The sequence below is a fragment of the Phaseolus vulgaris genome, chromosome 9, assembly GCF_000499845.2.
Source record: "Phaseolus vulgaris cultivar G19833 chromosome 9, P. vulgaris v2.0, whole genome shotgun sequence".
NCBI classification, from domain to species: Eukaryota; Viridiplantae; Streptophyta; class Magnoliopsida; order Fabales; family Fabaceae; genus Phaseolus; species Phaseolus vulgaris.
The window spans coordinates 35,683,278-35,755,366 of NC_023751.2; the positions used below are offsets into that span (position 1 = coordinate 35,683,278).

The 72,089-nt window shown below is 30.5% G+C and overlaps 6 protein-coding genes across 11 annotated transcripts; 4 read left to right on the top strand and 2 right to left on the bottom strand.

Moving 5' to 3' along the window:
* Nucleotides 1–658: 658 nt before the first annotated feature.
* LOC137821387 (villin-4-like) lies at nt 659–13,710 on the top strand. 2 transcript variants are annotated; one of them, XM_068625952.1, is made up of 24 exons: nt 659–1,130; nt 2,680–2,777; nt 2,950–3,049; nt 3,658–3,726; nt 3,860–4,096; nt 4,225–4,402; nt 4,494–4,626; nt 5,464–5,626; nt 5,721–5,868; nt 6,373–6,473; nt 7,239–7,394; nt 7,956–8,024; nt 8,107–8,175; nt 8,273–8,410; nt 8,546–8,674; nt 9,343–9,490; nt 9,610–9,620; nt 10,748–10,888; nt 11,144–11,269; nt 11,349–11,414; nt 12,243–12,576; nt 12,696–12,898; nt 13,031–13,196; nt 13,270–13,710. In XM_068625952.1, the coding sequence occupies exons 2-23, from the start codon at nt 2,722–2,724 to the stop codon at nt 13,142–13,144; spliced, it is 2,889 nt and encodes a 962-aa protein (XP_068482053.1). In that variant the 5' UTR covers nt 659–1,130; nt 2,680–2,721; the 3' UTR covers nt 13,145–13,196; nt 13,270–13,710. The 2 variants fall into 2 exon arrangements, with proteins under 2 accessions (XP_068482053.1, XP_068482054.1); XM_068625953.1 differs by having other exon boundaries at nt 710–1,130; nt 12,705–12,898.
* A 4,144-nt stretch (nt 13,711–17,854) lies between these two features.
* On the top strand, nt 17,855–24,751 carry LOC137821389 (putative glucose-6-phosphate 1-epimerase). Of its 3 annotated transcripts, none has more exons than XM_068625955.1 (9): nt 17,855–18,274; nt 18,609–18,683; nt 19,262–19,318; nt 20,048–20,208; nt 20,339–20,479; nt 21,834–21,936; nt 22,793–22,892; nt 23,426–23,672; nt 24,300–24,751. In XM_068625955.1, exons 1-8 carry the CDS (start codon nt 18,155–18,157, stop codon nt 23,638–23,640), a joined length of 972 nt encoding a protein of 323 aa, XP_068482056.1. In that variant the 5' UTR covers nt 17,855–18,154; the 3' UTR covers nt 23,641–23,672; nt 24,300–24,751. The 3 variants fall into 3 exon arrangements, with proteins under 3 accessions (XP_068482056.1, XP_068482057.1, XP_068482059.1); XM_068625956.1 differs by having other exon boundaries at nt 24,305–24,751; XM_068625958.1 differs by having other exon boundaries at nt 24,317–24,751.
* A 3,615-nt stretch (nt 24,752–28,366) lies between these two features.
* LOC137821388 (peroxidase 16-like) lies at nt 28,367–30,982 on the top strand. The gene is made up of 4 exons (XM_068625954.1): nt 28,367–28,660; nt 29,267–29,464; nt 29,585–29,750; nt 30,278–30,982. The coding sequence occupies exons 1-4, from the start codon at nt 28,445–28,447 to the stop codon at nt 30,682–30,684; spliced, it is 987 nt and encodes a 328-aa protein (XP_068482055.1). The 5' UTR covers nt 28,367–28,444; the 3' UTR covers nt 30,685–30,982.
* Nucleotides 30,983–34,967: 3,985 nt separating this feature from the next.
* LOC137821006 (uncharacterized) lies at nt 34,968–38,671 on the bottom strand. 3 transcript variants are annotated; one of them, XM_068625391.1, is made up of 3 exons: nt 38,188–38,671; nt 36,912–37,153; nt 34,968–35,973 (listed from the first exon to the last, which is right to left on the bottom strand). In XM_068625391.1, the coding sequence occupies exons 2-3, from the start codon at nt 37,149–37,151 to the stop codon at nt 35,308–35,310; spliced, it is 906 nt and encodes a 301-aa protein (XP_068481492.1). In that variant the 5' UTR covers nt 37,152–37,153; nt 38,188–38,671; the 3' UTR covers nt 34,968–35,307. The 3 variants fall into 3 exon arrangements, with proteins under 3 accessions (XP_068481492.1, XP_068481494.1, XP_068481493.1); XM_068625393.1 differs by having other exon boundaries at nt 36,912–37,114; nt 38,188–38,599; XM_068625392.1 differs by having other exon boundaries at nt 36,912–37,114; nt 37,193–38,451.
* A 19,777-nt stretch (nt 38,672–58,448) lies between these two features.
* On the top strand, nt 58,449–60,281 carry LOC137821044 (nifU-like protein 3, chloroplastic). The gene is made up of 4 exons (XM_068625456.1): nt 58,449–58,732; nt 58,857–58,977; nt 59,309–59,607; nt 59,907–60,281. Exons 1-4 carry the CDS (start codon nt 58,634–58,636, stop codon nt 60,096–60,098), a joined length of 711 nt encoding a protein of 236 aa, XP_068481557.1. The 5' UTR covers nt 58,449–58,633; the 3' UTR covers nt 60,099–60,281.
* Nucleotides 60,282–68,969: 8,688 nt separating this feature from the next.
* Nucleotides 68,970–70,262, bottom strand: LOC137822577 (transcription factor bHLH146-like). Its single transcript, XM_068627488.1, has one exon. The coding sequence runs from the start codon at nt 69,699–69,701 to the stop codon at nt 69,117–69,119; it is 585 nt and encodes a 194-aa protein (XP_068483589.1). The 5' UTR covers nt 69,702–70,262; the 3' UTR covers nt 68,970–69,116.
* Between the last annotated feature and the right edge of the window lie 1,827 nt (nt 70,263–72,089).

The window sequence follows — 72,089 nt, forward strand, 5'->3', positions numbered from 1 at the left end:
AAATATTTTTTTGAATTACACACTTCACTCATACATGTTCTACAAGAGTGTCGTAAAAATGTTATTTTGAATTAGATACTTCAACAATATATCTTAATGGGAAAAACTCACGCGAAAACAACACATAATCACGAATAAGTGTAGTAAATAAACCTACATTCACACGGTTGCTTTCATTTCTGGAGCAATTATTAAGTTTTCATTTATGTCCCGTTGACACACCAATTACAAATACAATAATTTATTTAAATAAAAATGATAAAAGAGACACCATGATTAAACTCATTCACTAAATATAATGTTTAGTCGGCCTAACTTCATAACTAACGCAATTGCTAGTGCAAAGTGTCGTGTTTAACTTGAACTTTTCATTTAAGAGATTGGATTTAACCGCAGCTTCTGAAAGTCGCGTTCTAAGAGCCAAAACCGCGACAAAGTGGCACCTGAAGCTCGAACTGTGTGGGAAGCAGCGGCAAAGACAACAATCACCATTGCAATAACTTGTTTTTCTTTCCCTTCACCATTGGTGTCCCACAAAGTAATTATGAGGAACAGAAAGCAAAAAATAATTAAAAAAGAGAAAATTATTAATTAATTTATTATTTAATTCGGATTCTGAAAAGAAAATATTAAAAACGCAGTTTTACAGTTCATGTGTGTGGTGTAGTGTGGGGTTGGGGTTATGTTGCCGTTAGTGATAAGCACGCCTGGCATTTCATCATTCCCTCGCTTTCTCTCTCTCTCTCTCACACACACACACCTCATTTGTTCGCTTTTTTGATTTTTTTCTTCAACTTCGTTTCTTTTCCCCCTAAATATTCTTTCTCTCTCTAAATTTCTCTTTCTCTTCTTTCTTCTTCTTATTCTTCTTCAGTCCCCACTTTCCTCTTCTCACTTTCCGCCACCTTCCTTTTTCTCCCGTTTTCCGCAGCCGCTAAAACCCTCCGCTTCTGCGCCTCTCATTGGATCTGTGCCTCCTATTCATTCCGATTCATTCACTGTTTTTTTTAAATTATTTTTTTAATTTCGCGATTCCGGTTTTCTCAGCTCGAGGTCGTGTTTTTTTTTATGTTTTTATTTGGTAACGACAAAATCGATTGCTGCTGTATCTCCGCTTCTTCTTTCTCCAGGTACGAAGCTCTTTGAATCCGTTTTCAGTGGCAGTTTTTTGTGTTTAATTTTTATTCTCGAATTTCGATCTGTTCTTGATTGGTCTGAAGTGCGATTGGACTTGATTTTCCTGAATCGGATTTTGCGGTTTTTCTTGTTTTTCGGATGCCGAAGAATTTGTATGCCTGCCTGTCTGCGCGCGTGTGTGTTTATTTATTTATTTAATTATTATAATTATTTGGCAAATTATTCATAGATATTGATGTTCGAGATTTTGGGGAATGGAACGACATCGCAGGGAAGTGTTTGAGTGTTTTTAGCGTAGTTGAGTTTTCCGGATCAGTCAAGTGATACTGTGGCGTATTGTTTTTTGGTATACGTGTCAGTTACTACCTAGGTATACGGGTACTTTCTTTGTGCTTTTTTGTTACTGTTATACGGTGGCGTGTTTTGCGAATGGGTGTGTGCATTTCGTGGCACGCGGATGCGGTGGGGTGTGTCGTCTAGAGGAGAGTTTCGGGATTTTGGTTTCTTTCTCTTGTTTTGACAAAATTCTACGTTGGATGCCTTTGTTTCTGAAGCTGCTTTGGCGTTGGATAAGTTATCCTATGTGGTTTTATATATTTTATTAGGGAGAGGGATAGTTAGACGAGTTAATCTTGACCCTTCATTGTTATTTGGATGATCGAAATTGATTTTTATTAATTTATTCCATGTAAGATTGAATGGTGGATATTAGCTCCTTTCACCTCTTTCACTCTCTGCGTTTTCTGATTTGATATTATTAGGCAATTCTTTCAGAATAGTAGAATTGCTATTGACACGTGACGGGGTTTCCTTCCAATGGCAACTCCACGAATTAGTGAAATTTTGGTCAGTGCAGTGCAAAGGCTGTGTTGGTTGCAAAAGTGAGGATGTGTGTGTTTTCTTCGTGTACGAATCACATAACTTAAACTTGTATCAATTGATGGCTACCATAATGTTTAGCGGTATTAGATAGGTATGCTGGACGGACATGGTGACACAGGATGCAGTTTTCTGTTATTCTTTTGTCTGTTTTTAAGAAACTTCTATGAGAAGGCATTTGTATTTATTGAAAGTGCAATTTCTTTACGTGCTTGTGAACAACCATGAGTGAGCGTGTAGTTGCTGACAGTGACATGCTTAAGAATGTGTACCTTTTCTTCTTTTTTTCGTTGTGATACATCCTTCTTAACTTGTGAACATGAATTTAGGTAAATAAGCTCTTTATTTAGTTGGAAATCCAAATGGTAGAGGGAACAAAATATCGAACAGCTACAATTTGCCTTGCCTGCTCTTTCCCTTTTATTGCTTATCGCTAGCAAACTATAAATAATGGTGCTGACCTTGTGTATATCCTATTCTAATTCCTGAGAAATATCTCTACTGTTTGAATAAAGTAGTCGTAGTGCCAGAATTTCTTTGTTGAAATTGTTTGGGGAAGCATTTGCAGTTCCTTTTTCATCCTCTATTGTCAGAGATTCGGAAAATTAATACTTGATCTCCCTTTTCTAACCAGTCATTACATTATTTATGGTTTCTTTTCAGGGAAATTCTGTGCAATATTTACTCTAGCTATAGAAGAATATTATGGCAGTTTCCATGAGGGATCTGGATCCAGCTTTCCAGGGAGCTGGACAAAAGGCGTATCCTGCTTCTTGATTACATATTGTACTTTTCACTATTTATCAAATTTTCTTATGTAGAAGATTTGTTTGAGGTTTCTTCTTCATTTGGTTATGCCATGTTTTTTTTTTTAATTTGATACTTTGATGTTTGATCTGTACCCAGTGCTTTATTTTCCTTAACCATGTACAGTGGACTTGAGATATGGCGTATTGAGAATTTTAATCCAGTTCCTGTTCCAAAGTCCTCTTATGGGAAATTTTTCACTGGAGACTCCTATGTGATCTTAAAGGTTAGCCATTTTGAAATTGCTTATTCATTCATGCAATAGTATCCTTATGTTGGTATATTCTGTTTCACGAAGTTACTATTTCTGTTTATTACCACATTGTATGAACATCATAATTTAAAAGCAATTGTTGGGGGCATGGCAAACACAATATTGGTATGTAATGGCAAGTGGATTAATTCCGTCTTCGTTTTTCTTTGGAAAATATTGATTATGGTCTATGGAGCTTTTATATATCTTTCAGTTTTGGTGCACCATGTTTTCTCAAATTAAAAATAAAATTATGCCCCTTTACAAAATATATTATTTCCTCTTAATTGTATGTGAGCATGATTCAGTTAAAAGGTAGTGTTGGCGTCTTTCCCATGTGCTAGAAAGATTGTACGAGGTCTTTGATTCAAATCTCTTCATATTCTTTAGTAGAACTTATTTGGCTACATTGCGTAAGTTGCCTGTGCATACTGCATTGTATATGAAACAGTTTTTCACTAGTATGAGTATTATTTTATTTCTGATACTTTGTAGACAACTGCATAAAAAAGTTGCATTGTATATGATTAAGTTTTTTCACTAGTATGAATATTATTTTGTTTCTGACACTTTGTTTGCAGACAACTGCATCAAAAAGTGGTGCTATGCGCCATGACATCCATTACTGGCTTGGTAAAGACACTAGTCAGGTAACATTTTTTATATATAATATAATATATATCTAATATATATTTAATTTGTTTCCCCACTTTTGTGGTTAAAAACTAGTTTTAATTTTATATGCATAACGCGTGTTACCTAATGATTCTAACTTTAAAACAGGATGAAGCTGGTGTTGCAGCCATCAAAACAGTTGAGCTGGATGCAGCTCTTGGAGGACGTGCTGTTCAGTATCGTGAAGTGCAAGGCCATGAAACTGAAAAGTTCTTGTCTTATTTCAAACCATGTATTATCCCTCAAGAAGGTGGAGTTGCTTCTGGTTTCAAACATCCTGAAGCTGAAAAGCATAAGACACGGTTGTTTGTATGCAGAGGAAAACATGTTGTACATGTCAAAGAGGTAAGTTTCAGATTATTCCTTTGCCATTGAGGTTTAAGTGTTGTTTGTCTTTGTCCGCATTGAATGAGATGCATGCATATATAGACATTGTTTTCTTCATGTTGAGTAACAATTTATGTTGGTTATAGGTTCCATTTGCTAGAGCCTCACTGAATCATGATGATATTTTTGTTCTGGATACCGAATCAAAAGTTTTCCAATTTAATGGTTCCAATTCATCAATTCAAGAAAGGGCTAAAGCTTTGGAAGTTGTACAGTATATTAAGGATACCTATCATGATGGAAAATGTGATGTAGCTGCTGTTGGTAAGTGAACAAATATATTTTGTTGCTTTAAAATTTAAAGGTTATTACTGATTATTATGAATTGAATATCTATATCTGCACTTTTATGCAGAGGATGGAAAGTTGATGGCTGATCCTGAAACTGGGGAATTCTGGGGTTTCTTTGGGGGATTTGCTCCTCTTCCAAGAAAAACAGCTGGTGATGATGATAAGGCTACTGATTCTCGCCCTCTGAAGCTGCTCTGGTACTGTTTTATCCCTAATAATTTGGGTTTTGTTTGCACTTCCAGTCTGTTCCATTATTTTTAGTTAAAATATCATTTGGATGAAAATCATTGATGTGTTTACATGTTATTTAGTCTTCCCCTTCCCCCATTGTTTTAGGGTAATTTTTTTGTTACACCCTTTAATTTTTAGCATCTTAGAGTTTGAAAAGGTGTAAATGGAATGCCCCCTTCCTCTCCTTCAAATGAGACTCCCCGTATTTCACACTTTGACTGTAAAACCCTGATGTCAAGTAAACTTTTAAAAAGTAAGCTGAAATGACAAGTGACTTGCAGAGGATACCCATTAAAACATTTTTTAGCTTCTAGTAATACAACGATTAAATGAAAATCTTAACAGTTTGAAGGAAAAACCTGGTTAGTTTTCAGCTTTTTGGTATTGCTTGAGGTTTAAACTTGTTTTATTGCTGTAAGATATACTCACGTGACATTTCCTGATTCCTATGATCTTTTGATGGTTTTCTTGATGCAAGTGGTTTTACACACATAAATATGAGGTCATACATATTTTTTCTGCCTTTAAGGTTTAGTTCGTCCACATGTGGCACAAGGTTGATGGGTCAAAGAAGAATTTACCCTTGTTTTTAATTCATTTGTGATTTGTGAAACCATATTTTAATTCATTAATACTTGCAAATCTACAACTCTTTTGGTCTAAAGGAGATAATACTGAGTATTGCTGATAAAAAAAAAGGAGATAATACTGAGAATTTGTTAAATTGATTATTTTGACAGTACACTGATGGAATCTATCTGGTTTCTTAAAATCTATTTTTGATGAAATTATCAATTTTGCAGTATTGAAAAGGGACAGGCAGAACCTGTGGAGGCTGATTCTTTGAAAAGGGAATTACTAGACACAAATAAATGCTATATACTTGATTGTGGGTTTGAAGTGTTTGTCTGGATGGGTAGAAATACTTCTCTTGATGAAAGAAAAAGTGCAAGTGGAGTTGCAGATGTAACACATTTCTTTCTTAGTATCATTTAACATTTGCTATAAGTTTTAGTTTTGGTGGAAGTTTTGATTATTGTTACATTTGACCCGAAAACAGGAGTTAGCCTGCGGCATTGATAAACTGAAACCCCAAATAATTCGTGTGATAGAAGGATTTGAAACAGTGATGTTCAGGTCCAAATTTGATTCTTGGCCACAGACGGCTGATGTAACAGTATCTGAAGATGGTCGTGGCAAGGTAGCGGGTAAGTGTTAAATAATGTTATGTTACAGCTATTAACTTTAACTATAGATAAAATGCAATATAAAGTGTGCTGAGTTTGCAATTAAAGGGTCTGGGATTGCAGGTCCTCCGCTGGTAAATTAGTTGGCTGAATAGCAGTATTGTTGTTATAATTCAGTGTAGCATTTATTGTAAGACAATAGTTACCTATTGTCTGGTCCAGAGTTTTTGCTCCAAGCTCTACGGATATTTTGTAGTAGTACAGTTAATGTTTTGAGGGGATCTGTTGTAAGATCTATATGATGCTTGATGTCCTGGGAGCTCTGAGAAATAGTTTTTTTTATAAGGATTGAGGTATCCCTTAAATACCCCTATTTATTTTATTCATTCTTTGCCGATAAAAAAACACTTATTGTGTCTAAAGTGATTTTTATTATAATAAATTTTGTCATCGGCAACATCATTGATAATGTTAAAAAGAATATATTTCAATTTTTCCCCATGCTTATTACTTTTGACTTTGTAGCTCTTCTAAAACGCCAAGGAGTAAATGTGAAGGGTTTGTTGAAAGCTGTTCCAGTGAGGGAAGAACCTCAACCCCACATTGATTGCACAGGGCATTTGCAGGTACTGTGCTAGTTACAAATCTTCTCTCAAAACTGATATTTCTTGATGTAACTTTACTTTGATCAGTTTCTTAATGGTTTTATATCTTGTTTAATCGATATCTGCTAATGTGAGAATTTATTAGAACTAATGTGAGATCCTTGAAAGCACGGTTCTAATCTAGAAGAGAAGCAGAATACCCAGCGTTTTAGTACAAAAGAGCTGCATTCTATCATACATCTGGGATATGTTAAACTTTGATTACATGGAATTCATATTGAACTAAATAAGTAACTGCTTGATATCCTCTGTAAAAGTGAATTTAGAATTATGAAAAGGATTTAGTGTAGAATTGGAAGCATACCACTTCCTATGCAAATTAGAGTGTATATGCATGGTAATCAAAATCGGGTGTTAACATGTAAAAACGTACTAGTTTATGTTCCTATACCCATTGCCCAAGTTAAATTGTAAGCAACCTCGTTTTTGGAGCAGGATTGGTAGGCTTGCCGTGAACTGAGTAAGCTCGACCGAACTCACGAGCTTGCAATTGAGCTTGCGAGTTCAGAGGGCTATTTTTTTAAAACAAAAATGACACCATTGATTGTAGTTTCGTGTGTGAAAAGAAAATAAACAAAACACCATGATTAGGGTTCGTTATTTTACTACTCGCGGATTAGGGTTCCTTTATACTTCTCTTTATCAGGCTGGAGAGGTTGTGATACAATTCTAAATGTTGCTTTTTTGCTTCTGTTTGTTGACAATAGTTTTACTCTAACTGCGCAGGTTTGGCGTGTGAAGGGCCAGGAAAAGATTATTCTTCAAGCTTCTGATCAGTCAAAATTTTATAGTGGAGATTGCTACATCTTTCAGTATACATATCCTGGAGAGGATAAAGAAGATTGTCTTATTGGAACGTGGATTGGAAAGAATAGTGTTGAGGTAAAATATTTATTATTTGATTCCAGTTCCACTTATATGCAACAAATAATCCAATGGCAAATTGTTCACATGTAGACTGTAGCTGAAGAATACAGTAACAGTTAAATTAATCTGCATGCCCCTTTATGTTTAGGGTATTCTTAGATAGGTACCTATAGTTCAAAATATAATTGGGTCCATATATTGTCTATTCTTTCAATTTGAATCTGTGTAGGAACCTAACAACAGATTGTTTTCAGTGGTCCTGTTGAAAATAGTTTTCAAAATTTTAGGCGTCATTTGTTATTTTAAATCGTAGGTACTTCTAGAAATGTTAACATCACTAGCTTTTATGAGGGTTAGTCCTAGACAGGAACCTATCAAAATAATTCTCATAGAGTATTGGAGCCAGCAGATTAATTTAACCTATATTTTATAAATATGATTATACTATTTGCAGCACTGATAACTGTTCTAGGACTATGCATAAAAGAATTTGTTTCATTCTTGCTATAAATTTGTCTTTGGAGTATTGTGAATCTATTGCCTGCATTGTTTACAAGCTCTTTTAGTCAAAAACAGGAAGAACAAGCTTCAGCTAACTCATTAGCAAGCAAAATGGTTGAGTCAATGAAGTTTCTTGCTTGCCAGGTAATTTTATGGAAATGGTCCTTTTCAGTTATCAGATATATATTTGTCCTTACTGATATTATGCATGTCTAATTGACTGCAGGCTCGTATATATGAAGGCAATGAACCAGTCCAATTTTATTCTATCCTCCAAAGCTTAATTGTTTTTAAGGTTCATTTCACTCTTCTTTCCTTTGGGAACTGAATTACTCGTTAGTGAGTTTGTGTGAAGTACTGACCATTTTACTCTTCTTTCCTTTAATCATTAGGGTGGGCTTGGTGAAGGATACAAGACTTACATTGCTGGAAAAGAAATTCCTGATGAGACATACGATGAGAATGGTGTTGCATTATTCCGCATCCAAGGCTCTGGACCAGATAATATGCAAGCTATACAAGTTGAACCAGTATGCCCTGATTTCTCTTTGTAGTAGTGCTATATATGCCTATGCACTCATTTTGTATTGAGCAATACACTTTTGAATGTACAAATTTATTTATGTTATTAATTTATTCTTTTTTCATATTCTTATGTAAATCAGGTTGCGTCTTCCTTGAATTCCTCTTACTGTTACATACTTCATAATGGGCCAGCTGTCTTTACTTGGTCTGGAAACTCTACAACTGCAGAAGACCAGGAACTTGTTGAGAGGATGCTGGATTTGATAAAGGTTTGTTATTTACATAAGCTATATATGTTATAATTATAGAAGTAAGGAGCAGAACCTATATAATTAGAAATATCTAGATTATATATCTATAAATAATTATAAATGCTTAATTACATTGCAGTTCACTCTATTTTATAAAATTGTAATTTCCTTTCCTAGGGGATTAATACGCATCTCACTTCAATCTATTTTGATTTAAAGGAGCTTCTTAAGGACAACTTTTTATCTCTTTGTGATTCTCAACGTCGTTGGCAATTAGTTTCTGATCTTTCAACTTCAAGACTTTGAAGGATGAAATGCTGATTTTTGGTTTAGTTTCAAAGCTGAGAAATGTTTTAAATTTCACTTCATCTTCTGAAGATCCGAAACCAATTATAGGATGTTTTAAATTAGTTACTAGTGACATTAAAAGTTTCATAGAGGAAATATGTCCCTAGGAGGCTTGTTGGTAGTTTCTCACTTTCACTATAGGGTTTGTTTACCTTAAAATGGACTACAATGTAGCAAATTTCATCTGTTAAGGAAAGAGAGTGTAGCTTTCAATATTAGAGAGGGCGATGGTGTAATTGTGGCATTTTTGAAGGGAGGAGAGTGTAATTTACCTTCACATCAATTATATTTTTTTTATCTGTTTATCTGGTTCTCATATAGGCTACCAATTTCTGCAGCCAAATTTACAATCCAAACCACAGAGGGAAGGTTCCGAATCTGAACAGTTTTGGGATTTGTTAGGAGGAAAATCAGAATATCCCAGTCAAAAGATCCTTAGAGAGGCTGAAAGTGATCCTCACCTATTTTCTTGTCACTTTTCTAAAGGTAAGAGATAGTTTTTTGCTTGCTAAACTGATATATGTGTTTCCCGTCCCGCATCTGAAGGCAAAGAGCTGACTTGCTTATGATGGTTTTCTTCCACTACCTGACTGAGCAATGTGCAGGGAATTTAAAGGTGAGTATAGCCACTGATCTTAAGCTCCTGTTTCTGCATACATGATTTTGGAATTTATGTAGGTGCATTAAACCAGAAGTTCACATCTTGCCTCAAAAAATATATTATTTATAACATGTCTGGTGGCTTGTCTAATGAGTAAAAGCTTAGTGACAATTTTTATAAACACAAGTGACACATTATTTCTATTAAAATAGATGCTAGTTTGATCAGCCTGATAGTGTTGGAAAATGTAAGCGAGAAGACCCAATACAGGGATAAAATACAGTTTGAATGACACATAATCCAACATTACTGTAGAAAAACTGTGAGGGAGGAAAGTGATTAGTGAGGATATCAATGAATGATCAGTATGAAAATTGGGGGAGCACTGCTACTGTTACAATAGTAAGAATTGAAGAAGAAAATGTAAAGACAAGTATGAGAATAAAACAAGGACGAATATTGGCAAAGCAGTGAACTATCTCTTCTACAAGGCCTAAGCCTGTAAGCCACCCGAAGTTCATTGACTATCTTCCTAGTGACCTCTCATCCTCAATCTCTTTGTCTGTCCTCATATTCAAGCCTTGCTCCTTGACCTCTCTCTTATCTTCATCTGTCACGTGTCCATTTTGTTTGACTTTTCTCTTTCCTCTACAATAATTCTTATGCATTCCTTGCTGTTCAAACTCTTTATTGATAAGCCCATGCATTGCACAGGTCACCAAACTAGTTTATAATGTGCTATTACAGTAAATTAGATGTCTGTTTTGACATGTATTTATGACATAGCAGCAAATGTAATTCGAAGTCAAACTTACATTACTTGTTGTATAATGAGCACTTGAGCAGCAAAATAGAACAGATACTACTAACCGACTTAAATACTAAGTGTTAGGGACTTAGAACATATGCTTGATCACTGCAAAGTGGTTCACATTTCCTTTAGAGAGTGTGTTTGGGCGAAGATTGCCGTCGGAGTGTAGCCAATGAGCTATGGAACACTTTTTTTACACCTTGGCTTATATTAGAAGCACATTCATGAAATCTTTAGGGTTAATTTACTCCAGTGGGCTATGCTGCTTATTAAGATAAATTACTTGGATTCTTTTCTGCTGCAATGCATTAATCTGAAGCAATATTTTCAGGTGACAGAGGTATACAATTTCTCCCAGGATGATTTGATGACAGAAGACATTTTCATCTTGGATTGTCATTTGGAAATCTTTGTTTGGGTTGGACAGCAGGTTGACTCCAAAAGTAGAATGCAGGCTCTAACAATTGGCGAGGTATGGCTGGTTTTGGTTTTACTAGAAGCCATCAACATGCTAGTATAATTTAGTGGATAGTGTTTTGAAGACTTTGTTATGTATTTTCAGTCAGATTAATGTTTATTTAGGTCCTATGACATTTCTGTATCATTAGAAAATCGTTAGGTTTTGCTTAAGCATTCTTGTGTCTTAAGCATCACATTGTTTATCATCATATTAGAATTTTTAAAGTTACGTGCAAATTTATATTGACTTCTTTTTAATTTTGAACAGAAATTTCTTGAGCATGATTTTCTTCTAGAAAAATTATCTCGTGTAGCTCCAATATATGTTATCATGGAAGGGAGTGAGCCACCTTTTTTCACGCGCTTCTTTAAATGGGATTCTGCAAAATCTTCAGTAAGTTCTCAATATAATATTCATATGACTACTGGTCGTTTTAAAATCCTGACTCTTGGCAATTCCTTTTACTTTGCAGATGCTGGGAAACTCATTTCAAAGGAAGCTTACGCTTGTGAAAAGTGGGGGTGCTCCACTTTTGGATGTAAGGCATTTTCTCCCTCCCTTCTTACAATCACTAAATAAATGTTCCTTGCTTAAAATATTTATTCATTTTTAGTATTATTTTCTTGTTAGAAATACAGGGAATGATATTCCGATTCAACTTAAAATACATTTGTCGTGACCCCTTTTTTATGTAAATATTGGGACAATAACACATTCAATTTTAAGGATCCATAATTACTGCTGCTAATTTGGGTTGTGTGGAAAATGTTGTAACATATAATGTAGTCATTATGCATATTCAGTGCCTATTATATAAATATATTAAATACGTTGGGTGGTCATAAATGTTCTAATAGTTCCACTAGAAAAAGGAACAGAAAAAATTATATTATAAAAAACTGTTCCTTTTCTGCAGCTAATTATCTCCTATCCTAAAATTAATTATAATTCTATGCATATCTACTTGTTTAGGGAAGGAAAAGTGATTTTTATTAATGATTGGGTGGGTCAATCGTCTGATATCAATATCGCCCCCATGTTTTGAAATAACAGATTCAGTCAGTCCCAGTTGAGCGACACATGCTTGAGAAAATAAAACATTATATTAATCTTAGGACATGTGTATTCTGATCCTTGATTAAGTAACCGATACAAGCTTGAGTTGAGTGGGTTTCAGATCTAATTATTTCATGATATAGATGTAAGTTGTAACTACTTGTTTACATTTTAACCTCTGATCATACTGATGTACTTGATCTTTTAATCTGCTCTGCCTTGCTACTTTGGAGGAAAAAATACTTCAGTCTATTTTGTTTCTGTTTTGCATTTTTTTCTTTTTGGTTGTTGAACACCTGGTATATTTCAGAAACCCAAACGTAGAACACCGGTATCTTATGGGGGAAGGTCAAGCAGTGTGCCAGATAAATCCCAACGTTCATCCCGCAGCATGTCTGTCAGTCCTGATCGTGTTCGTGTAAGGGGCAGGTCTCCAGCCTTTAATGCTCTGGCAGCTACTTTCGAGAATCCTAATGCTAGGAACCTTTCAACCCCGCCTCCAGTAGTTAGAAAGCTCTATCCAAAATCTGTGACACCAGATTCTGCAATACTGGCACCAAAATCTGCAGCCATAGCTGCACTTAGTTCTTCTTTTGAACAGCCACCTTCAGCACGAGAAACTATGATACCTCGGTCACTTAAAGGTAAACAACAGATGAGATAATTGAACGTTCCTCTCCCTCTCCTGCTTTGAGTAATGCTTTTAGTGTTTTAATTTACTTAAAAATATGCTTTATTTATTTTTGGCTGTTGCAATGTGAAGTGAGTCCAGTAATGCCAAAATCAAACCCTGATAAAATTGACAAGGAGAATTCTGTGAGCACCAGAGTTGAATCTCTTACCATACAGGAAGATGTGAAAGAGAATGAAGTTGAAGATGAGGAAGGTCTTGTGATTTATCCATTTGAACGCCTTAAAATAACAAGCACAGATCCTATAACAAGTATTGATGTGACTAAGCGAGAGGTATACAGGATTATCTGGCTATAAAATCTCTTCTCTACTTGTTTTTCATCCTTTTGTTGTTTACTTCCATTCTTTGTAGTTGCAATTTAAAATTATTTTTTATTTCATTTATCTGTTGTATGATGTATACAGACTTATCTATCATCTGCGGAGTTCAAAGAGAAATTTGGGATGTCCAAGGATGCCTTTTACAAGTTGCCCAAATGGAAACAAAACAAACTCAAAATGGCCCTTCAGTTGTTCTGATTCTTGAAAGTTTACCCAGCCTTCTGTCAGCTCCCTGCAGTTTAAGTTGCAGGTAGAAGAATTTTTTATTATAAAATTTTAGTTATTCTTTCCTTCGTTGACATTTTTATGTTTACTTCTTGTAGTGTGTGTTAGATCTCAAGGGTGCTGCTCTGTTTTGCAATGAGGAAGTAAAAGGGGACTGGATCAGTATTTTTTTTAGCATAGCTGCATCTGCTCCCTAGAAACTTTTCATGAAGAGAAACTAAGAGATTTTCCACCTCTCTCCCACCTCTTTCCAATGGTTTGAATGTTTAGGGTTATTTCTTTGTTGAGTTAGCTGTGTGGCATTAATTTTATAGGCCAGAGTTTGTTTGTGAGTTTGCTTTTATTTTTATTATTTTTGGGGTCTCATGCTAGTCTTCATTTAATTTTTTAATTTAAATTGGTTTGGTAAAGCAATTTGGGTTGCAAAATGCGGTCTACGTAGGTTGTATTGATATTGAGGATGAAGTGTGTATAGTGAGTGTAACAATCAGTGAACTCGTAATTTGTTTTGGAAATAAAGTGTGATTCTTTATTGTCAATTGCACAGCCAGATTTGCTCATATACATACATGTAACAACTTAACTAACATTGTCAATTTATTTGGTATTATACTATTGACTTGATGTTGAATCTCATTATTCCTCACCGTTAGGGAAACTATGATTTCCTAAATTCCCCACTTAGACTAATCTTACTACAGACTTAATTAAAAGGAAACTCAAACCCAGAGAGAAAAATACTTCCGGATTACAGGGATATACAAACTTGACCAAATATTTGTTGGAGCATCAACCTTCCCTTTTTGCTATTTATACCCTTCCTCATTTTTATTAGTACCGCTTTTATGCTTCAGTTTGCTTTTATTCTGTAGAAAATGAGATTCCAGAAATAAAAAACAACAAAATTGACTTCAAGAAATTCAATTCTGGAAGTCATTTATATACGTTTTGAAAAGAAAAGAGAACACGGATGAGGTTTTGAGCGTCTGTCTCGTTCACTATAAATATTTGTTCGAGCTGAAATTTGTTGATTTCAACACTGCAAAACACTTTTTGGGGTTGTTTCATAAATACTTCTTAAAATACTTAAAATATCATTTATTTTATTCATGTTTTTTTATTTCGGAATTCCATATTATTTCCATGTTAGAAATACTTTTCGAATAATCCAGAATGAGTTTTTTTTGGATTAGAGAATCTGAAAAATATTTTTAGATTTGAGAATACTTTTGGATTCTGGAACCTATAATGTACTTTTTAAAGGATTTTTTTTCAAATTGTTTTAGAAGATATTTCTGAATTCATAAATATCTTTGGAATTATATAATTTGAGGAGATGTAAATAAAAAAATACATTTTGGATTGTGGGATTCAGAATGTGTCTTTCAAAAATAAAATAGTCTTTTGCCTAAGTTATGGGTGTAGGAGAAACTATGGTGGTACAGGAAGAAATAACTTACTTTTGGAGTTGTTGGGAGCAGTTTGTTTCACTTTCTAATTAGGGTGTTTTTTTTTGCGCTTCAACAAATTTCTCCCTAAAACCCCTCTTTTTAAAAAAACATTGTTTTTCGACTCTTAAAAATGACTTTCAAATTATTTTGTCTCAAATGTTTTCATAAGATATTTTCTGGAACACATTTTATAAATTCTTAATTTACCATTTTGAAAGTTAAAACATATATTCTAGAAAAGATATTCTATAATGATTTTTTTATCTTTTAAATTTTCTATTTTAAAAACACATTTTGTTTATGAAACACTCCTATTTTGGAATCATCTAAAACTTTTCAAGGTAATTTGGGTATTTTGAAGAAGGTAGGGGTGCAGGAAGAAAAAATGTAGAGGTAGGAAGAAACACCCTAGCAATTAACATACCTATTTTAATAGTTTTAGAAATTCTATTTTAAATTATATTTTTGTATTTTAAGGTCAGTTATAAAATAAAATAATTTTTTTAAATAGATATAAAAAAATTAAGATTATATTTTGAGATCTATATTTGAACCCGTGTGTCATTAATATTAGTTAGATAGAATTATTCCTTGTAAGGAAGAGGTGACCTTTGGAAGATAGGGTTATTAAAGGATGTAGTTGCTTTGATGATATAGAGACATGGTCATAAATTTAGTGGATGAGAGAGATATCCCTTAATTTCAAATGATATATTTTTCTCATAATATTAAATTTACGTATTAATATAGTCACAAATAATTGTTATTATTTGGAATGTCAGTTTAACTAAGATGTCAAATTTCTTTTTTATAAAAAAAAGTTTGCTTATTAAACTTATGTATGGTAAATCTATTCTTACTTTGAATATTGATATATTTCAACTCTTGGATATTTTAAATTGGTGTCTTGAATTTATGAATTGTTTAAACTCGAATTAGTTTTGGTTTTAGCTTGCTAGTTTATGGTTTTAGAAATTTTTGTTAGAGTAGTTTGATAGGCTTTAGAGTACTTTAGTTAGTTTTTTTGGTAAGTTCTATAATTCATTCATAAAGTGTTCCATATTTATTTATTCATTGTTGCTGATAAAAAAGAAAACTCTTTGATATTGGTTATTAGTTTCTCTCATGAGCATTTATTAAACTCACATATTTAATTAATTAACTTATTTATTAAGAAGTAAGTGTCACTTGAATATACAGTTTATATTTAAAAATAAATTTTTTTTTTAATATTAATCAAGAAAATTTCAACTAGCTAATAGTAATCTAAAAAAAAGTATTTTTAATAATAAAAAAATTAACGCCTATTAATATTTATAAAAATAGTATTAATTGATGATTATTAAAAATTGTCATTCTGGTGAGAAAAATAAGATTAAGTGAAAATAAAATTCAACATCATAAATTTAAAAAAGTACATGCTTTTACATCAAGTAGGAAACACAGCTAATATCGACAAAGAAAACTTTAAACAAGGTTCATTAGGAAATAACTTGAATTAACTTTGATGTACATCAATATTAAAATATCCTATAAGATGTTAGTAAAAAATATAAAATATAACTTTAGTTTAAAAAATCTTCATTAACGTTTATTAATAAATAATATTAAAATTACGATACTAAAATTTCGACTAAGCTAACAATGTTGTAGTCTTATTAATCAAGCCAACGATGTTTTAATTAAAATTCGATGAAAATATAATACAAAAATATATAAATTTGAGATTAAGAAGAATTTACAAATTCTTATATTTTAAGTAAACTTTGAAATTCTCCCATCTTAAATAATCTAATCACTATTATAAAATTCTAAAATTCTAAAATTTTGATTTTGATTTTTTTTATTAAAGCAGCATATTTTATAATCAAACATTTAAATTTTTTGATAATTCTTTTATTTTCAATCCTATATTATTAAACATTTCATATTCTTTATAAAAATTATTGATTTCAATCTTATATTATTAAGCATTTCAAATTTTCTATATTTTGTTATTTTCACTCTGATATAGGTATACAAAAGAGGAAAAGGAAGAAAATATGTACTTAAGGATAAGATGCAAGTTAAATATAGAAAGTAAAGTTTGCAAGTTGCTAAATCAAGAAAAAACAAAGTGTGGACACTAAAAGTAAAACTACTTTTGTGTATATATATTTATTTGTTTACTATATTATTATTGATAGGTCGATACAAGACTAGTTTTGATTGTGTGAGTCATTTCTCCACAAAATTAAAGAAGGTTATGACTACTTAGAAAATTCCATATTAATAAAAGTAATATAAAGATTAAAACTGAAAGCTTTTTCACGTTAAATCATAAAAACTAATTCGTAAAGTAGCAATTATATAAATTATATAATTTTTTTTAATAATATCATATTGTTAGGTACTATTGTCCATCATGTTAATTATTTATGTAATTTTAGTAATATATGTTAATCATTTTAACCATGTATCACATAAACTAATTACATCTCCAACTAAACTATTATTACATAAGTGGTTGATGAGGATTTAGCTACATTGTTAACATGTCAACATTGTCAACATGATTGAAGTGATTCTCAAACTTAACAAAGCACTATCTCAATACAATATGATTAACACAACCATAGTACCAAATGTTACTATAAAATCAAAATTAATTTAAGGAATCAATCTAATGCATGCCTATAATTAGAGTTAATGTCTAGAATTAGAGATCCATTATGATGTTATATTTAATATGCATTTCACCTAATGCAAACTTACGTATTTATTAGTGTAGTTAATACACCCTCCATCGAATACTGATTTATGACTTGAGTGTCAAATGCCTTTTTGCAAATAATCTACCTTAAACGGAGACCAACGATCGAAGTCGAAGACCAATCAATTGTAACGGTTAGAAAAAACGTTTTCTTCTGAACTACTGTAACAACAACTAAACCAAAACAATACTTTTTATATAAATATGTACATCAATACAATTTTTTATTTTTTTATTTGAGAAATAACTTTAAACTGAGTATAAAGTCTAAAATAAATACATATAAATTTAATAGTATAAAATAATTTTGAACTATAATATACATAATTATTGGTGCAACTTGAAAATACTTATCCTAAAAGTAAATGAATTTATGAAAATAGTAACAAGTAATATAAATAAACAGGCAATAAAAAACAAGATAATTATAAAATTAAGAAAAAAAGCATTTATATTGAAATTGTAAATTGTGTGGAGTTTAAGTTTAGTTTTATTTATTTACTTTAAAACAAAGTTTTGAGGTGTGGTTGCACGTACACACAATATGAGAGAGGATCTCGGGGGAGTGTCCGAGAAACGAAACAAAAAAGCGTAGCTTCGCCTCTGAGAAGTGGCGGTGAAGTTGAGAACGCGCGATCCAAAATTCCTGAAATCAAGAGAGTTTACGAGTTTGTTCTGTTAGTATATATACTCAGAATCGACAGAGCGAAGCATCAATAGGCACCGCTTTTAGGTTCTATCATTAACATTATTATTATTATTATTATTGTTATTGTTATCATGAGTGGCGAAAAGGAAAAAACCTCTGCACCTTCTTCTTCTCCGTACGTTGAGTTCTGCAAAGGAGTCAATGGCCACGACAAGGTTCTCCTCCGCGAATCGCGTGGCTCCTCCGCCGAGGTAATCGCTTATCATTCCTGTCAAAATGCATCTCTCCTTTTTCTTCCTTGATCTGGTTCCGTTCGTTGTTTTCCACTTTTGCTTCGCATTCGCCGCTTCTCATTTGCGGTTTTGCTCCGCGAAGTGCTGATCTCGAGAGAATTTATTCGGATCTGGTGTTTTAGGTTTTTGTGGACTGTTATCGCAGTTAATTAGCTTATGAGGCTTGATCTGGTTTTCAGCACTGGTTTTCGATTATGTAAAGCGTAGAATTAACGGAATGATGAAGAAAAACCGATTGTGTCGGTTTCTCGCTCTGTTTGATTCTGACGTTTGCTTTTCGATCTTAATTCAGGTGTATCTGTACGGTGCTCACGTGACGTCATGGAAGAACGACCACGGCGAGGAATTGCTTTTTCTCAGTAGTAAGGTGTGTGTGTTAAGTGTGATGGAACGTGTTTGTGTTTCATCTCTTGTTGTTAGTTCATTAATTTCATATCTTGTTGTTAGTTCATTAATTTCGTCGTGTTATAGTTTTGTGTTTTTTCCCCCCATTATGTGCTGTAATGACGGAATGGAGTAGATAGAATACGAATTTGTGTTATAGATCTGGATTGGTTTGCTAAGTTTTGTTATCCTTTGAATGTGTCTGTACATTGAGTGATCCGAAGTAATAACTTGACTTCTCATCACTGTAGGAGCTTTCTGTGGTTCATGATATTGATTTGTTTTTATGGCACATTAATTTCCAAACCTTTCTGATTTTGAGGTGGATTTAGTTTCTCGAACTTGGTTGGGAAATATGTGAATTTCTATCCTGATTATAATCTACTATATAAAATGTTGGAACTCCGTGTTATATTGATCTTTGCTTCAATAGCTTTAAATCATATTAAGCAAATTATTTTGTCCTTCTCACTCTGGTTTTAAATACTTTCTAGTTGAGCGTTTGTGTTGATTAGAGAAACTATGATCATATTATTTACTGTTAATTTGTTCCTTATGCAGGCTGTATTCAAGCCTCCAAAGGCAATTCGTGGAGGGATTCCAATTTGCTTTCCTCAAGTATGTACTTCTTACATAATTTTGCTTTTCATTATTGTTTTTTGTCATCGTAATGCATTTTTAGAAGAGGTAAAATAGTGGAGAAAGGAAGAAGAGGGATGAGAGGTGAAATGTTAATGGTTCACAATACTCTTAAAACTTAAGGACTGTCGTTCTTAAATTAATTAATACCTTTTTAAAGATATCCACTTCTGACATTTCATAATCTCATAGTACTACTATTAACTACTTAATGCTAAAATTGATGATTTTATACACACATTTGTTTACTCTTAGAGCCATTTGGGAGGAAAAGTTAATCATCATTAGACATTTGAATAATCTCACAACACTATTATTTGCTTGTGAGGCATCATAATTGTATACAATCATATTCATTTACTCTTGCTCAGTTTTTGGATAAAATTAACCATATTTGAACGTGGTTGATCATGCATGCTGGGTGGAAATCCCCTGTGGCGTAACACCACTTCTGTAAATAAAATACCAAAAGAGTAATTTATATTTAAAAGTCCATTTTCTTTCTGGATTTTATTACTCTTTTGATCAAACTCAATCTGCTAATCATAAATAAATAATAGATCAATAATAAATTAAAATCCAGTAATTCAAATTTCTACTATCTATTTCTGAATATCATCTAATTTGAAAATGGCTTTTCAAAAATACTGTGTTATTATCATATCATTCAAGGTGACATGAACATGGAAAATTGCTCTCTGTTTTCAGTTTGGAGGCCTTGGCACCCTTGACCAACATGGATTTGCTAGAAATCGTTTGTGGACCATTGACGATGATCCTCCTCCATTTCCAACAAATACGTTGAGCAAAGCCTTTGTTGATTTGATACTTAAGCCCTCTGAAGAAGACTCAAAAAACTGGCCTCACTGGTATTAAACATATGTTGTCTATGTTTACTTTTCAACTACCTTTTTTTATTAAACCTCATTCATAATCTCGTTGTTTGGATTGGTTATATTATTTCCTTATGTTATTATATACCTTGCTGTTTGTTTGTAGCTTTGAATACCGTCTTAGGATAGCTTTGGGACCAGGAGGAGATCTGATGTTGACATCACGGATCAGGAACACAAACACCGAGGGAAAACCATTTTCATTCACCTTTGCATATCATACATATTTCTCTGTATCAGACACAAGGTTAGTGCAATATCATTTTTTCACACTTTATCACAGTTTAGTGATAATATTCTGTTTTTCATTTATAAGTTAACACTGTTGTCAAATTTAACAACTTGCTACTGTTTACTTGCAAACTTTATTTGTCTACTTCAGTGATGACATTTCACAATTTTTGTAATGGATTTATTATGTTATCATTAATTGGTGAATTTTGTAACAAAGATTGTGGCTTCTGGTAGTTATCAATATAATTAATAGGTTTAAATGTGTTTTTGATTCCTGGAATATGTTTGGCTTTTTATTTTGCTACCTCTTAAATTTTTTGTTGATTTTGGCCAGATTTTCTTTTGTATTTTGTCCTTGAAATTTTTTGGCTATTTTAAATGGTTGCTAAAATATTTTTGGATTTCTGTTTTGGTCCCTTAAAAATATATTATAACATGTTTTCTAATGGTGAAGTGTCTAAGTTAATAAAAACAATGTAACGGCAAATATGAAATGCAACATGGTTTTTTTTAGGGACCAAGTGTTAATAAAATATTTATTAGAGACCAAAAGAAAAGATGAAACATATTTTGGGACCAAAAACATAATTAAGTCTGTTTATTATATTGAATTACTTAAAGTTACTTATTCTGAAGTTCTTCATTACAAATCAGGTGCATTTATGATAGAAATAGATAAAAAAGCACTGTTGTGGGCGCTTGGCATGGGTGGAAGTGTATAGCTTGGTTTGTTTCTTAAATGGGGGTAGAGGAATGCATAATAAAATTAGTGGAGAAGCCATTAAAATACACGTTATAAACTGTTTTACTGGAAATTCAGATTTTGAGAGTCCAATGGCACAATTGGTTTTGACCCATGTAATGAACCCCACATGAACCTAAAAATATTTGGTTGTTGTGTTGCCAAGATTTATGCTGGAATGTGAAAATGCTTGGCCGTTCAAACTTCTACAATCTCAACTGTTGGTATATTGCTATTAGTATATGATGATAGAGTATGGATATATGCATTTTCAGTATCCCAGTGTAAAATAATAAGCTATTGTCATTACCTGTATGAAATTTTCAGTATGCAAATGTTATCACATTATCCAAGTTAACTTTTGGTGCATATGTACATGACCAAAATGTTGTGTATGCTGAAATATATCTGTTTGATACTTAGTTAAGTTTCTCATCCTTTGGTTGGTGAAATTAGAATTTTTGTTGTATTTATAAAAAATCTACTTATGTTTTTCTTTTCTTTAATTTGAATGCTAATTCAACTGACTTTTTTTCTGATTGTATTTTCTTGGGTCTTCTCTATGTTATTTTTTGTTATTATAATTAAAAATGGATTAACATCTTGTTTATTTTGATGAATTCAGTGAAGTTCGAGTGGAGGGATTGGAGACCCTGGATTATCTTGATAATTTACAGAACAAGGAGCGCTTTACTGAACAGGGGGATGCTTTAACGTTTGAATCAGAAGTATGATCGCTTTTTCCCTTGTTTTTTTTTTGTTTTAGGAAGCAAGACACTGATATTAAGTGTACAATTTGGATTTATTTCCGTAAATTGAATTATTGAAATAAATAAATATATTTCTTTACTTTTAATATAAAAACACTCTAGGTGAAACTTAAAAGACCAGTTTCTATTTTAATTGAAAAAAAATTGATAGACTCAGCAGCAGCACTCAGTTCTATAGAACATTCAAACAATTTATAGTTCTTAAAGATGTTTTTTTTTTAAATTTTTTTATCAGTTTAAATATTTTTCTAGTATTGAATTCATGCCAAAAGTGGGCTATCACATTTTTTGAACAATGTTTTTGATTTGGCAACTTGTGCGAGTACATGCGCACATGTGGAAGGATGAAAAGATGTAAAACTGTATTGTTCATCATTCACAGAAACAATCAGTCAGTTTCTTTTTCTTCATCCCAATCCCTATCCTAAGCTTTTTTCTTTTCTTTTCCCCTCATTCCTGTTTTATTTATTTTTTATTTTTTTGCTTATCTTTTATTTCTTTTCCTCCTTTTCATTCTTTAACATGCTGTAATAGAGGTGGTGGAATTACAAAATATTTTCTGGCTGATGCTGTCACCCATTCTGTATCTGGGTTACCCAACCCATTTATGTAAGAAACACATTTTTACAAAAAATAAAATTGGAAAAAGGAGCAAAAAAAAGAAAAACACGTACCTGATCTGGTTTGTATATGGTTGTACCTGGTTTCTAGTATTAGTTGACCTATGCCAGCCACATCATGTGGCCAATTCTCATATATTGATGTTTCATGGATTGTGTTGACTATAAAATGGTTCTTCTGTTTGATATGATAGGTTGACAAGATATATCTGAGCACTCCCACAAAGATTGCAATTATTGACCATGAAAAGAAGAGAACATTCGTTGTGCGTAAAGATGGCCTTCCTGATGCTGGTGTGTATTATTAAGTCCATCTTATATAGAAATTGTGTTACTCATAAGTGTACTGATTGGAACTTCCATTATTTGTAATTCTATTTTTTAATTCAAAATTGTGCTTCATATATGTGTATATATGATCAAGAACGGAATGAGGTATAATGTTGTAAAATATATCTCTTCTAATTTTCATGTCTAAAATCTTCACGTAAGACTGTAAGGTATAACGTGTAACAATATGGTGATAGTGACTTTTGCTAGAAACTTGATTTAAGCTGGCCATGACATTTTCCAAATTTAACTTGGAACACATTTGTAATCTAGTCATGCAAGACATTTTAAGCCAGTAGTAATGAACTTGGAAGAATCATAAGCATGGAATTGATAGCTTATTGGTGCAAACTGTCAAAGTCAACAAGTCTGAACCAAGTAGATATTTACACATGCCTTCATTACCAATGAGTTGTGATGCCTCTATGTTCACATTATAGTGACTGTCTCTGCCTTATGGTTTTTCTTAAAGTTACATTTATTATTAATCTGTGCAGTGGTGTGGAATCCTTGGGATAAGAAAGCAAAGGCCATGGCTGATTTTGGTGATGATGAGTACAAGCATATGCTCTGTGTAGAGGCTGCTGCTATTGAGAAGCCTATCACTTTGAAACCTGGAGAAGAATGGAAAGGAAGGTTAGAGCTTTCAGCTGTTCCCTCTAGTTATTGCAGTGGACAACTTGATCCCCAGAGAGTTCTTCTGGGAAGCTGAATGATCTTTGTTGTGTTCTGTGTCCTGTACAGGTAATAACCGCATATTATTATATTTCAATTCAAATATCCTTTAACATTACCATAAAAAACGACCTAAGCCTCCTTATTACATTTTTCCTCCTTAAATTTTGGATACGAAAGAATTTTTAGTAGATATTTGATAGATACCAATTCAAAATCCATAGATTGATTGAAAGAAAGTAATATACAATGCTAAATCAACTTGTCTTAATACACAACCCTCTCTATATCTCCAACCTCTGCTACTATAGTTAGAAGAGGTCTTACTAATAGAGGCTGTTCCTTTCAGTTCTTTGCGCTCATCTTTATTTCTTTTAACATATACTTTAATAATCAGGCTTGTTGCCAACAATTTCTTTTCCAACATTTTTATGGTGGTGTGTCTCCATTTTGCACCATGTAACTGCAGAGCAGAATTAAGAATTGGGTTTTATTCTCTCCAAATGACATATCATTGCTTAAGCTGATGCTTATCAATAGTAGCTCCTGACTCTGAAATTTGGTTTTCTTGTGCTTTGATATTTAAGATTGATTAAATAAAAGATTAAAACTGTTAGTTGTGGTCGTAATTAGATTGCTCGGTTGTCCTTCATACATGTGTTAATCCATTTAAATGTCTCACTAATAATCCTTTAGGAAAGATTTATCTGCAGGTAGCCTGTTGCAACATTTATGGATATTAAAAGGAAAGTGTCTTCAGTAATTTTTCCCCTTCATGTTTCATTTAAGTCTGTGGTGGACGGATGAACTCATGTTGGATAGAATTTTATTAAACTTTTGTTTTTTCCCCTGTAATGGATGACAAACTGAACAAAGCGTATGAAGCTGTTGAGGCCACAGTTGTTGTCATGGAAGATCGCAATTACAGCCTACAATTCAACAGATTTTCACGTTGGGTTGAATGGCCTAGACCCACAGGGATTCATTTTGAATTCATAGTTTTTTGGATTCTTAAATCCCTGTGAGTTGTTATTTCTAAATGTCATAGGGCAATGAACACATCCTTTAAGAGTATTTTATAATGCTAAAGGAGTGTACACCAGAAGAACGATTGACAAGTGATTAAATATTTATGGGTTATTTTGTTACATCATCCTATGTTTAGTTAAATCATTATTTTTTCTACCTTTGCCGTGTAAACCTGTTTTACAAAGCAATGTAGATCATCTTGGTGGATGGAGGGAGTAATGTATTCAATCAGCTCTTAGATCATTTTTTATTTGTTTTTCGTATTTTTTTGGTTCAAGTTCTCCCAAGGCTGCCATAAGTTAAGCCTGAAACTGGGATTTTTAGCGAGGAAATAACAAATTATAAGTGAATATTCAGTCTGACAAATATCAATATTTATTTTAAAACGACGTTTTTATTGAATTGATATTATTGAAAGTTTCCATGCTAGTGTTCTGTTCGGGTGGTTCAAATTGTGATATGCAATTAAATGGAAATAAATTAACCTTTTTTTATGTAGTCGTTAGAAAATTGTGCTTACTTTCCTTTTTCAAAAGTGTTCACAAGTTTTGATTTGGTTCACAAGTATATTAAAACAAGTATAATTTTTAGGTGATAAAGTCGTAAAAATTGACACGGGAAGGTTCGATTTTGAAATCACCCGGTATCACGTTTCCTCTGGTTTACTGTTTGGTCTACTATTAACCTTTTTTCAATTTTATCCTCTCATTTTGAATTGCTTTGATTTATTCTATTTTTTTTTATGAAAAGTAGTTAATGTAATTTGTCAAAAAAAAAAACTATATTAATTTCTTAAAAAATAGTCAAACTGAGAATTTCGAAATAGCGAAAATAATTTGAATAAATTAAAAGAAATGATCATAATAATAACAAAAAAATCATTTAACCTAAATCTTCTAGTTTTAGTACAAAAGAACAAATATTACTATAAAATATAAGATATTTCATTGATGGCCATCTTATTTATTATGTACAGCATACCAGTTACAATTAATTGACTGGTTAATAAATATTCTATATTCTTCTATTTACTCAAGTACAGGTAAAAATTGAAATTATAAAAAGTTAGATATAAAAATTGTAAATTAATATAAATAGCTAAATTATGACTTCGAAAAAACTAAATTATTTCATATATATATAATATAATAATAATAATAATAATTGGTAAAATAATTTATTTACTTTTTGTTAAAAATATACGTTATGTTAATAATATTTTCATTTATTTTAAATTAAATTTATAAATAAATACCAATTCAAATAGATTTTGTAGTCCAAATTTGAATTGACTGATGAGTTTTGAGAAGAGGCAATTTTTTATGGAAGCATCATATTAGTTATTAATCTGGCATATGGCACCAATGAGTCGAAGTCCGATTTGAAAAAGAATGGTTAGCGTAGTTCTTCATCATCATATTATCATAATGCCTTATTTTTGTCTTGTTTGTTTTTCAGCTTGAATTTGAATCAAAGATATCTGTAAATTATTCTCAAATGCCATTCCATCTACAAATTCTTTGCTTGCGGTCTCATTAACTTCATCTTATTATATACAATATAGTTGCGTAGACTTAGAACTAACTATTCAAATTAAACTAAACCCTTTTTGAGGGAAATCAAGTCATCCCTAACATTAAGAATTGATTATTCTATGAATTGGCCACATTCAACTTGTGATGATGTTTGAAGAAGACATATTTGTTCATTGATCTGTTACATGGATTGATTCGTTGCTTCTACCTTGAGAAACTTAATGATAATATGACACAAGAAAGGTGATGAGAAAACTTTAGAAACACATGCATTGTGTTCTAAGCCATTGCATCCTTCTTGCTAACGTTTTCTATCAAGTCCAAGTCTATGCCAAGATTATGGCAATCTTTTGTCTCTTCATTTCTCGTTAGCATTGAAAAGTAATAATACTATAATAGTACAACTAGATCACCCTCAATTAAGATAACATTACTCACCACAACTTGAACCCATTTTCTTTTGAATCGCAAATGCAAATATGGAGGTATATGAAGGGGTGGTAATGCGGGTTGGTCCACCCGCATAGGCTCGTCCCGTTTATTTTTTGCAAAAAGCGGATCGGGTTGGTCTACGAGTCTGCGATCCAGTCCGCACGAGAAATATTTTTTCAAAAAAATATTATTTTTAAATAAAAATTTTAAATTTGTATTATTTAGATGCATAAATGATGTTATAATATTATTTTAATGAGACATACATAGTAAAATATTATTAAAATTTTCAGAATGTGAAATATGAGGCTACATGAAGAAAATATGGAGGTGTAACAAAAAATTTCTACATTCTAAAGTTATACGAGTCAACACGCCCAACCTCGCACGAGCTGTGGATTATGTGGGACGGGTCTAAGCGGGTTGAAATAAACAACCCGTCTCGCATTTTTTACAGTGGTCCACGGGCTGACCCGTATGACCCGCTCCACTTTGCCACCCAACATATGAGTCTTTCACTACGAGAAAATCATTAAATATAAATTTTTTTTAGAGACTAATTAAAATAATTAGTTATTATTTGAATAAATTAGAGACCATTTTATAAACTAAAAAAACTATTGCTATTTAAAATAGTTTTAATTATTAATAAAAATTTATAAAATGATTTTTAAATTGGTATCTAACCTTAGTTATCAATGTTTTAGTTACTTACTATTTTATATTATAAATTATTCTCTATTAGTTTTTCAATTTAGAATTTAAAATATTAGTCTCTAAAATTTAGGTAGCTAATTTAAATACAAATTTAGAAACTTTTATTAATAATAAAAACTACTTTAGATATAAATAATGTTTTAGTCTCTAAATTAGTATATAATTTAATTAATAAAATGATTAATTATATTTGATCTTTAAATTTATTTATTATTTAATATTTTTTTTTAGTGTTTATTGTAGAATTTGGACTCTTCAAAATGCCTCATGATTTGTTGATTTCTTGTATGTACATATTAACTTCCATGTGATGCTAATTGCATGAAAGCTTCATTTTCCTCTTTTTACCACACAAGTTATGACCTATTGGTAGTTAGAAGATATATAGTTCAATGAAAGTTTGAATATTTTTAAGAAATATTCTGCAAAAGGAAAATATAAATAAATTAAATGATTTTCTTATATGTTAATTTGAAACATTTTTTATAAGTTAGCTTACACAAATTAATTTATAACTTTGTCAAATATATATGGTCCGAGTTTGATCAATAATAAAAAATATTTAATAATGTGTTACTTATTTGATGGCCGAGTTATATAAGTGTGAGATGAAAGTTTTGAATATATAGAAAAAAAAAACATTGACATTCTCCCTAATTATATAAATGGAAAATTATAATTTACTTCTGAAAAGAAAAAGTGAGAGATCAATGCCTCTTTCTTTGATATTAGTTCATCCTCATTTCCCAACATGTTGTTATCACATAAAGATTTCATGATTGGATGATGATTATGCAAATGTTGTCTACACTATTTTCTCATAATCTTCACACTTGTATGGTATAAAAATTAAACTAAATTCTTAACTCATCTTAGCTTCAATTACACTTTTCTTCACTCATTTTTCGCTATTGCATGTGAAGTATATGGCCAGACTGTCCATGAAACTGACTTTGGTTCATCTTATTCATCATTCTCCAATTTAGAATCCTTTTCAATTTCATCCCATTTTTTTATCATTGCATGTCATATATATATATACATGTGCACATATTTAGATATATGATATATATATTACAATGTGTAGCATAAGAATCAGTTCATAGCAGCAAAAAGTAAACAGAAGTGATGGGGGATCATAGCTTTCTTATGATCTTTTCTTCCTTTTTGGTTTTCATAATTTGTGCAGAAACAAGCTTAGCTGAACTTAGTCCCAGCTTCTATAGAAAGACATGCCCCAATGTGGAAAGGTTGGTTCGTTCTGCTGTGGAGTTGAAGTTTCAGCAGACCTTTGTGACTGCCCCTGCCACTCTTAGACTCTTCTTCCATGATTGCTTTGTGAGGGTGTGTAAGCTTAGAGACACTTTCTTTCATATTCTCTTACACTTTTTTATGATATTAAACTCAAATTTATTAGAAATCCTTTTAGTTTTGTTGGGTTATGTTCATTATTTAATGATTCTCTCCTGATTTTGGAGTATATCCATCAAAATTGGTGGTTGTTAAGATAATTTAGAGTGTTTAAAAGTGAGTTTCAAAAAGTGCAGCTAGCATCCCTTAAGATATTATCACATCACATTAACTATAGTTATTGCTTATTGAGTTCCAATAATTACTCTCATTTTTGCATTGACTTTCTATGTTGGTTTGAGAATTATCTTAGTTCCATTAAAAGAGTGTTATCCATGTATTAAAGCTCATTGAACATGAGAGAGTGTTGAAAATACTGTATTTACTAAAAATATAATTAAATTATAATAAGTAAATGAAGATAAATCTTATCTTACAAGTTATTTTTACAAATTAATTTTATAAAGTTGAATTAGATTTAAGTGTAAAAATATGCAAGAGTGTTTATATAGTCTGTGCATTTCTATTCTTTCATTGTTGAATGATTTTTATTTGCATGGCTTTTGAAAGGCTATTGATATTGCTTTAATTTGTGCGTAGGGTTGTGATGGTTCCATTTTGCTTGCATCTGCAAATAACAAGGCAGAGAAAAATCACCCTGATGACATTTCACTAGCTGGGGATGGCTTTGACACTGTGGCAAAAGCCAAAGCAGCTGTTGATAGTGAGCCTCACTGCAGAAACAAAGTCTCTTGTGCTGATATACTTGCTCTGGCTACTAGAGATGTCATCAATTTGGTATATAACTTTTACATTGCTTTTCTACTTCAAGTTACTCATAAAATTGTTTTCTACATGCTAAACACTTTCCACTGTGCTCACAACTCTTTACACTATCTAACAGTCCTTCAATTGCAGGCTGGGGGACCATTTTATAGAGTTGAATTGGGAAGGCGTGATGGAAGAATATCTACTATTGCCAGTGTTCAACGCCATCTTCCTCAGACTCATTTCAATTTAGATAAGCTCAATTCCATGTTTGCCTCCAATGGCCTCTCCCAAACAGATATGATTGCCTTGTCAGGTAACTTCAACACACTGACAAAGTTATGTTTTTTCTGCATTTATGTTGGAGATTCCACATTAACTAAAGATTATGACATTTTATATATATATATATAAAAGTGGGTGCAAACTTCATCTTATAAACTGATTTTATGAGATTGAGTTAGACTTCATTTCTTAGTATGGTATCAGAACCATTCCGAGTCTATTCCAACGAATATTTGTTGGGCTTATCCGGTCACCCGCTAACGAACTGTTATCGAATCATCCATAATATATAGTACCACACACGAGTTGGTAGCCTCAGCGTGAGGAAGGTGTGTTGGAGTTCTTAACATTTCGTAAGCCGGTTTTGTGAGGTTAAGTTAGACTTAAAGTTAACTTCTTAACTATTCAACCAAAATTTTATCAAAGACAAATAGAATGTTTGCTTCTATATTTGAAAAGAAATTCAATCAGAATACACTTTTACACACATATTCAATCATAGATTATCAATTTTCTTTCCAAGGAGCTTGAAAATGATGTGTTGTTTGTTTGTGTTAGGTGCACATACTATTGGATTCTCTCACTGCAATCACTTCTCAAAAAGGATCTACAATTTCAGCCCCAAAAGACTAATTGACCCAACACTAAACTTACAATATGCCTTCCAACTTAGACAGGCATGCCCTCTGAGAGTTGATTCTAGAATTGCCATCAACATGGACCCTGTCACCCCCCAAAACTTTGATAACCAATACTTCAAGAATCTGCAGCAAGGAAAGGGTCTATTCACTTCTGATCAGGTTCTGGCTACAGATGAAAGATCAAAGGGCACAGTGAACTTGTTTGCATCAAATCAACTAGCTTTTAACAATGCTTTTGTTCAAGCTATTACTAAGATGGGAAGAATAGGTGTTTTGACAGGAAGACAAGGGGAAATAAGGTTTGATTGTTTCAGGGTGAACTAAGAAAGTGAAATCATGGTATGTTCTTTACAAAAATGTTTGGTACCATATAGCTTTGTAGTGTTGTAAGATGATAGAATCAAAGTGCAGTTGTTGATAAAGAAAAGTAAGAGTAGTTGTAATAAAAGGGTGAGAATTGTGAAAATATGAAGCAGTGTGTGAGAGTACTAGTGAGTAACATTATTCACTTTATGTTGGGTAAATATCTTGCTATTTAATTCTCTATTTAGGCGAGTTCATCATTGATCTCTTTATTTATTTTTGTTTCATTTATGAATATGTATTTTTGTATATTTGTTAATTCCTACACTACAAGAAAATCATGAAATAGAAACCAATTTTTAGAGACCAAAATAATTAGTTGCAATAGTAACTAAATTAGATACCATTTTAGAAACTAAAAAAAATATTGATTTCTAAATTAGTTTATATTATTGTTAAATAGTTTCTAAATTGGTATCTAATTAGCAACCTAAGTTTTAACTACCAATTATTTAGTTTCTAAATTTGGTCTCTAAAACCTTGGTTGCTAATTAGATACCAATTTAAAAACTATTTAACAATAATAGAAACTAATTTAGAAATCAATATTTTTTTTAGTTTCTAAAATGGTCTCTAATTTAGTTACTAGTGCAACTAATTATTTTGATTTCTAAAAATTGGTTTCTATTTCATATTTTTCTTATAGTGATAGTTGCATTATAATAATTGAAGTTTTTTCTTTTCTTCTCCTCTCTTCAAGCTTCCTTGGGAATGAAAGCAAGTTCTTATTAATGAAAGAAAAGAGAAAAAAAAATTATTATTATTCCAAAATAAAAAGGCATAACCCCAAGTTATCCGTTTATATTAATATATAAAACCTGAAGTCCTGATTGTGTGAATCTTAATATAGTTGAATAAATTTTCTTTTTTCTTTCATCCATTATTAAAAGATTGAAGCTAGAAACATGATAAGTTGCTTAAGTGAGAAAGAGAAAATGATTTAAAGATATGAATAAGTAAACGAATAAAAGACACTACATAAAATTATTAAATAAAAATTAATTTTAAAGATCAAAATAATTAATTACTATTTGACTAAATTAGAGACCAAATTTATATATAAATATTAAATATCAACATTTTAGTCACTTACTATTTATATTCTAAATTAGTCTCTATTAGTTTTTTAGAGATTAATTTAAAATCTAAAATATTAATAGCTAAAATTTGGGTAGTTATTTTAGTTTCCAATTTAGAAATAATTTCGTAAACTTTTATTAATAATAGAAATCACTTTAAATACAAATAATTTTTTAACCTCTAAATTAGTATATAATTTAGTTAATATAGTGACTAATTATTTTTTGTCTCTAAATTTGATTTTTATTTAATGATTTTCTTGAAAGCTTATGAAATGTGATATAATACTATTTTTTTAATGATTAAAATTAGAACTTTTATGTAAAATATTGAGATTCATGGAGCTAGGAAGATAAAGAGAAGGAGAAACTAAGATAAGGAAAAAAGAATAGAACGTGTTTTTGGAAGAATGTTCTTCACTATAACTCAAAAACACAAAAGAAGAGAATGTGAGGTGAAATGAAGAGGAACATTACATGGATAACAACGTTAACAATGCAACCATATAATATGTGGAAGACAAGGATATCGAAAAAATATTTAATAGAAAATAACAGAAAAATATTAAATTTTATTTATTGAAATTAAAATAGAAATTACTATAATATAAAGTAGAACAGGTAGTTGAACTCTTGGTGTATAAGATACCAAAGCATTTTGTAACCCTTAAATTTAATTAAGAAAAAAAAAATATATAAATGGAAATTTCTCTGATAATCATTTAATAATTTCTCTCTTTCATAAACAGAGAAGAATGTATTGCGATATGGGACTTAACTTATTTAATTGAGAGATGAGATTGTCCTTTATTATTTATATTTATTCATTACAAAATAAAATTATCCTTTATTTACTATACATTAAAAGTTACATAACCTTTCATATACATAACTATCAAAATATTTTAATACTATTTAATCAATTATTTTAATCTGTTATTTTAACCTTTCATATAATAACATTTGGCGTTCTTAATATCATTAATGTATAATTATTTATATATACGACCAACTTTGAATTATATATATAGTAAGATCAAAGCATAACAAAATCAATGTTAAAACTATATTTTCTTAAAACTTTGAGACAATTCTACAGTACCAGTCTTGATGTTCATGTAAAAAGGAATCATTACTAAGAAATTTTCATCTCAAATGTGTAGCCATAAATCTATTGGTTTCATACAATAAATTTATATTATTCTTTTGCAAGCAACATATCCTCAACATACAAAGTTAATAATTGCTGAGTTTTATGGAGTTATACATGCTATGGAGGAAGCTCAAAATATGGGACTTACTAAAGTTTGGCTTGAATGTGATTCTGTATTGGTTTGTGCTGCGTTTACTGCTAGGACTAATGTTCTGTGGATGCTTCGTAATCGATGGAATACTTGTCTTAATTACTGTGGGACAATCAGGTTTATGGTTACTCATATTTTTCGTGAGGGGAATGCATGTGCTGATAAGTTGGCTAATTTAGGGTTCATTCATAAAGAATCATTTCATTGATATAATAGACTTTCATCTAGTCTGTTCTTAGAATTCTTTATGAATGGGTATAGTCTACCTATGTATCGTTTTTGTTAACATGTGGGTTTTGGTCTAGTCCCCCCATATTTTTGTTTTTTTTTTTTAATAATACTTTTTGCATGTGATGGCAGATGATTGTTGTTACTTGAGGTGTCAGCCTCGCTAAGATCTCAAGTTGCATAGTGATGTCTAACATGAAAACTTTTATAAAAAAATACATACAAAATTAATAAAAAATACTTGCTATCACAAAACTTATGGAATATACAATCATCAATTAAATTCACCTCAATATCACATAAGAAAATCAGATGAAACTTAAAATATCATTGCCAAGATGTTTGCTTAAGCTCATAAATGGATTTCTTAAGTTAGCAAAGCAAATCTTTAACTATTAAGATTTTACCTACTATCTACTTTAAATTTTAACTTAATCATAAATTTAATTAAAAATTAATTTAAAATCTAAAATAGTTAATAACTACAGTTAAATACAAATTTAAAAATAATTTTATAAATTTTTATTAATAATAAAAACTATTTTAATATCAATATTTTTTTAATTTATAAAATAATAATATCTAACTTAGTCAATATAATAATTAATTATTTTTTTTCTAAATTAGTTTTTATTTAATGATTTACTAATAAAGTTATATTTATCATACTTTGATTTAATAATAAATGATCAAATATAGTAAAATTGTTTTTGCTCTTGTAATAATTTCTTTTAAATTATCATATTTACATGTTAGATTAGATTAACCCAATATAACATGATCAACCAATATTTTAAGATGGAAAAATCATGAGGTACATTGAAGCAAGCAAGTAAAGGTAATTTATGATTGAGCTCATTCATTATCATTTCAATGCATTGAAAATTAAAAGGTGTAGATCCGTACACATTCACTTTAAAAACAACCCCACTTTTGAAGAATTTTTTAGATGGAAAAAAGTGCCTAAAAAAAGACTGGCTAATAAATTGTTGGAGACACACTAGTATTTGGAGATTGTCGTGTAGTTAGCCTTATCAAGGAACCACACGAGTCCAAAGTCTAGCAGACAAGAAATTGCCTAACATTATCTTCTCTGTCATGGGGTCCCATCAATTTCCAACTCTTCTAAATCTTTTCCTCAGAAAGGACTATGGACTTTAATATTCATCTTAAACAACTTGCATTCATGGTGTACAAATGAATCAGTCACAACCCCATTACCACACAAAAGAAACAACTTCTGTGTATGTTGTCACAACTTTTTTTTCACTGCTGCTGTACTATTTACACTTCTGAAAGACATCACTCTTAATTCAGAAATGATATATTAACAACCTCTTTTGTGATTCATGATATGAAAAAAATGTAGTGAAAGTTGTCAATATATCATTTCTTCTCTTATTTCTTAATTTTTGACACAAGTTAAGTGTCAAGATTTTGTGATTTTAAGACAAGAACACACTACATGCTCCTGGAAGACTGGTTTTCCTTCTTCTGTGTGATGATTATAACCAATTTTGAGATGTTGCCACTTGCCATGCATGTGATGCTCTTATCCTTCTAGGGGGTGGTGCATTTTTTCTTCTTCTTTCCAGAAGAAGGTTCAGAATAACATCATTTTCAAAAACAAGAATTTGGGACAAGAAGAACCTTAACCATTTTGATTTGATGTAGTCTTTTGACAATTGGCATTCCTTGTATGCTTAAATTCCCATATGGTGCCAAGTAGTACTAGGTTATGCCTTTACAATAGGTTTGAAAATGAAAGTAAATTAAGAAGCACATCAAACTCACTCTACCTATTTACAGAGGGGGACACTCAGAAGTGGGAGTAGTATAAGTTATCCATTTATTGGAATAAAGTAAGAGAAAAAACTAATCTAGGAATCTGAACACATGAACCATAAAAATTCAGTGGTCCATGTAGAGTTGAGATGAAGGATACATGATAGAATAAAACAGGTTAAACTCTCCTATTTAAGCTTTAAACCTTGAGAAAGCCAATGTGGACCCTTTCTCTCTTGATCAAATGTCACACTTGAGCTGCTCATGGGAGTGGTGGGGTCACTGCAATCTCCCACCCTATCCGATTGGAAAGAGACAGAAGAATTTAGCTCCCTAGTTTTCCCATTGGGTGAGTCTGAGCACCCTAATGGGAGAAGATGATAAGGTTTCTTAATGCTATTGTTATTGTTATTATTATTCTTAACTTGGCTTCCTCCTATGCTTAAAGTCAAATCCACTTCCATGTCTTCATCACAACCATTGCTGCTTATTTTACACCTCTCAAGTGCAGTGTAGGAGCTAGGCCCTGCCTCATTTTCTTCACACCTTCCAAAAATGTCTCTCTCAGCACACCTTTGAAGGTCAAAACCCCTTTGCCTCTTCATGGTCTCCCCAGAACAGCTTCCACTCCTTTCCTTTGAGCATGTCACCTCTTTCAAACTTTGGACATGGAAATCAGGTCCATATGAAATTAGTGTTGTAGCAGTTTGCTGCTGCTGCTGCTGTTGAAGGAAATGAGAATGACTCATGTCTATGCCATTCATTGGAGTCCAAAATTTCTTTTGTTTGGTTTCCTTTCTTTGGTCATCCATCAGCATCTTTTGCACACTGTATACCCGGTGTAGTTCCCTTACCTACAAATTCCAAACACTCATCATTATTTGCCAACTGGTAATAGCTTCAAATCTCAGCATGTCACATTGTCCCTTGGGATGTGAAAGAGATTTCAGCAAAATTGACAAAATAATGTTACATATGGTGCCTAGTAGGAATTATGAACGTACAATTATTTAGACTTGGAGAATTATTAAAATTGGCCATTGATACAGTACAGATGTCACAGAATGCAAGACATCTTACATTGATTTTGACATCAGCATGGTCACGGTCAAAAAGAATAATGATTGTACATTACTACCAATTTTTTTGTACAGTCCAAAGATTAAGAAAAGGTGAAAGTCTCTATTCAGTTGGATTGAAATCACATGTCCATTTTCTTCCTCATTTCACATCCCCGAATCAAAAAGTAGAAACACACGGTTAAAAAAAGTAACTTACTTCACAGTTCTTGTTCCCCTTCTTCACATGCCACTTTTCAATAGGGGTAAAAGGAAAGAGGGATATGTACTTTGGTTTCCATTGTGTTGGGGCCTTGGAGTATAAGGTAGTATTTGGTTTCAGAACCTTTTTTTTATATCATTTTAATTAAAGAAGATGTCACTTCATTCTTACTTAAAAAAGTGAATACATAAAACACTGAAAAACAATGACAGTAAAATGTTTTCACTGCTTTTTGTTTATAAATATTTTAATTTAAAAAAAAATTCTCAAACTAAACAACACCTTTCATGAATGGAACCATATGACACAAACCCATAAACTCAACCAATGTGTTATTCTAACACATTCAATCAGGAATGAACATGAATTTAGAACCAAAGCAAGTTTTTTTTATCACCCTATGACATTTTCTTCATGCTGAGTGTGTGGCATTTCTACCACAAATTAAATGACAACCTGAATTTTGTACTGTTAATATGAGAAAATAAATACTGCAACATGGATATGATACCTGCTGTTTGAAGATGTCCTCATGCATCTGCATAGTCTTTTTGATGGACTCTATGTTGTTTCTGTCAAGCATCCTATCCATGGGGGGATCTTGCAATTTATTAATTCCAAGACTGAAATGGTTGTTAGTCACTCCTTTGTGCTGATAATACTCCCAGACATCCACACCACCCACAATGAAGTTGTTGCTATCTACCGAGGATGCTAGAAGATTTATGGAATATTCAATTTTAGTTCCCATGCCTGTAAAAAAATGATACTTTTTTAAGTTTTTTCTCTCACCACTATCAGAGTTCAACTTCTGTGCCTAGTGAGTGCTGAGTAATGGCATCAACAATTGGAAAATTGTCTTCTATTATGCTTATGCTCAACAACAATGAATGAAACATGTTATTTCCTTTTCTGCTTCCAGTGATCTCAAGAAACATCAAATACTAATTGAAGAAACTAAGGAATTCACATATGAAATTCCAAAAGAACTAGTCATAATAAAGCTTCATATCATGTGCAAACATTAAATAGCAAGATTCTGTTGCCTCCTTTTTAGGTGCAAAGATATAGAGCCATATCTTGCAAGGTTTCTACTTTGATGTTTGAATAAATTTGTCAAAACAGGGGAAACTTTCCTAACCAAAAGTACAGAGGGGACAGAGAATTTGCGTAGCAAGGTTCAAAAGTCTGAACAAACATTGCCATTATGCTGAAGAAGTATGAAATAATGAACATTGATGTTGGCATTTAGGTGGGTCTGTGTGTGGGATGAAAGCATCACTACCACCACTAAGGTCAGGCCCATATCATTGATCTTGATTTACTATTCTTAGAAATCAGGCACAGAAAAGTGTTCATTTCAAAATTGCTCCTTATAAAGCCAGGCTCGATGAAAAGGAAAGGAAAATAAAGCAAAAAGACAACAACCAAACTTTTATATCTAAAGAAGCTCAAGTAGAGACATGGAAAATTAAAAGAACACCCCACCCACACAAACACAAGGAGTTTAAATGTCAAGACATGAACAAGTCAACAGAAATTTTCTCATGCATGGTCACCATGGATGGGCATAAACACCACTTTAAGAGCAATCAAAGCAATCAGAAACGGTCTTCAACCTTCTCAATTGATGAGACACTCAAGAAGCATTAAATCTGAGAACTACAACACCTTGTCTCACCTCATTTCTTTGGAGACTGAGACTCCACACCCAAGGAAAAAAGTACAAAAAAAAGACTTATATCACAAGGGGTTGATGTCTGTTTAAAGTTTATGTAAAAGATCACCTGTTGTGAGTAGTACCAAAATTGCAGCTTTCTGTGATGAATTTCATTGAGCATCTTCCTCCCTCATGCCAGCATTTTTTCCCATAGGTTAGTCCAACTACTAATCAAACCAATACCAAAAAAACAGGAGGCCAATTCTCTCATGGCTCTCCTTGAGTCATGGTTAAAGGGAAAATCAAAGGAAGGATGAATCCAAGTCTATGGAATTTGGAGAAAGTTCTTGAGACACCAAAATCTCTTTGGCTGTTGAATTCAACCCTTTACTTGGAGAGAAGAAAGGAAGCAGCTGAAATTTTAAAACAAGAATGATGGGGTTAATAATTAGGCTTGACAGGCTGTGAGAGGGAAGCAAGGGAAAAGCTGGAAGTGCAATGTGTCTGTATATGATATGTGTGAGTGCTTGAATGATTTTGAGAGAGAGAGAAGGGGGAAGAGGAGATGATATAATATGAATATTTTGTATTTGTGAACATAAATTTAATGTATTTTGTGTATATGCAGTTCACTGTAATGTGGGAAAGGATTGGAAGTGGGGACCACAAAGTTGCATAATAAAAACAAATGACACTCCTAAACATGAGCCAATGTAGGGCAGTGAACAAGATATTCCAGACAAAGTCTTGCAGGGCCTAATGAAGATATGCATGAACAATGAAAGTTAGTGCTTCTTTCCTATAGGACCTACCACCTCTTTCTCCCTTTAAAATTTCTTGTTTTTGGATATTCAACGATTGAGATTTGATTATTCTTTCCGTACATGCAGAACAATATCTAGAGATCTGTTATGTTTGAGATTTCACCAGAGTGTACCAATTTGAGTTCAGGTGGGTGGTCATTGGGATTCCATGTGTGTTGTTGTGGTAGTGAAATTTTCCCTCTGCTGCAGTAAATTCCATTGGCTTGGGATTTGAAATTGATAATGACTGCTTCCATGGAGAGAAGAGAATAAGGGACACACACATGCTCTCTTGTTCTCTTCTGACCCTCAACTTCATGCCTCTTCCTTCTAAAATAATCAAATTCACTTCAATTCTCAATAATACAAAAAAAAATAAAACATGTTTTAAATCTCTAATAATGTCTCAAAACTTGACTTTAGTTAATTCCTGATTATTACGAGGTTGATTTAAGTCTAACTCAATCTTATAAAATCGGTTCATGAGGTTGAGGTTTGCACCTACTCATATTATGGATGGTCGCGGGTGACAAGATAGACTCAACAAATACTCGTTAGGATAGGATCAGAATGACTCTTATACCATATTACGAAGTAGACTTTAAGTTTAACTCAACCTCATATAACTGATTCATGAAATTGAGATTTAGGTTTATATCCATTTATATACAATGAAATGATTTTTTTTACATTAAGTGCATATAGTAATTGCATGGCAATTCAAGTTTGTTCTCATGGAAAAACAGTTTTTTTTCCTATGTGAACCTTAAGTAAAGTTATGGATTTGAATTATTGTGGTGAATTTGGTGAAGTGAAATAAGAGGAAAATAATAATTTGTTTGAAAATGGAAAAGGGTTTGGTGAGGTTGATGTGCTTGTTGAAGCAAAGAATTTTGATGTAAGGAGTAGAAAAAGAAAGCATGATGTTCCCACGTCACTTGTGTCCCATCTCCTCTCTTTTGGTGCTTTCCTTCTGCCATTTTCCTTGCACATAAATTTTCAGAGAAAAAAAATAATTAGGAAAGGTAATAAATATCTAAGTGAATTGGAAACTTGAAGTTTCCATTAATGAGTTGTCAGTAATAATTGCAGAAAAGATAAAGAATTGAGATGGAAGGATGAGAATCTTCTTCCCACCCAATGGATCATTTCCTCTCACAGGTCAAGGTCAAAATACTTCTCTCTAGGAACTTTTATAAAATGTTCAAAAAATCTCTATAGTGCACAGGTTTAAGAAAAAATAAAGGAATGATTCTGTAAAAAAAATAATGTTCATGCCCTATAGTTTATTAATCTCCATAGTTTTTCTTATACTCCTGTAAAAATTATTACCTTCTTCTTTTTTTTAGTTACTTTCCTTTTTTATTTTACTTTTATTAAACAACAATCTCTTCTTCAATTACTTTTATCACTCTTTTTTCCATTGTGTCTAAGTCTTCTATCGGGATGATATCTTCAAAAAACTTTTCCTGACTCCCATCACTATTTTTCACTACCAGTAAGTTTTCGATCAAGATTTCAAGTAAGTTTTTTAGTATTTAGTATAATTAGTGTGAATTTCACTATAAGAAAATTATGAAATATAAATTAATTTTGAGATAAAAAAATAATTAATTGCTATAGTGACTAAATTAGAGATAAATTTAAAGACTAAAAAAATTTTGGTTTCTAAATTAGTTTTTATTATTGTTGAATGATTTTTAAATTGATGTCTAATTAGCAACCAGTTTTTTGCTATCAAATTTAGAAACTAAATAATTGGTAACAAAAACCTTGATAGTTAATTAAACACCAATTTAAAAACCATTTAATAATAATAGAAACTAATTTAGAAATCAAATTTTTCTAGTTTCGAAAATGATCTCTAATTTTTGTTTCTAAAAATTAGTTTCTATTTCATAATTTTCTTGTAATGATTTTTTCTCAAATTTCATGACTATTTATATAATTAATATGGATTTATTATTATTAAGTCGGATTAACCGTTGATAATTAAAAACATATTACATAATATTTAACTACTTATTAATCTTTTACTGAATTTAATAGATTTGGTGATGTGAATAGACACAAATCGAATATTGAGAACTTTAGCCTTCATTTGGTAGCGAGCAGTATAGTGTCTATTTTAGTGATTATTGTATTGAGTTTTGAAGATGATAATTGTAAAAGTTGTAATTTTGTTGGATTGTGTTGTTTGTTTATGTTATTTTTTCTTGGTGTGATTTGGGATGAATAGATGGAAATGGAAAGTTGTTTTTAAGAATCCAAAACTGTGATGCCGAAAATAATGGGCACAGAGATCCATGTGTGTGTTCTCATGATTAAGAAATGGTATTTAAATATATTTATATATTTTTGTGTGTGTTTTGTTTTGTAGTTCGTATGCAAACACTGTTCCTAAGTTTGGCTTTAACATTTACTTACACACAAAACAATGCACACGCGTGCTGAATTACAACTGTTATCTACAATTGATTACATAGATTAGTTATACTCGATCATGTATTATGTAAGTTATTAATATTTTTATTATAAGAATATATAATCTGAAAATAATAAATAAATTATTAATAATAAATAAACTTATATTATATTTTATTAAAAAATATATTTTTTTAATTTAAACTTTAGACCTCTTAAATAGTAAAAAAAACTATTGAAATAAATCATTATATTTTTTTAATATGATAAAAAAAGTTTAATATGTGCATATTTAAAAAATAAATTAAAAAAGTATAAATATGATTGATTGATAATAGTCTGAAAATTTCATAAATATTAATGATAGAGTTAAAAACTATGTTGATTGTTAGTTAGTTACCATGCCCAAGATTTTATTTGAATTATCATATAGATTTTAAGTTCATCTGGTTTGTGATGTTAAAAATAATATCATTTTTATGGGTCCAAATAGTCTACACAACAATAATTCAAACAATTTTTCATATTCACTACAAGAAAATCATTAGATAGAAACTAATTTTAGAGACAAAAAAATAATTATTTGCTATATTGACTAAATTAGAGATCATTTTAGAGACTAAAAAAATTATTGGTTTCTAAATTAGTTTATATCATTGATAAATAGTTTTTAAATTGGTACCTAATTAGCTACCAAGGTTTTTGCTACCTAATTAGATACTAATTTAGAAACTATTTATCAATAATAGAAACTAATTTAGAAACTAATAACTTTTTTAGTCTCTAAAATAAAATCTAATTTAGTCTATATAACAACTAATTATTTTTAGTCTCTAAAATTGGTTTCTATTTAATAATTTTCTAGTAGTGATTTGATTACATTTTCTATCAAGGATTATGTGTCTAAATCCTAAATAGTGTATTTTAGCATTACTATGATGCACTAATGTAATCCCTAATCAGTTGTCACACAAATTACAAATTTGACTAGCTACACCTGACAAGTAAAGAACAAATTGTTGATAGATTATTGAAAATTGTCACACATGACACATGTACATTTATTAAGGAGGATACCTCGATAGACTAAGTTATCCAAAGTAGGCACTTTATTTTGAAACAACATCCAACTACATGACAAAACTAAGGGTAGTGCTTTAGTATTCCACAAAGTTGTGTAAATGTCTACATCCTCCCCAACTAGGTTACTTTGCATTGTTGAATATGTTGATTTTACACTACATACTCCTCTTTTATCCCATTACACCTCCATTCACCCACTTCATGACTTTGTAATTTAATATCTTTAACCTTGTGTAGTATTTCATCCACCAAAGGTTCCTCCCACACAAATCATTCCCTTCTTCACTTAAATTTCCAAGTCCATTGATCATCTTGTCACAACCCCATCTCAGTTAATGTTAACCCTTTTTGCTTAGAATTAGCATACATTCTAGGATATTTGTCTTAAAGAGATCTATCTTCTAACTAGCTATCAATCCAAAATAGAATCTTATTCCCATTTTCAAATTTTCATATTATTGTATCCATGAACTATTTCCCTCTTTCTTTATTGTTACAAACTTTCCTAAAATCCCTCCACCATAAAGACTCATCCACACCATCCTTGCAATCTAATAATGAACACCATTCGTCATACTTTGATTTTAAAATATATATGTACAACTCATTCTCTTCCATACATAAACTCCAAACCGACTTACCCATTAAAACTCTATTAACAAATTTCAAGTCTTTAATACCTAAATCACCTCCATGTTTAAGTTTGCATATTACTTTCCAATTCACCATGCTATTTTCCTACTTTGATGCTCCAAATCCCACAAAAATCTCTCTGAAATCTTTACAGTTTCTTTGCAACAAAATTTGGCATTTTAAGAAAGATCAATAATATAAAAAAAATATAATATTAATTTTTATTAAGATATCTCTAATGGCAAAGGATAGATGTTTTCCTTTTTCATTTAGTTATGATTGTAAAAACTCATTTTTTTAAGTGATATTTAAAAACAAATTAATTCCTTTAGTAAGTGATATTTGAAGAAAATTTCATATGATTAAACCGGTCAAAGTATTGATTGATGATTAATTAGTTATTAATTCTATATCTTCAATCCTATGTTACTTTAATTGCAATCGAAATAACATACTTTTCAAATGAACACTCTTAGCTTCATGATTAAAGTCTTCTTTTTAGGCCCTAAAAATACTTATTCATAATATTTTAAAAATAAAATATCAATTACTTCATAGATAATTGTTTTTGAAGAATTAATGAATAATATTAATATATTAGGAAAGTTAACTACTTTTCTTAAAAAAAAAACTCCTCATTCGTGTTTATTTCTTTCTTTCCAAAAGTCAAATAATCTTTTAATTTCTTCCTTTATTACAAAAAGAAAAGACATTTTTCAGATTTGATATTGACTTACTTTGATACAATATAAAATAATTAGATTTTTTTTATCATGATAAACTAATTAGTTAGAGACTAAGAATATACGTGTAAGAGTTTTCTCCAAGATTTTCAAGAAAGAAAAAAAACACATTTTCTTCATAAGTTAAAATTAAATATATAAAATACTTTTGAAAAAAAAACTCTCATTATTTTTTTTTCAATTTTTATTATTATTAACTTGTAAGTAAACTAAAGAAGTTAATTTTAATTATTTTATTTTATTTTTATCTATAAATCATTTAAGAAAAACTTGTCCAAATAAAACCTAAATTTTATTTGTAGTACGTATGATTATTCACTACAAGAAAATCATTAAATATAAACTAATTTTAGAGATACAAAAATAATTAGTTGATATATTGACTAAATTAGATACTATTTCATAGACTAAAAGAATTTTTGGTTTCTTAATTAGTTTCTACTATTGATAAATAGTTTCTAAATTGGTATCTAATTAGCTACCAAAGTTTTAACTACCAATTATCTAGATTCTAAATTAAGTAGCAAAAACCTTGATAGCTAATTATATACCAATTTAGAAACTATTTATCAATAATAGAAACTAATTTAGAAACCAATTTTTTTTTAGTTTCTAATAGTATCTAATTTAATAAATATAACAATTAATTATTTTTTGTTTTTAAAATCGGTTTCTATTTAATAATTTTGTTGTAGAGGTGGTTTCTCTGTAAAAATATATACTAAACATAAAATTGAATATGATATTTTAACTAAATAAATCATCTCATAATATGTAATGTGTTTATCATTAGATAATCTAATAATCAAATTATAATTATATTTTGTTTGCAATCTTTTAAAAAGAGAATATATTTCATCCTGTTTTGATAAAAAGTATTAAAATGAATTAATGTATTTTTATCTGTAAAAAATAAATAAAATAAAACAAAATATTTTATGATGTTCGAATCCTAAACCTAAACTCTTATACAGAATGTTGAAACCCTTATAAAAAATAAATTGACATCATGATTTGGCATATGATTCTTTGAACATGTTCACTTGATATATGTATGGTAGCTTATATATGTCAAACCTTTATTCTCCTATTCTTGGGATTGTTGAACATGTAACCCTAATTAGATGATTGGAAGAAGAAAGATTATAATAATATTAGGAACTTGATGTGTCTAGGTTGGCCACGTGAAGCATCCACATGATCAATGGACCTAACAATCAACAACACCAAACACAAACACAAACACAATTCAATCATGCATTGTTGCACAAACAACACACCAAAACCCTAAAAATATCTCAATCATATCACTATCTATTTTCTTGGACGATTCATGATGTTATTAACTATGTGTACATGTTGTCATTTTCTAGGAAAATTGTGTAATACGAGAAACACCTATTCCTGTGACCAATCACCAAGGGAGTCCAAGGAATCAAAAAGAAAAACTAATGTCAAAATCAAAGTTCAAGAATTATACATGCATAAACATGAAATCATACCTTCAATATATGATGCCATGAACTTGGTTATATAATAAATAAATAAATACCCATTATTTTATTAGTTTGGTTAGATTAAAAAACAGGAGTTTACCTTTTTTAAAGAGGGGAAATTTGTGTTTTTAATTAAAGTGGTGTTGATTTTGTTCATCCTAATTCGGGTTTAAATTTGTTGAATAAAAAACTTTATTAAAATGGAAATTCTATTATAAAAGCTAATCAAGTTTTCCAGAAAACAAAACTAATCATCGTTTAAAACTATTGCATGTTTATATCAATAATATAACTACTTTGTGTATTTGTGAAATATAAAAATGTATTCCTGAGTATTATATTCCGTATAGAAATCTTCTTCGTCTCAAAATATTGAATATTTTAAATAATTTTTCAAAATTATAATTAAATAATGTTATGTATATGATATAATGGCCAATTAGCTTATATAAAACTACATCATAAGGATTTTTTTATATGGATTAGAATAGTCCTACATTTCTAATTTATTATTTTTTCTGATTAAAAAAATGTTATAATAAGTTTATATATGATAAACAGGTTATAAGTAAAATAATCTGTTTAACATATAATTTTTTATGTTTAGTTCACAACCAACACTTACATATAGTAGAAAAAGAAAGAATAATAACAGTTAAATCTTTTTTTATCAATAAAGAATAAAAAAAAAAGATAATTTAGGGTGTTTTAATTCTTATAAAAAAAATTTAAGACTAAACTTCTTAACCCTCAACCAACTAGGGATTCAACATACTCTACAAAACATCAATGAGAGTGATATAGACATGACAAAACTGATATAAACATTATCACATCAGAATACGAATAAATCATTTTTCAAAGAAAACATGTTCTCACAAAATAAGACAAAATAAATATCATTCTACACCATTATCCAACAACTGAATAAGATCTTTGTCAGCAAGCAGAAGTAAATCAAACACCCAAGAGCCATAAATATCAAACTAAATCTGAAAAAACCTACACTAAATCACACAAAAACTTCCAAACTTGATGAAAACATTAAACATAAATCACCTAACTTTTAAAAATTAGTTTAGATACAAATTAATTTTAAGTTTTTTTTTTCTTTTGAAAATTTGTATACTTGGATCTCTAATATTTGTTTTTTAGTGTTGAATTATTAATAGTAGTTTGATATTACTGTGAAGCCCTAGGGATATGTGAGAATTAGTTGTGGCTAGCCAGAGAAGTGTGTGAAAAGTGGGAAATTTTGAAGAAAAAAAAGATGTTGTAGTTAAAAAAGTGTGAAAAAAGGAGTGAGGTAATTAGGGTTTGTAAAGTGGTCCATGTTGTAAGAACACTAAGGGAAAAATGTGTAGGGTTGTGTGATTTGGGATAAGATAATGGAAGCATAAAGGCTATAGTCATAGGGTTGAAGTTGGAGCTGCTTCTTCATTGGGTCGCCAAAGGCACGCGTTGTACCCTAACAAAGGCACACACCCTTAGCAAACTAGACCCACACACCACCATTACTTTCTTCTCTTTTTTTTTCTTCTTCAAAAATACCTTTTTCACATCACTATTCAAAAACCCTAAAAAAAATATATTATATTATAATAAATTAATAATTTATTAAAATGTAAAGTTAATATACATCACATAATGTGGATGTCAAATTATCGGTATTCTTTTTATAAAAATTTAATGTCATGAGTTTCAAAATCTATAACTTATCTTATTTACCTAATGATACTTTATAGGATATTCTTCTCAAGTAAGATACCAATTGAAGTATGTTGAAAAATATATACTAAGATAAATAATATATAAAAAATATTATTATATATTAAGATTTCTATTAGAAATGAGGTTTTTGATATAATTTTTTTTTCTAAGTTAGTATACTTTGAGAAAAAAAAAAATCTCCAAATAGTATATGATGGTAGTTAATTTTAAATGATATGATTTATTGTGTAAGATGAGAATTTGATTTCTAATGAGTAGAATTCTAGTATTCGTTTCTCCTTTTTCATACAGAACAACTAATTGAAATGGTGTTTTTTTAATAAAAATTTCAAAAAGAAAAAATAATTTAAATAAAAAATATTGTTTTATTAATTATTTTAATTAATCTTTTAATTTTTTTTTGTTTTTATTAAAAAAAAGTGAAAAATCAAGCCAGAATTGTTTTTACTAAATTCGTCGATTTTCCAGCTATGAGGGGGACCATTGAAGACTACAATTTGACTTTCTAATACTAAATTCTAACCCCTAAACAGTTTAAAAAGAAATCTAATTTAATAGATAATATACGTTAAGTTTATTTAGGAAAATTTCAAGGCATTCAGAAAAAAAAATATAGTTTAGTAAATAATATGACATTGAACATATTTGGTACTAAATAGAAATCAATTTTAGAGAAAAAAAATAATTAGTCACTATATTAACAAAATTAGATATTATTTTAAAGACAAAAAAATTATAAATTAATTTTTAAATTGGTATCTAATTAGCTATTAAGATTTTAGCTACTAATTACTTTAGATTCTAAAGTTGGTATACTAATTTCTATTAATTTCTAACAATAAAAATTAATTTAGATATCAATAATTTAAATATAGGAATACTTAATATATATATATATATCACTTTATTATTATATTATTAGTATTATATATATTAAATATTTATATATTACTAATTTTAAAGATAATTATTATTATTAATTCACTATAATTAACCAAATTTAGAGACAAAAAATAATTAATCATTATATTGACTAAATTAGATACTAATTTAGAGATTAAAAACTTATTCATATCTAAAGTAATTTTTATTTTTAATAAAAATTTATAAAATGGTTTTTAAATTTGTATCTAAATTAGCTATCTAAGTTTTAACTACTACTATTTAGATTCTAAATTAGTATCTAAAACTAATAGAGACTAATTTAAAATATAAAGTAGTAAGTAGCTAAAACCTTGGTAGCTAATGATTAGATATCAATTAATAAACCATTTTATAATTTTTTATTAATAACAGAAACTAATTTAGATACTAATAATTTTTTTAGTTTATAAAATAGTCTCTAATTTAATTAAATAATAACTAATTATTTTGATCTCTAAGATTAGTTTTTATTTAATAATTTTCTTGTAGTGATTATTATGATGAACTATACTTTCAGAAAATAACATTAACACAATTTTTTTTTATAAACTTCAACATCAACTAAGAGAATAAGTTTTTTAGAATAATAAAAAATTAAGAAGATACGATATTATAAATATGTATAATTTACAATATGTTCTTTCTCCCATTAAAAGTCATAAGTAGGTCTAGTTAAGAAAAAATATTCATGTTTATTCATCCAATATTTATTAAATAGGACAATTCAAGATTCATATTGCCACACCAACTTTTTTTTAATATATAAAGCAAATTATAAGAAAAAATTTAAATTGAAAGTATAATATACAAATCTTACATTGAATCTCAGACATAAAACTAAAGTTCATTCAATTTCAATTCGCGAGCACCACTTCTTAGACGAGTAATCTCAAATTTCATATTCTTTTACTTAAAATCATACAAAAATAAATATTTTCATAAAATTTTATTCATAGCAGACTAAACTACAAACTAGAACAAAGTTATAACAAAAATGAGACTAACTCAACGATAAATAAAGAAAATTGTGTTAGTTAAATTAAGAAATTAAATGTAGACAAAAATAAAATATATTAAAATACAAAAGTTCATAAATCTAGAATAATAGAGAACTAAAAAGAAAAATGAAAGTATTTACAGATTAAAACAATACATTAAAAATAATTTTAGACAAAATTTTCTAAAATATTTACGAACTTAAACAATATATTAAAGATAATTTTAGGCAGGTTAAAATTAACTCATACACAGATGAAAAATAAAAATTTGAAGAAAGTATAAGCAAGAAAGTTACTACGAATTAACTTATACAAGAACTCCTTTTAGTTTAATTTTTTTTTTCTGATAAAAAAATAATCCAAACAAGTTATTATAAATATAAAGTTAGCACTCATGTTGTTTATAATATTTTCTAGGTCATTCATAAGATGATGAGATCATCCCACTCAAACAAAACATATTGTTTCAACATTCTAAATCCAAATAAGTGCATAATGACTACTCACATAAAACCCTTTCCCTCTTCACTTCCTACCATCTAACTTACTTCACCATTCATAATTGCTTCAAGTTTTGGCACTTTCCATAAACCAAAAAAAAAAAAAAAACTTAATTATGAACCAATTTGATATTTAGAATGTTCCTTGTCAATCTCCTATGTGCCCCACCCACATAGCTCAATTATAGAATATAGTTGAGGAAACAAACCCCCCTAGTTTAACCAATCAAAAGTGTCACAAAATCTAATTAGAAAACCCCATCACAAAAGAAAAATCTTTAATAGGATCAAAAAAATGTAGCATATTAACACAACCTTATGGCCCCACACTGAGTAAAAAAAGTAACTTTATGCATGATTGGTCCTTGAAATTGGTTGATCAAAAAATTTCAACAAATGTGTGCCCCTTTGGTATATAATAATATATATATAATATAAGACGAGTGATGGTGAAGAAGGGTGAGAGTGAATCCCTCCTTCTGACATGGATGCTTTGTTGATAAGATGTGAGGAGAAAAAAATGGTGATGTGGGGTCAGAAGAGATTGTGGAGGTGACAATTGTCACTCACCCAACCTTTGAAAATGTTGATTGTACTACTCTTATCATGATGTTGTGTCCAAGTTCCAACCAGAGTGCAGAAGATCTAATGTTCACTTTCTGATTTGACATGTTTTGGGATGATTAGTTAAGATTTTTTTCATGTGGCTTCACTGTTATGCCTCTTGGTTTGGTTCATTAAAGAAGCAATTGACTCAAGAATGAGCTTTTTGCTTAAGCATGCTAAGTTAAAGTCACCTTTTCTTTTCATCTCATTCATCACAGTGCCCAATGACCACATACATTACTTCAGATAAAAGGGATCCCAAGAGAATCATACCTTTATTATATATATATATTTAATAGAGGCCAACCTGTATTTCAAACAAAAGCATACATTAAATTAAACTCACTTATCATCTTTGGAATTATAGGATCACCTTCCACAGATCACAATTTACTGTTCATGGAGAGTTTTTTTTATTCAAATAAAAAAAATATATTTTAGGAATGATTCAATTCATTTACAAAATGGTATAAAAAGAAATAAATCCTCCTCTTGTAACTAATTTTCTCCAAACAAAATGTCTGACGAACCAAAATAAATCACTTATATTTAATTGAATACAAAACAGGAGATACAGATACCAGTATAAAAAGGAAAAACAAGTAGAAGAGACTTTAGAGATGATCTAATTATTTCAAAATGATCTTTAAAGATTTAAAGATGTATTTATTCCTATATTTTCAAATATGATGAAAAGTTATATAATAATATTATCCAACATTTTTTTTTTGCCATGCCATGTGTATTAGAGTGTCTTTAATAGGAGTTATTATTAATATATGGGGTATTTTTGTTTTTGTGTAGTTTTGCTTTAAATATTTTGAGGTGAAAGGCATATGGAAGAAAACTTTTGTTAAATACTAAAATATGTTTTCTTGTGAAGTTCAATAAAAATGTAAATATGTATTTAAATTACTTTTTAAGATTCATTATAAGTTTTCATGGAGCTGTATTATTGAAGTAAAAAAATGTTAAAATTATTGACTCTGATCAAGCATGATGTTAAAAAAAAATAAAGCAATGAATTTAATTTGTTATGCTTTATTAATTTAAAAACTTTTATATTGTCAGATAGTTAGAAATTATTATAGGTACGACTTTTAAAATATTTTTTATTGTAAAAATCACCATATATATAATAATAATAATTTTTTTCAAGCAATAATAATGTTATCAAATTGTTTAATTTTAAAAAAAATTTACATTCACTTATATACTTTCTGAAAACTCCATAATTATATTGGATCTTCAACACACGTTATTTACGTCAAAATCTTTCAACTTGTGAGACTATATATTTATGTGTAGTTTGATAGTGAGTGACACAGTAAATTCAACAAACTCTCGTTAGAATAAACTTTAAATGACTCTGATGTCATCTTAAATAGTTGACTTTTAAACCTAACTTAATTTTACAAAATCGACTTATAAGGTAAGATTTTTTTATAAAAGTTTTCATGTTAGGCATCACTATGCAACTTGACATCTCAGCTAGGCTGACACTTCAAGTAACAACAATCATCTGCCATCACATGAAAAAAGTATTATTAAAAAAAAGGAAAAAGAAAGAAAATACAAAAATATGGGGAAACTAGACCAAAACCCACATGTTAACAAAAACGATACATAGGTAGACTATACCCATTCATAAAGAATTCTAAGAACAGACTAGATGGAAGTCTATTATACCAATGAAATGATTATCTATGAATGAACCTTAAATTAGCCAACTTATCAGCACATGCATTTTCCTCACGAAAAATATGAGTAACCCTAAACTTGATTGTCCTACAGAAATTAAGACAAATGTAAGATTTGCACTCACTTATATTATGAAAAATCATTATCTTTAATTGATGGAAGATGTTCAACATCCAAACACTCAAAATAACATCTGATAGATATACCATTTTAAGAAAAAATAACTTCAAATCATCATACTAACTAAAGTTTTTATTGGTTAATTATATGTTAATCATTAACTCGAATTCTAAACTATCATAATTACCCTTTAATCTTTTACCTTTGACGAAGATGAGAAGCCCCTTCTAAATTCATTGGTGCCATTAGAATATAGAGTAAGTAGTAGTATAACCAGATTTGGTACGTGCCTAACATGGAGGGAGTTCTAAAGTTCAAAATCATGTGAAATTTGTAATGGGAAAGTCAAAACACTATTGATTTTGTGGTGTCTAAAATCTCCATGACAGAAAAGCAACCTTGTTTAGGTTTTGTTTGAGCTAATCTAATTCTAGTGTGACACAAGCCACCTAAAAGATATTTTATACAATATATTTATATGAAATAAAAAAAGATAGGGAAAGGAATCACACAGGTTGGTTCATGAAGGAACACAGGTAAAAATATAATTAGCAAAAAAATAATAAAAAAAAAAATAAAAGCTTGGATCCAATTCAGCCTCCACATTCAATGCATCAGATTCTGGTTACGACTTCCCCACCAAGAAATATTAAAATAAGAAGATAGAAATTGATATTTAAAGGACAAAAGGAATCTCTTCATTTTGGGATGAAGGCTTATCTTCTCTGGATCCAATACCTTCTCTTCATTTATAATAATATCCTCATCACCACGTTATTCCATTGCTTGCATTCACATTATTCTACTCTCTCTTCTTAATCTTCTATAAATCCTAATCCTCAATTATTGTTCACAAAATTATTCTATACAATAATAATAACATTTGTATCTTTCCTTGTCATTCCTCATTCTGTCATAAAATATCAAATCAGGAACATATACAAGGACACTCTTTTCTTTCACAGACTGGCTCACATTTTTTTTTTTCCATTCAAAGTATTGGCTACTCTTTGATCATTTTTGAATCAATCGGGTTCGTATGATATTTGGGAGTTCAGTATTTGGTTAAGATTATCCAATCAAAATCATTATTTCTAAATAAAAGATTAATAAAACTAATTAGTGGTCAAATATTAAGTAATACGATCTAAATCTGTAATCCAACCCAATAATAAAGGATTTATGATGATCATATAAATAAGTACAAATTTCAAAAATTAGGTACGTCATCATCCAGTACTAATAGTACCGAATGCCGAACATCGAAATCTCACTTAAGCATTGGGGTGTCTTTTGCAGGTACCATTCAAGTTTAGAGTTCACGAAGACAAGAACTAGACCAACTAAAGGAGAACACGGATTGTTTCGAGAAGAGGAAGAAGTCAACAATCATTCTCTTGACTTCAACCCTGTTAGAAAACAATTTGATTTAAATTCTACTACAAAATTTCATGGGAAAGGGGTAGTGCATTTCTATTAGGTCATGAACCTTAATTAAGCTACCAATCTTCCTTTTTTGTTTTCATTTTTTGGCATTGGAAATGAATGGTTGGTGTTCTTTTTCTTTGGGGAGAGGGGGGTGAAATTGTTACCATTTAAAAGTAATTATGTTATTGGACTTGCAAAGATCCACAATAAAGTTGGTGTTGTTTTATGACCACATGGAGGAAGCATTGAGTGAGGATTGGATTGTGATTTAGAAAGAAGGGAACAACAGACAAGAATCTGAAGGTTTGATTGCATTGTTCTTTTGTTCTTAAGGAATCTGTTTATTTAAGATTGTGAGAAAATAAAATTTCTCCAAACAATCTGTCCATGTGTTTGGTGAATAGATCCATTGAGGTTAGAGGGGGCAAGGAATGTTTATTAAGATTCAAGGATGCTTTCTTCATGAAAATGCAAGCAAAAAAATTACCTTTTTTTTCCTCATTAGTTCTTTTGGTAATCCAAGTTTTAATATTAATTTAACATGTTAAGGGGTTTGATAATGAAGTTTTTTTTTTCAAACCCAAGATTTAGTAAAATCTTTCTATATATGTCTCCAAATTGGGAAAAAATATGAAAAGTTGGTGAAATAATTGGTCTTGTTTGTTTGTGAAGTCTTTTTAAGATTGTTTTTTTTTGTTAATCTTAACTATTATATTCAATATTCATAGTCTATAATATTTGTGAAGAGATTTTCTAAACTAGAAAGAGTAAAACTTTTATAAAAAACTATCAATTAATTCACTTGTTAGCATAATTGTTTTTTCAAGTGTATTATTTTGAACTCTCCGTACAATAGACGAAAAAAAAAAACCAACAAATAAATACATTAAGAACTTTTCACAAAAGCTTTATGTTTTTTTTTATTGAAACACTATTTACAAGCTTATATATTTTTATAGTATATATACTATTTTTAAGTTTTTAATTAAGAAAATAACTATTTTATAATATTATTTAAAAACATAATTTGATAAATTTATAAATATCTATAATTATATTATATTGATATTAATATATAAGCAAAATTTAATTTTGTTTTGGCCCTGTAATTGTTTTCTGAATTGAATTGTTTTGGGACAAAACTCAATTATGTTGAACTTTGTTGATATAAAAAAGACTTAAAACAACTACCTATAGCATATGTAGCCATAAATGAAAAGAGGTAGGTGATGGCACATACATGAAATTTTGAAGAGGAGAAAGACAACTAGAGAGACAAAAAACTAAAATTAAAAATGTCCATGTTGGTGTCTAATCATAGGTTTCCTTTTGATTCCACATTGGAGCATATAGATGAAAGAGTAAAATGAGATTAGGTTAAAAAATAATAATAGTATTATGATGGGTTGCATTATTGATTTGGAAAATGAAGATGAAAAGGAGGGGTGGGGGGAACATCTCTTTTGGTCGGATAGGATAGGGTTACTTTTTTCCTTGGTCAAAAGAAGATATATAGATATTCATGAGTTACAAGTCTTGTTCCATGACTAAGATTACCCTTACAAATCAAGGGCACAATGTGTGGGCCTTAGAGATATTGTGCTTCATACAAAATGCATAATTCATTTGCTTGCATTGCATCTCACTCACTTCACTTGCTTGCTTCTTGTGGCCAACCTTAGTGACAATACCAAAGGAAAGAGTGTGAATGTGTGTGTGTTTAGTGGCTAACTTGAAGTGACCTTTGTGCATAAGTCAGTGCTCCACAACCTACCTGCCTCTTTCACACACACATAACACCAAAAAAAACCCTAATTCTCATTTCTAACTAACACAACTTCTTTTCTAACCTCTTATCTTAGTTAAGGATTAAAAAAAATAGTTTCCAATTCTATGTTTTTTTTTATAAATACACTTATTATGTAACATAGACATTATGTAACATAGACATGAAACACTACAAGAAAATCATGACATAGAAACCAATTTTTAGAGACCAAAATAATTAGTTACAATAATAACTAAATTAGAGACCATTTTAGAAACTAAATAAAAAATTGGTTTCTAAATTAGTTTCTATTATTTTTAAATAGTTTTTAAATTGGTATCTAATTAGCAACAAAGGTTTTAACTACCAATTATTTAGTTTCTAAATTTGGTTTCTAAAACCTTGGTTGCTAATTAGATACCAATTTATAAACTATTTAACAATAATAGAAACTAATTTAGAAACCATTTTTTTTTTAGTTTCTAGAATGGTCTCTAATTTAGTTACTATTGCAACTAATTATTTTGGTCTTTAAAAATTGGTTTCTATTTCATGATTTTCTTGTAGTGAAAATTGTATCTATATTAGACAAGTGGACCTATATATATATATTGTGTATATCAGTATGTTGGTATATGTGCAAAATATTTTAATATCTTTCAGTTAACCAATATTTAGCTGATTTATCAAAAATATTTTTCGTATAATTTGGGACGTGATTATGATTACTATCGTAACTGTTGTTGCTATTATTTATTAAGTGACTTGACATGTGTTTTGACACAGTCAATCGATCGATCACTGAGATCGAAACTGACTCATTCGATACCGACTGGAAAAAAAATCAAACTTTCAACTGCTCTTTAAAAAAAAATAGTAAAGAGATATGAAATCAATATTCTCAACAAAATATATAATATTTGATTACTATGTTAAGTAGAGATATATCTCAACCATGTACTCCAAAACAACCTAATCAACCATACCATGATTAGGGTTTCTTTGTTTTGTACAATTTCGTGGTACTTGTATTGTGTGAAGCATAATTAACCATACAAATTAGTATAAATGACTTTCTTACAAAAAGTTATGCAACTAATGAGGTAGGTGAGTGGAGAAACATGACATTGTTTGAAGTAAAATTTAGGGTTTGGTGCATTTCTGAAAACCTTTTTCGTACGTTTAAACATTTTGTTTCAACTAATCTCCATGTCCTGCCCAAGGAAGATACGTATGTTGTACTGATTGGACTTAAATTACTTCAACTTGGATTCTTCTTAGAGCATCTTCCAAATGAAATGTAAATCTTATAAATATAGTTTTTTTAAAATAAAAGAGAATTCTTTATATAAATAATTGCTTTCACGTTAAAATATTTATATTTGTGGAATTATATTAAAATAATATTTTTCACTTTTAAAAGATAGTTTGAAGGATTTGTATAAAAATAATATTGTTATTTACAAGAAATTTTAATAAGAAACTTTTAATGAAAATTAATGATCTTAAAATCCATTTATCTTAACTTTTTTTCACCATTGGCTGTTAATTTTTGCTAATTCTCATTAAATTTTAAAGAGAGAGATATGCGTTGACAATTCCGAAACAGTATGTATTATATTTTCAAACATTTTTTACTATTTAGTCTTTCATCATGTTACGTTAGAATTTGTTTACTATGTAGAATCCTTTTTTTATTCCTGAAATGATATTTTCCAAAAATAATCTTTTGTAGGAATCATTTATTTCATGTAGAGTTTGAAAATTTTATAGCTTGAAAATGTTATGGAATCTGAATTAGTTGCTATAGTGGCTAAATTAGAGACTATTTTAGAGACTAAAAAAAAATTGATTTCTAAATTAGTTTCTATTATTGTTAAATGATTTTTAAATTGGTATCTAATTAGTCATAAGTTTTTGCTACCAAATTTAATTTTCTTGTAGTGATTTTGGTTCAAAGCATTTCGAAATATTTCTATCAAAACATCTAAAAAATATTTGTGTGAATGAAAAACATAAGTAACTTTAGAAAAGAGAACTAAGTAAATTAATTATATAAAGTAAGATTTTCTAAAATGTTACTTTAAAATGGAACGGGTTTGTTATCACATACCTCATCATAACATAAATAAATGTCTTATCAATATTCGGACATTAAATTAAAACTGTTAAAAAAATTAATTAAGTGAATTAAATGTTTTTCCCTGTATATACTTTACACATTTTAAAGGGATACAAAATATTATATCCAAAATAATAATTTATTACAATTTTGTAAAAGGGGTGCAGAAAGGGTGAGAATAACAACCACCTCTATTCGATCCCAAAATTGCAGTATTGGGCCTGGGATTTTGATTACTGTTCTGGGCTATTTCTTTTTACACCTGCCATTCTCATCCATGTATTAATATATCCACTTTGCTCTTGTTATAGGAAGGTCTGGCTGAAAAGTTTGGGGGGGATGTTGCAGATTTTGGAGATGGAGAAAACTTCTTTTAACACTAGAAGATCAATGAAAGACACTTTGGAATTCATTTTGAATTACACAATCTGAAAATTATTTGTTTGATAAAAATTATTTCTGAATTGTGTAAACCATAATAGACTTTTAGAATAACTTTCAAATTGTATAATCCGAAAGTTACTTCGAGATTTAGAACTTTATTTTAGATTGTATAATTTAAAAATCATTTGATTTTGGAAAGAATAACTTTTGGATTATATAATCCAAATATACTTTTAAATTGAAAATTTGAAAGTGATTTTTGGATTCAAAGTTTATTTTGGATTGTACAATTCGAATGATGAACACCTGTATGGAACAAGAGTGAACAACTGAGGTAGGAAGAATGGGAAAAAGAAATACAGAAAGGAATCCATGAGAGTGTAAAAAGAAATCCCATATATTCTAATTGTATTTGGGCCAAAACCTATCCATAACCAATGTAAGTCATAATTGGATGTTTCTTTTTTCACCTCCATAGTTTCTTTTATCAACCCCATTGATCAATTGAAAAGATCATTTAAGAAAATTCATAAGGTATTTGAATTTCAAAAGTGCTTTTCAAATTTTATAATCTAAAATGTATATTTTTAAGAAACACTTCACATTCATAAGGTATTTTTTGAATCCAAAAATACCTTATTGTAAAATTCAGAAATACTTTTTGGATTATAGAATCAGAATGTAATTTTTTTTACATTCTAAATTATAGAATTCGTAAGATATTTTTACATAAATACCCTAAACCGTAAATCAAGTGTAGGGCTACTTGAATTTTTTTCATCAAGGATATAATGGTCATTTTGCAGACTCTGTGGAGGTGCTGGGAGAAGTACGGAGGTGCGGGGAGAATTTTCCGTGATAATTTGGGTTGCATGGTTCAGTTGTGGCCACAGACTTTATTATATAGTTTTCTTTTATGATCTCAAAGAATCAATGTGAGCCAATCAAGAAAAGCTAGTTATCAGCTTCTCCTTCTCTGCTACTACTATCAAAACTAAACTTCATCCATAAACAAAAATGATTCAACATTTTATATAAACCAAAATCATTTCAGTTTCAGCTGTTCCTCGTATTCTTATGGTACTTTTCTGTGTTATTCATTCACTCAGATGTTGGGTGCTGCACTTTCAACCCCAATAACTCGAAGCCTCAATGCAACAACAACAATTGCAATGCTCTATCCAACTCACAGATTGTTGTCTCTTAAGGTACTTTTCTGCTTTCTTCTTTCTTCCTCTTATTTCCTATGTTTTTTGTTTTATACTAGGATTCTTTACTTTGGTTAATGGGCACTTATCAATTCGTATCTCACTCAATTTTTTGTTTTTCTAGAACCCAGTGGCAAATACCAGAGGATTTTCCTCAAAAGACACTATTTTTATCAGGGGTCACCAAATCAATATAAAGCAATTTTTTGGGCTTATCTCGGGTCCTGCTCACATAAGCAAAGCAGGTACTGGTTACTCTCGGTGAGTTCATTATTCAAGAGCTTCATCAGTTAGAAATTTGAATAATTGCATTGATTATTGCATAAACATCATGCTAATTGAGTACTGGAATTTTATATCATCAATGTTTTCTGGGAAATTTATCATGGTACAAATCTGAAGTTGGTTAGTGTTGTGAGTTATGGAATTTGCCAAATGAGTTATTGAAAGTGTGAGCAACGTTATTTGATGATGGGGCTTTTTTTTATAGTATTTTCAATTATGCAGCAAAGTAGCTTGCAAAAGGGTGTGTGTGAGTAGATAGTTGATTGTGGCATTCACATTCCTATGTTGCAGGATTTGTTGTTTCCCCAAGCTGTGCTCTGCCACTGACAGAAGATAATGTGGAGAAGGTTTTGGATGAGGTAAGGCCTGGCTTGATGGCAGATGGAGGGAATGTGGCATTACATGAGATAGATGGTCTTGTTGTTGTCCTCAAGTTACAAGGGGCATGTGGATCATGTCCTAGCTCTACTATGACATTGAAAATGGGAATAGAAACTCGCCTCAGGGACAAGATACCAGAAATCCTTGAAGTGGAACAGATAATGGACACTGAGACAGGTCTCGAGTTAACTGAAGAAAATATAGAAAAAGTATGGAAAACTTCTTGCATTGCATAGTTCATAGCATTTCCAACTCTTGGATTTTATGTTAGGTGTAAAAGCCTAGTGAATCTGATTAAAATACTTTTCTTTAATGATAGGTATAATATGCAAACCTTGTTGAAATCTTTGCTTCTTTTTTAGGCCAAATAACTTGTCTCATTCTTCAATCACTTGGATAGTAGCATAAACATTTATGATACCTTGAAGGCTAGAACTATAATTGAAGAGAGGGCTATCAGAACATGTAATTTGTAATTCTGAATCTTATAATAGTGTTCATTTTTCAGGTTCTTTCTGAAATTAGACCATACCTTGTTGGCACTGGGGGAGGAATACTAGAGTTTGTTGAGATGAATGATTATGTTGTGAAAGTTCGGCTAAGTGGACCTGCAGCTGGGGTTACCACAGTTCGTGTTGCCTTAACACAGAAGCTGAGAGACAAGATACCTTCTATTGCAGCTGTGCAACTAATAGACTAATGTCACATACAATACAAGTTCTTTTTATATTTTGATTTATGTGTTGCAAGGTGAAGTAGAACCAATCCATAGAAAGAACATGTAAGGCAAAAGAGCAGATACCCAAATGAAGGATTTTGACATCTTTGTTGTCAAAGGTTGCCACATACTAAACTAAAATTAATGAAAATCAGAACTTGCAAAGAGGGAGCATAATGTTATCTTTGTATAGCTACACATTATGGCTCTGCTCCAACTTTTGGTTGGTAATAACAGTAAAATAGTTTTAGTTAGAATACTTAAGTCAATTTCAGTTTTTATTCGTGTTTGATATTTTTATAGTGCTAGTCGCTCTAGTGCCTATTGAATATGTCTTCAAATTTCTAGCAGCATATACATGCGAAGAGTAATTCCTATAAAAAAAATCATTAAATAGAAATTAATTTGTAAGACAAAAAATAATTAGTCATTAACTTAACTAAATTAGATATTATTTTAGAAAACTAAAAAAATAATTGATATTTAAAGTATTTTTTATTATTAATAAATAGTTTATAAATTAGTATTTAATTAACTAAAATGTTTTAGTAATCAACTTTAGAATTTAAACTAATTGATAGTTAAAATCTGGATAGCTATTTAAGTATTAAAACATTGATAACTAATTATATACCAATTTAAAAATTATTTATTAATAATAAAATATACTTTATATTTTTTTTTAATATCTAAAATAATATTTAATTTAGTTAATATAATGACTTATTATTATTTTTTTTTAAATTATTTTTTTTTGATAGTCTACTAGTATAAAGGTGTTTTTGACCCTATATATGGTGACTTTCTAGGAAATGTTGTCTCATATTCAACAATTGGGAGCATTTATAAAATTATTGAGTATTTTATATGTAACAATTTTCTAACCATTAGCGTTTTTAACATTACTGAACTACAAAACGTCGTAGATTCTATTGATTTATTATATAGCTAGTATTTCAAGTTTATCAAAATGGTTTGGGTTTAAGTTGATTGTGCAGTTCATGGTGATCAAAATTAAAATAATGATCAATCTCTTAAAATTATAAGATAAAGATATTTTAAAACATAATTTAATGACTAAAAAAGTTGTTGGATCATAGTACTATAAATTTGATTTGAAAGCTTTGTAATAATAATACGACTACAAGAAAAAAAACTATAATTCAATGTTTATGAATGAATATTTTAATCTATAAAAAGATTAAAATAAAGTATGTTTTAAGTATATAACTTAACTAATTATTTAGTGATTAATTATTTTTTATTTTTAAAATTGGTTTTATAATTATTACTTTTAGTGTATAAAATAAGTAAAAATATATTTATAAGATATATTATGATAACATCTACCTTACTTTTAATTTATTTAGAAAAAAGTGTTTATGCAATGTGATTATTACACAAGTGATTCGTTTACGTGCATGCATGCATGATTTAACTTCTCTTACGTGTTTCCTTTACCATACCCCACTCTCAATTTCAAGCTCTTCAACAAAATTGTGATAAATTTTTGAGGTGTTATAAAATATTGTCAATATTGTTTCTTGTTGAACATAAATATTCTAATTAATATCTTTTTTAACTATAAACTTGAATATGATCCCTAACTTTTATTCGTAGTTGAACAATTTTTAGTTACTAAATTATATCAATTCACTACAAGAAAATCATGAAATAGAAACCAATTTTAGAAAAAAAAAAATTAGTTACTATAGTGACTAAATTAGAGATCATTTTACAAACTAAAAAAACTTTTGGTTTCTAAATTAGTTTCTATTATCTTTAAATAGTTTATAAATTGGTATTTAATTAACCACTAAGATTTTAACTACTAATTATTTAGATTCTAAATTTGATAGCAAAAATCTTAGTTATTAATTAGATATCAATTTAGAAATAATTTATCAATAATAGAAACCAAAACATTTTTTAGTCTCTAAAATAGTCTTTAATTTAGTCACTATAGCAACTAATAATTTTTTGTCTCTAAAATTAGTTTCTATTTCATGATTTTCTTGTAGTGATTGTTAAAATCTTAGATTTCTTTCTTGTTCATATTCAAAGTCTTACATGTAGGAACTAATGTAAGAAAATAAGAGAAGACAAAAGGTTGTAGCAACTGATTCAACGTAATTGCACAAAATTGCAAAACTAATCTTATTCATTTTGATTTCCTCAATCATATATATAATAAAATTACAATTACTGGAAGCTATAAAATAGGAATACTAACAGACCTCTAAACCATTAATGCAATATAACGATAAAATAGTTTAAGGGTAATAAAATCAGAATTAATAATAATAAAATATGAATAACCAACATCCTCCCTTAATTCTGATTTGGAACAACCTTCTCAGTTTGAGTTATGATATTATTTTTCTCAATCGCCATCAATTCTTCATTCATATCCTTTTGCCATTTGGGGTGTTGAATGGCATCGACAAGTCTCACAGGTTTTGATTCTGCAAGAAAAGCAAAGTGAACTAAATCTCCATTGTCATCAACTTCATCATCAAGATTTACTTCGCAATCTTGAAGATGTACAGGTTGTCGCTGTTGCCTTCTTGGTCGCTCCATCATAGTTGCAACTGGAGTTGCAACTTCAGGTTGAATTACAACTTCAGGTTACTGCAGGTGCTTCAAGAGTGACTTCATCTTCCATATCATCGTTCAAAACCTAAATATATCGTTTTTTCAAATCTATTTCAGCTGCTGCATTCCATTGCCATTCCTCATCTTCGGCAAATGTAACATCACGACTAACAATCACCTTCTTTGTCATTGGATTGTACAGTTTGTATCCCCATGCTTATATCCAACTTCGATCTTGCTGCCTTGGGGACATGAGCATAAGTAATTGACCCAAATACCTTCAAGTGTTGCACATTGGGTTTGAATCCACTCCATGCCTCAATCGGAGTTGTGTTAGGAACACTCCGAGTGAGTGATTTGTTTATCAAATACACCGCACATGTTACGGCCTCAGTCCAAAAATAATTTGGCATACCTTTCGCTTTAAGCATGCTCCTCGCCATGTCCATGATTGTTCTATTCTTTCTCTCAGCAACTTTGTTTTGTGTTGAGGTGTGTAGGGGCAAGTTATGTTATGTTGCAACCCAAGTTCTTCACAGTGCCTCTTAAATTCATTAGACTTGTACTCACCTCCTCCATCACTACGCACCATCTTAATTTGTCTGCCACTCTCTCTTTCAACAAATGCTTTAAATATTTTAAAGAAGTGGAATACCTCATCCTTGTTTTTCAATACATAAATCCAGGTTTTCCTTGAAAAATCATCAATAAAGGTTAAAAAATACTTATTACCTCCAACTGATGATATGTTCATCGGGCCACAAACATCTGTATGAACAAGCTCCAAAGGAAATTTTGCACGCCAAGGCTCCTAACAAATGGTATCATGTGATTCTTTCCAAAAATGCAAGCCTCACACAATTGATCAGAGTGATGAATATGGGGTAAACCATTCACTAAATTTCTTTTGGAAAGATTTTCCAAACTCTGAAAATTTAAGTGCCCAAAGCGTAAATGCCATAACCACGATTCATTATTCACTATTGCATTAAAGCACTTGAAATCACCCATATGAATATCTACTGGAAACATGCAGTCTTTTGATAAAAAAGATTTAAGAATCAAACTACCTTTTTTTTATCAAAAATTGATAATTTATTTTCAACTATGTGCATCACATAACCCTTCTTGGCCAGCTGCCCCATACTCAACAAATTACTTTTCATATCAGGTACATAGAAAACATCATAGATGTACCTGTGATCATCACCATTCTTCAATGTGATAAGAATTCGCCCTTTTCCAGTCACCGGAACGAACCTGCCATCACCTAATTTCACTTTTGTGCGAAATGAGTCATCCAAATCTGCAAACAACTCCTTCTTACCACACATGTGATTTGTGCAACCTGTATCCAAATACCAAGTCTGATTGTTTGGAGTTTCATTTGATGTGGCTGCCATTAGTACTGCGTGATCCTCTTCATCTTGTTCGTGATTATTGTCTTCTTGAGCACAATTGGCAGCATGATTATCACCTTTTGACCTGCACTCATTTGCATAATGGCCATGTTTATGACAATTATAACACTCAACATTTGATTTATTATAAATGCCTCCTCGTCCTCCACGACCACGTTCCCCGCGCCAAGCGCCTCCATGATTTTGGCTACCACGACCTTTGCTGAAATAGCTACCATGTTCATGATAGGAGCTACCGATTGAGACTTGTGCTTGTAAAACCTGTTCAATCGATTTTTCAATCTTATTGTCATTCATCCGCTACTCATGCGCTCGTAGAGAACTAGACAATAACCTTACTGTCATTTTTGAAATGTCATTGGCCTCTTCAATTGCGGCAACAACATGTTCAAATCTGGGAGTTAAAGATCACAAAATCTTCTCCAACTTTGCCTGCTCCGAATGTGTTTCACCATTGGTCTTCATTTGATTTGTCAAGGCAATAACTTTATTTATATAGACATCAATAGTTTCTGTGGTTTCCATCTGCAACAATTCATATTGGCGTTTTAGGGTTTGAAGACGCACCCTCTTGATCTTGTCATCACCTTTATAATTGGTTGACAAAATGATCCAAGCCTCACTGGCAGTTGTTGCTCCTTCTATATGCTCAAACGTCTCGTCATTCATCCCTTGATGGATGAGATACAAAGCCTTATTGTCTTTCTTCTTCTTATCACGATGCGCTACTCGTTGCGCCTCAGTTGCATTATCACCTAATGCAGACACTCCACTCTCAACGACATCCCATAACTCATGATAATCAAACAAAACTCTCATTTGCACACACCACCGATTGTAATTTTTTCCATTAAGGATAGAGACTGATAATTGGGTAGAGTTCATGATAACAAACTAGCTCTTGATACCAGTTGTAGGAACTAATGGAAGGAAATAAGAGAAGACAAAAGGTTGTAGCAACTGATTCAACATAATTGCACAAAATTGCAAAACTAATCTTATTCATTTTTATTTACTCAATCATATATATAATAAAATTACAATTACTGGAAGCTATAAAATAGGAATACTAACAGACCTCTAAACCATTAATGCAATATAATAGTAAAATAGTTTAAGGGTAATAAAATCAGAATTAATAATAATAAAATCTGAATAACCAACATTACATAATGATATGCATACTACTATATATGTATAAGGGTTGAGACACCCCTCAAGTTTCTCATTTTATTTTATTTATTCTTTGTTGATCAAAAAAATGGAAAATCATTAAATAAAAATTAATTTTAAAAATAAACAATAATTATTTGTTATATTAATTAAATTAGATATTATTTTAAAAACTAAAAAAATTATTGATATCTAAATTAATTTATATTGTTGATAAATAGTTTTTAAATTGGATCTAATTAGCTACCAATGTTTTAACTACCAATTATTTAGATTCTAAAGTTGATAGCTAATTAAATGTCAATTTAAAAACTACTATCAATAATAAAAACTAATTTAGATACCAATAATTTGTGTAGTCTTTGTATCTAATTTGATCAATATAACAACTAATTATTTATAAGTTCACTAACACAGACATAGGTGAGGATGTGGCAGTGAGGTTTTTTGTAATTCTAATGAGAGTGATGTGGCACTGATGACAGTTTTGTAAGAGTGTAAGGGTTTAGCGTTTGAGTGCGGGTGCAGAAGCGGGAGAGTTTCGAACGAAAGGGAGAAAGAAGCAGCGACCTCGTCGGAGGGAGGGAGAAAGAAGCAACAAGAAGTACATACCAAGCAATAGAACAAACAAAACACAAATCATAAATGTCTTTCTTGTGTGGTCGTCACTACTTTTTTGTTTGTTGTTCAACTGTTCAACGTCATTGACTTGACTTATCAATCAGAATTGACCCTATATTACATCGGTTACTCGAGCCAACCAGTGTAATATATTGGCTTATTAACTGCACATTTAAGTCCCTATATTACACCAATTGGCTCGAGTAACCGGTGTAATATATGGCTACATATAACATTGGTGGAGCAACCTACTATCATAGCCAAAGTAGTTACCCATGTGTGTAGTGGTCACCTGTGTTATGTTTATGGTCACCTGTGTAATATATGGCCCTATATTCAGTTACTCAAGCTAACTAGTGTAATATATTGGCTTACCAACTGCACATTTAAGCCCCTACATTACACCAGTTGGCTCGAGTAACCAGTGTAATATATGGCCACATATAACATCGGTGGAGCAGCATACTGTCACAGCCAAAGTGATTAGCCGTGTGTGTAAGTCGTTACATGTGTTATGTTTATGGCCACCAACTCTTCACAACATCAACTGTCTCAAATGAGTCAGGAATTACTTTTGCATCACCATCATAACATTAAAAACTCACCCTTACCCCTCAATCACTTTCAATTTCGTCATTATAACCCTTTGGGGTAATCACGTGGTTACCCATGGAAGAACTGGACACCTGCCCTACCAGAACTGACTACCCAGCCACAAGTTCCTCCACATGTAATGACACAAGCAAAATTGGTTACCCGTATGCCTGTAAGTAGTCACTTTTGTGACGTTTATAGTCACCCACTCTTTATGAAAAATAATTCAAATGTGTGTTACTGTGACGGTGTCAATATATCAAAACTCTTTTGATTTTTTTTGTTTTTGCAATATACTCCTCTCTTCAAAATATTGAAAAAGAAAGTAAAGTAAGTTTATTAAAATTTTGCTCGATACCCTTAATTATTATCCTTGAACCTAGGAAATCCTCCCTCAATTTATAAATTCTTTGCCTGAAATTATTTACCCTTGTATGAACTGAAGAAGGTCGAAGTAATTACAATATATATATATATATATATATATATATATATATATATATCAATTGTAATTTTGTAAACTTTACAAAAACAACTAAATTTTTCAGAATGAAAAAAAAAGATGAAAGTTAGAAAAAAGAATATGGAGATTTACAGGGGTGTTATGCGTTTTCAAGTTGCAGCACAATGGGTTTACATCCTTTTATTTTTCTTTCATGTTTGTTTTTGCATATAATATAATGTTAACTATAGTTAGAAATATTGTTGGTGTGATTTTTAAGGTATTTATTTTATTTTGCAATATTAAAAAAAGGTGTTGATTGCACATTTAGTTCTAGACTTATTTAGACACATTAATTATAACTTACATGCACTGAATGACAGGGTGGTAATTTATTAGTGCCTATAAATATTCTGCAAAGAACACGTTTTGGCAGTTGTTTGCAAGAGTGTTGGTTGGAGTTGTTGTAATGTGAATCACAAAGCCATTTTTGTCTCAGGGTTCAAATTTTCTCTTCAAATTTAACAAAACCTTAAAAATTAGTTTGATAAGATAGATTTATTGAATTCTGGACATCACCTGTTACATTCCAAAAATATGTCAGAACCAAATATCCACCGAGAATGTTTTGTTTGTGGGAATTAAGGGAATAATTTTGGAAGCATCACATGGCTGATGTGTATGGGAAGATGATCATTCTGTAAATGAGCAAACTGATTAACACAGAAATACTCAGATTTTGTAAAGTTATGCAGAAGTGTTTGAACACTATTAAGAAATTAACTTTATAGAATTTAAGTCTAGGGGAGAGTAGTTTGGAAAAGAGAGAAGAAAATGAACATGAAGAATAATCTTAACCATGAAATGAAAAACAAGAAAATTGAACAACTCCAAAATTGTTTTACTCACTGAGAGAGACATGTCAAAGTCCTTGGATCTTATATCAGTCCTAGCATTGATTATTCAAATGAAAAAAAAATCTGGAATAAAGGGCACCTTAATTTGATTGATATAATGAAAAAGGAAAATGTTATTTTAAAAGCTGTAAATTGAAATATACCAGTTTCTAAATATGATTTGATCAATATAATTTCAAAACTGTTTATTTTAGTACAAAATTGTTCTGATACATGATTGTGAATATATGGTGAAAAATGGTGACTAGGATGGCCATGTGAATTGGAGAAACCATGCCTACAGAAATAGGTATAGAGGAGTGACACAAGTGGGTCAGAAAATCATGAACATTGGTCGGTGATAAGCATTCACACATGCAAAGTTTCTAATATATGCAAGTGGTTGGGGCACTACTCTGTGCTAATCTCAGCTCACAAAATCACTGCTTCTGTTAATCACCTTTTCATTCCAAAAATATATCAGACTACAACACCCACATAGAATTTTATGTTATCAATATACATATTTACTATCATAATTTAATAAAAATGTTATTTGTTAATTATTAACAATGATTCAATCTGTTGAATTTGACTATGATGAAGTTGGAAACATGAGTGAGTATGAGAAGCTTGAGTCAAAGGACTTTTAGATTCCACTCCCCTCTTCATGACGCATGAATGAAACACATGTTTTGTGGTCCCAGAACGCGTAAATTAGGCCAACAATGGTGGTGTTGGAAAAAGAAAAAAAGAGAAACAAGATTAATCATATCATGATTCTGCCTCTGTAACTTGAATATCTAACACTACTCACCTAACACCACAAGTTAGTTTAACTGTCAAATTTTCATTCCTCAGAAACACTATTGTATTCATTATTATTATTATAAACTACACATTGAAATAATCGAAACTGCATTGTACTTCGTCTTAATCATTCACGAACATTAGCACGAAGTAGTTCTATATTATTTGGAGAGCATTGTGATTTCCTTTTCTTTTCTTTGATTTGTTCTCTTCACCACGATATTCAAAATACAATTGGTAGCAAACATAGGATATTAATGAGATGATTCTTGTTACTTTATGTGTCAAACTAGCTGCATAATAATATATAACAAAACTTTATAACTGATGAAGTTGATATGGTAATTGACAATATATATATATAGAGAGAGATTATATGTGGAACACAGAAATATATGATAGTAGTAATGGGTTTATGGAGAAAGCAAAGCAGAAACATATGAATGAATTAATGTGTCTCTGCGAGGCACTGAAGAATGTTCACCTGCATTTGCAAACAGCTTACATAGCTTTGTAGCTCTGTCACCATTTCTTCACTACACATCTCTTCTCCCCCAGGTATCAACATTCTAAGGCTCTTCAACTGCTCATCTTCATCTTCTTCTCTCAAACCTCTTGTCATTTCAGGCATCATGCTCTTGTGTTTATTTCTAGGCTTCAAACTAAGGTTTGAAGGGAAATGGTTCAATGGCACCGTTTCACCACTTTGACCACCACAAGTCCTTGATGAGCCTTCACCAACCTTGTAGTTTTCACCAAAGCTGCTTGTGTCACTATCTGCATTGACTCTATCCCTTTGAAGCTTCACACTCAGAGCATCACTCCATGCAAAACCCTGTGCTGAGTGCACCATTGCCATGTCCACTTCATACTTAACATTCTGAATATCACAGTCCTCTGAAGAGCTTCTTTCCTTGATCTTCATCAATGCTGGCACCAAATAGTTCATGTAGCTCCTAGCAAACGCTGCTTGTTCCACTTTGTTAGGTTCAAGTGAGTATACACGTCTGCGTTTAGCAGGTTGCCCCTCCATGTGTAATCCAAACAAACCCCTTTTGTATCTAAAGAAAAATAAGTCTAACCAAGAAGCATAAAGGGATGAAGAAAGGAAGAAGAAGAAGAAGAAGAAGAAGAAGAAGAATTGTAGTGATAGTAGTGGGAATAGAAGCTAAAAGGGTGCAAAATGTGCAAAGAAAAGTAATAGGGGTGTAATGAAAGTGGGGGAGAGGCAGAGGTAGTGGTTGTTTTTTGTCAGCAATGTTAAGGAAAAAGAAGGCAAAAACAAGCTTTTAGGGAATGGTGTGGTTGTGGTAGAGTTAGTGTTGAGGATTGTTCAAGTTATAGGGGTTTTGATGAGGCAGTGAAGTTCACTAGCAAATAAATTTTGAATTTTCCTTGACATGAGGAGGCCCCATGTAACTAAATAATTGGAGTGATAAGGAAATTGGTTTGTAATAATTACCAGCAGAAGCAGGTATGGACGCAAGCACACGCACAAAAAGAAGACCACAGGCCTATAAAACACAAGTTTCTGTAGGAAACTCATTATAGGGACTCTCTGCACAACCACATACCAATAAATGGTAAAAAATGTGTTCCTTCTCTCTAAATCAAATCTTCATTTAAATTTGGCTAAGAGTGGTTAATAACTTATCCAACACATGAATCTCTCTTTAACAGACAATTCCAAAGCAGAAACATGGAAAAGAGTAACTCTGATGCCACAGTCCACACAGATTTTACATTTTTACACACATGTGAAAATAAAATAGGTAAACAGTTGTTACCAAGAGAATGGATAATTGAAAAGAGTGTGCATAGGAAGGTACAACACAAAGATATGAGTGTGTAATGTGTGTGTATGTATGAATGTGTGTGTGTGCACAATAGTGAGAGTGGTCAATTTTGAAGGGCACATGGCCTCACATGCTTGTTGCTTTTCACAACTACCCACATAAGGGATTCTCTCCCATGTGCCACTAGAAAACAAAAACACTAAAACCCCACTATAAATGCACCTCACATGACTCCAACCCCTTTAAGTGGTACTCTTTCTCTTTGCACTTCCAGGGTCTCCCCTACTTACAAGTTTTCCCCCTCTCATTTCAAATCAACCAGCTCATCCTACTCCTTTCCACCCCCTCTCTTTATACCCTTTCTCTTTAAATTAATTACCCTCTTCAAAAAAAATTCTTAGTTTTCCATTGGGTATATATCACTTTAAAATATTTCATCATTCCACACTTTTGGGGTGAGCACAGAAACATGAAGAAAGACAGAATAGAAAAAAAAGGGAAAGTGATGAATATGACAAGTGACGTGATAAAAACACAGAATTAAAGCAATGCAAGAAAGTACAGAATTTTATATTTACACTAACAATCTATCAGAAGTTATGATAGATTATATAAAAATAGTAAATTGATCATGCATGTAAGAATTGTAATGGGGATGACACTATAAAATCATGCCATTTTACACGTGTGTAGAGTATTTCTATACAAAAAAATAGTTTGGAAAAGTCATAATTGCTATGGATATAATGTGCTAATTGATATCAATTGTCATTGAATTTGACTTTTAAGCTGAATGATGTACTTTCTAAAAGGGAGATATTTTACATTTTTTATTTTAAAAATAAGCATATATGACTTTATATAATTAAAGAAACACACACATATATATATATATACCCTTTTATAAATTATGAAAAATTTTATTTGATTAACTGTAGAGGATCCATATATATATACATTGTTCATTACAGAGAAGTGAAACCATGAAAGTTTAATCCCAATACAAGGTAAAACCAGTAACAAATTTGGTATGTTCTGATAAGGTGGATAGTTATGGTCCCATAAATTGCTCATATTAAGAAAAGCTAGGATTTGAGGACAAACAAATCCAAATTGCAATGGCCCTACTCTAGTTGGATGATTAGAGAACAAGGATGATAAACCTAGCTTTGTGCAAGCAAAGTCAAAAACTTGTCTTCATTGAGAAAAAAGTGAAAAGAAAAAAGTAGTTACATAACTTAATCAAATTTGACCTTCATGCTTTGTAATATAGTCCTTCATCCTAGGAGAGCCCCACCTGATTTATTATTATTTACTTCAAAATAATAATAAAACAAAAACAGAAATTAATAAAAAATATCATTCAACCAAAAAAAGAAGAAGTTTGTGTAGAAAGTTAGCTTAGAGTCCTTTGCTTTCAGAGGATCCTGATGAACATTGTAGTTTCCAAGTCTGAGGCAAAACTAAATGCCAACCACCTTTGGACATTTGTGGGACAACTTTGCATGTGCACAAGACTCTCAAAATTCAGATTATTATCATAAAGTACACTTCTTATTCTCACAGTTAATAGTTATTAATAGAGAAATTATTCTACCTGATACAGAAAAAAACCCTTGGAATTG

Bases quoted from the DNA above. Each gene is read 5' to 3' on its own strand.
- LOC137821387 (XM_068625952.1), top strand. From the start codon at position 2,722: ATGGCAGTTTCCATGAGGGATCTGGATCCAGCTTTCCAGGGAGCTGGA. The intron at 3,050-3,657 runs GTTAGCCATTTT...CTTTGTTTGCAG, and splicing joins ACTCCTATGTGATCTTAAAG to ACAACTGCATCAAAAAGTGG. The intron at 5,869-6,372 runs GTAAGTGTTAAA...TTGACTTTGTAG, and splicing joins TGGTCGTGGCAAGGTAGCGG to CTCTTCTAAAACGCCAAGGA.
- LOC137821389 (XM_068625955.1), top strand. From the start codon at position 18,155: ATGAGTGGCGAAAAGGAAAAAACCTCTGCACCTTCTTCTTCTCCGTAC. The intron at 19,319-20,047 runs GTATGTACTTCT...CTCTGTTTTCAG, and splicing joins TTCCAATTTGCTTTCCTCAA to TTTGGAGGCCTTGGCACCCT. The intron at 20,480-21,833 runs GTTAGTGCAATA...TGATGAATTCAG, and splicing joins TTCTCTGTATCAGACACAAG to TGAAGTTCGAGTGGAGGGAT.
- LOC137821388 (XM_068625954.1), top strand. From the start codon at position 28,445: ATGGGGGATCATAGCTTTCTTATGATCTTTTCTTCCTTTTTGGTTTTC. The intron at 29,465-29,584 runs GTATATAACTTT...CTTCAATTGCAG, and splicing joins CTAGAGATGTCATCAATTTG to GCTGGGGGACCATTTTATAG. The intron at 29,751-30,277 runs GTAACTTCAACA...TGTTTGTGTTAG, and splicing joins AGATATGATTGCCTTGTCAG to GTGCACATACTATTGGATTC.
- LOC137821006 (XM_068625391.1), bottom strand. From the start codon at position 37,151: ATGGGAACTAAAATTGAATATTCCATAAATCTTCTAGCATCCTCGGTA. The intron at 35,974-36,911 runs GTATCATATCCA...TGGAATTTGTAG, and splicing joins AGGACATCTTCAAACAGCAG to GTAAGGGAACTACACCGGGT.
- LOC137821044 (XM_068625456.1), top strand. From the start codon at position 58,634: ATGTTGGGTGCTGCACTTTCAACCCCAATAACTCGAAGCCTCAATGCA. The intron at 58,733-58,856 runs GTACTTTTCTGC...TTGTTTTTCTAG, and splicing joins ACAGATTGTTGTCTCTTAAG to AACCCAGTGGCAAATACCAG. The intron at 58,978-59,308 runs GTACTGGTTACT...CCTATGTTGCAG, and splicing joins TGCTCACATAAGCAAAGCAG to GATTTGTTGTTTCCCCAAGC.
- LOC137822577 (XM_068627488.1), bottom strand. From the start codon at position 69,701: ATGGAGGGGCAACCTGCTAAACGCAGACGTGTATACTCACTTGAACCT.